At 37.4% G+C, this 61,955-nt stretch overlaps 2 protein-coding genes across 4 annotated transcripts; both read left to right on the top strand.

Annotated features, from left to right (window-relative positions):
• Positions 1-1,242: 1,242 nt before the first annotated feature.
• Positions 1,243-40,400, top strand: LOC106085780 (putative uncharacterized protein DDB_G0277255). Of its 3 annotated transcripts, none has more exons than XM_059368181.1 (2): positions 1,243-1,480; positions 39,514-40,400. In XM_059368181.1, exon 2 carries the CDS (start codon positions 39,540-39,542, stop codon positions 40,398-40,400), a length of 861 nt encoding a protein of 286 aa, XP_059224164.1. In that variant the 5' UTR covers positions 1,243-1,480; positions 39,514-39,539. The 3 variants fall into 3 exon arrangements, with proteins under 3 accessions (XP_059224164.1, XP_059224165.1, XP_059224166.1); XM_059368182.1 differs by lacking the exon at positions 1,243-1,480 and adding an exon at positions 13,079-13,199; XM_059368183.1 differs by lacking the exon at positions 1,243-1,480 and adding an exon at positions 13,216-13,319.
• Positions 40,401-40,413: 13 nt separating this feature from the next.
• On the top strand, positions 40,414-42,473 carry LOC106085779 (glucose dehydrogenase [FAD, quinone]). The gene is made up of 2 exons (XM_013250192.2): positions 40,414-40,530; positions 40,594-42,473. The coding sequence occupies exons 1-2, from the start codon at positions 40,414-40,416 to the stop codon at positions 42,322-42,324; spliced, it is 1,848 nt and encodes a 615-aa protein (XP_013105646.2). The 3' UTR covers positions 42,325-42,473.
• Positions 42,474-61,955: the final 19,482 nt, after the last annotated feature.

The following is a 61,955-nucleotide window of genomic DNA, read 5'->3' as shown; positions in this document are numbered from 1 at the left end:
TTAGATTTGTACGAGGATCAAGAATATATTGGGTTGCCCAAAAAGTAATTGCGGATTTTTTTAAAAGAAAGTAAATGCATTTTTAATAAAGCTTAGAATGAACTTTAATCAAATATACTTTTTTACACTTTTTTTCTAAAGCAAGCTAAAAGTAACAGCTGATAACTGACAGAAGAAAGAATGCAATTATAGAGTCACAAGCCGTTGAAAAAATTTATGAAAAATCCGCAATTACTTTTTGGGCAACCAATATATACATACTTTAAAGGGTCGGAAATGGATATTTCGATGTGTGTTCGATGCTAAATTCTAAATTTTCCATTAACATTCTATTAAGAAACAGGGGATACCTAACCATCGGCCTATGTCAAAAAGAAATTTCGAGCGATTTAAATAACCATAGTGATAGCTTGAACGACGTGAACGAAATTCTTTTCCAATTTTCATCTTCTTAAGAAATTGTTTTATTTGTACCCAGCACCATGGGACTAATGTCGAGAAATTTTAAGCAATGTTTGTCCATTCGTCCCTTCATCCTTCCCCCCCCCCCCCCCCCCATCTGTCCGTCCATCAGTCAATTACTTTTTACTAATGAAAATCGCTCGGGGCTGTTAATGGGACAAATCGGTTCTTGTTTAGTTTTAGCTTCCATAAAAACCTATCATCCGACTTAAGGCAGTTATAGAATTTCTTTTTTTAATTTTTTACCCTAATCTGGCAACTTTGTGCCTTTTTGCATCCCATAAAAGCTTTCAGCCAATGCAACCTTTTTTTCAAACCAACAACTTTCGCTCTTTTTGGCCAACGCCAAAAATAAAACAAAAATTCACCGAAAAAAAAAACTATTACAAAAGCCCCACGTTTTGGTGTTGACTCTTTTGATGAAATTGGGGTTTTCATTACCACACACAATGTGATAATGAAAGCTCATAATCATGTCATTTGTTTTTGGCTATGGGAGAAACCAACCGGCAATTGTATGCTAAAGCACGTACCGTTTTTACTCCCAGAGTACGAGTGAGTGGGGAGACGCTTTGGGGTCTAACATCATCATGGTGCAGCCAAATGTAGCATACCGACAATGCTAAGCCATCACGGTAATAATGGCCAATAAAGTTTGGTAATGCTTAGAGAGCATTCATTGTGTGAACAGCTTTTGAAGCGATAACTACATAACGGTAAAGGAGCGCGTCTACACAGCCGTCGTGTGCGCACGCGTAGTGTACTTTTTTTTGTTGCGTTGCGTTTCGTTTGGTTTTTTTGTTTTTGCTTTTAAGTTGGAGAAATAAGAAAGAAAAAGTGTTAAGAAACCTTAAAAAACGTTACGCGTTTTGTAACGGTGACAACTGCTAGGAAGATACCAAGCCCCACCAATGTTGGCCAAGAAGCTAACTACCAATCAAGGGCCAGAAAGTGTAATTGTGGGAGAAGAAGAAAAAGAAGCTAGTAATCCATAAATGGATTAAACACATAAAGACAGGTAGTTAAAAATTTTAATGGCAAAGTAAATAAACCAAAAAAAAATTTTTGTGAAAAAAAAACTAAATATGAAAACAGAAGATAAGCGAGACCATAAACGGCAAAATGTATGAAGTTAAAGGAATAGTGATTGTGAGTTAGGTGTTACTTCTGTCCAACTAAAATAAACATCGTCACCATAATGATGGCCGCCTTCATCATCATCATCATCATCACCGAAGCTTTGCTGATGATGGTCATCATCAGTCTGTTAAATGTTTATGGCTGGAATATGTAATTACTTAATACCCATCAGCTTCTTTGATGGAAAAAAAACGCAAAACCCGTATTGGCCCGGCTGGTTTTTTTTTTGTTGTTGTTGTATTGACCATATTGATTTCTTTGCCAAATGGGCCACTTCAAGAGATCGATCGTGTTTTGGTGATAAACATTAAAATTGAAAGTGTAATAAGTGCAGTCGGCATTGTGAAGAAGTAGACATAAAAAAACGAAAAAAAAACGATAAAAAACAACACCAATAAAGGAAAGTTGATGCGAAAACAGAAAAATAGTAGAAATACCTGTTGACATTAAAAACACAAATAAATCAAAGAAATTTAAAAATCCAAACACAAAGTAAACTCAAAAAAACAAAAAAAAATAAATAACATAAAAACTGAATCATACTGTCGAAAAAACAATCATCTGCATAAGTGATCGAAAATACTGCATAAAATTATTTTGGCCATGTCATTTAGCCTTCTTTCGAAGCCCTTTTTACATAGTCAGTGACTCTTCTGAATTTTAAGTTACCTCAGCTTTGTTGAAATTTAAACTATTTTTTTGCGCAATATTCACACATGTTTTTAGCACTTCTTTTGTTGGTAGCTGAGTTTTTTTTATCAATTTGGTTTTTTTTTTGCATAATTATGAGGAGGGTATGAAAAATTGCCAACTAGTAAGGCGGGAAAAAAGTAGCTGAATTTTTTAAAACGGAACGTCCCAAGCGGGAACTGGCTTTAAAGACTACAAATTTCGTGTAATATTACGAAGAATAATAAAACGAGTAAAAATGCGTTAAGTTCGGTCGCGACGAACTTTGGATACCCACCACCTTGGGTGTATATGTAAACCACCTTTTCTCACAATCCGGTGAAAAATGCATAATTTATGCCCCCATATCAGCTTTATAGAAATATGATCCGATTTGGACCAAATTCGACTCGGATATTGAGAGGTCTAATAAATACAAGTCATGGTTCGATATTAGTTTTTTTGGTAGTCATATCCAAATATAGACCGATCTAAACCATATACGATGTCCAAAAGACTAACATAAGTCACTGTCAACTTTCAGCGATAACGGATTATAAAATTGCCTTTTATGAGGCCAAGACTTTAAATCGAGAAATCGGTCTATATGGGCCCAAGATTTTAAATTGAGAGATCGGTCCATATGGAGCGAGAGATCCAATTTGGAGCGATCTGTGCAATATTCCGGGAAGATGTCGACGAGCCTAATTTAACTCACTATCCCAAATTTCGGCGAAATCGAACAATAAATGCGGTTTTCATAGGCCCAAGATCTAAAATCGAGAGATCGGTCTAGATGGCAGCTATATCCAAATCTGAACCGATCTAGGTCAAATTGAAGAAGAATGTCGACTAGCCTAACACAACTTATTGTCCCAAATTTTGGCAAAATCAACAAAATAAATGTGACTTTTATGGGCCCAAGACCTAAAATCGAGAGATCGTCGTATATGGAAGCTATATCCAAATCTGAACCGATCTAGGCCAAATTAAAGAAGGATGTCGACTGGCCTAATACAACTCACTGTCCCAAATTTTGGCAAAATCGGACAATAATTGAGCCTTTTATCAGCCCAGTAACTTAAATCGAGAGATCAGTCTAGATGGCAGCTATATCCAAATCTGAACCAATCCAAGCCAAATTGAAGAAGGATATCCACTGGCCTAAAACAACTCTTTGTCTCAAATTTTGGCAATATCGGACAATAATTGAGCCTTTTATCGGCCCAGTAACTTAAATCGAGAGATCGGTCTATATGGCAGCTATATCCAAATTTGGACTGATCTGTGCCATATTCCGGGAAGATGTCGAGGGGTCTAATTTTACTCACTATCCAAAATTTCAGCGAAATCGGATAATAAATGTGGCTTTTAAGGGCCCAAATCTCTAAATCAAGAGATCGGTCTATATGGCAGCTATATCCAAATTTGGACCGATCTGTGCCAAATCGAAGAATGGTGTCGAGGGGCTTAACTTTACTCACTGTCCCAAATTTCAGCAAAATCGGATAATAAATATGGCTTTTATGGGCCCAAAACTCTAAGTCAAGAGATCGGTCTATATGGCAGCTATATCCAAATCTGAACTGATCTCGGCCAAATTGAAGAAGGATGTCGATTGGCCTAACACAATTCACTGCCCCAAATTTTTGCAAAATCGGACAATAAGTGCGCTATTTATGGGCCCAAGATCTAAAATCGAGAAATCGTTCTATATGGCAGCTATATCCAAATCTGAGCCGATCTGAGCCAAATTGAAGAAGGATATCCACTAGCCTAACACAACTTTTTGTCCCAATAAATTAAATCCAGAGATCGATCTATATGGCAGCTATATCAAAATCTTACCCGATCTGGGCCAAATTGAAGAATTGTGATCCCGTGGTGAAAATAGGGTACTACATTTTTTGATATCTGAAAGGGGTGGCGGACGCTCCTCCTAACCCTAATTTTCAGAAACGCCAAATCTCGGAGATGGGTGGTGCGATTTAACCGAAATTTTGTGTGCTCTCTTATAGTAACCTACAAACAAAAATTTCGTAACCAAATTTCGGATCGGGTACCTAGGGGGCCGCCCTACCCCCCAAAACCTACAAAATATATATATAGTCCAATCGCGACAATATGGGGCTCAAATGAAAGGTTTTTAAGAGTAGAAAACGTATCTGATATCCAGTTGTCGGACCAAGTGTTTGGGGGACCATACCAACCCCCAAAATGTGTCTATTATCCAATTGTCGGACCAAGTATTTGGGGGACCACACCAAGCCCCAAAACCCCCCTAAATCGGACATATTTACTGACAATGGCAATATGGGACTCTAATGAATGGTATTTGAGAGTAGATTACAAATTTGATATCCAAATGTGGGACCAGGTTTCTGGGGGTCACCGCCTTCCCCAAAACACCCCCCAAAAGGGACAAATTTACAACCATAGCAATATGGGGCTCAAATGAAAAGTATTTGGGGGTAAAGCACGAATCTGATATCAATATTCGGGAAAAGTGTTTATGGGCCACCCCAACCCCATAAATATTTATGGCCAAGTCCCTGAGTGGTCGTCCCATCCTTCAAAACAGCCCTCAAAATGGTCATGTTTCTCGACCGTGGAAATATGGTGCTCAAATGAAAGGTAATTGGGAGTAGATTACGAATGTGATATCAACATTCGGGACCAACTGTCTAACCGACATCCCACTCGCAAATAGGACGTATTTGCTCACCACGACAATTTGGATCTTAAAGAGAGTGAAGCTCGATATTGATAGTTTTTAGGGCCCATACCTCAAACCGGACATATTTGCTGACTTTTGCAGTAAGGAGTTTAAATAAAAGGTATTTGAGATAAGCAAACGTATTTCATATCCAATTTTGAGGCCAATGGTAATATGGGGTTCAAATAAATGATATTTGAGAGTAGAAGGAATTGCTGATATATTACCAGGGCTAAGTGTTTGGGCGACCACCTCACTACCCAAAATACCCCTAAATCGGACACATTTACCGACCATGTCAATGTGGGTCTCAAATGAAAGGTATTGGGGAGTAGAGCACGAAATTTATACCCACTTTCGGAACCAATTTTCTGGGTGTCTACCCTTTCCCCAACAACAACCCACAAACAGCAATTATTTACCAACCGACGCAATATAGGACAAAGCGAGAGATCGGTTTATATGGGAGTTATATTAGGTTAAAAACGGATTCGGACCTAACTTGGCACAGTTGTTGGAAGTCGTAATAGAACACTTTGTGCAAAATTTCAGTCAAATCGGTCAAAAATTGCGGCTTCCAGCTGTTCAAGAAGTCAAATCGGGAGACCAGTTCTTATGGGAGGTATATCAGGTTATAGACCGATTTGGACCGTATTAAGCACAGTTGTTGGAAATTATAACAAAACACTACGTGCAAAATTTCGGCCAAATCGGACAAAAATTGCGGATTCCAGGGGCTAAATATGTCAAATCGAAAGATCGGTTTATATGGGAGCTATATTAGATTATAGACCGTTCTGGACCGTACTTGGCACACTTGTGGGCAGTCATAACAGAACATAATGTGCAAAATTTTAGCCAAATTAAGGAGTAGATTACGAATATGGTTAGGAAGGAGGTATAGGTATTATAATTTGTTGATATCGGAAGGGGGCGGACCTTCCCCCTTACCCTAAAAGCACGACCCCAAAATAAAAGTAAACCGATCGGGAGTAAAAGGTATTCAATAGTAGACTACGAAATTTATATTAAAAATTGGATCCTAGTAACTGGGGTGCCGCCCCGACCCCCAAACACCCCCTAAAATAGGTTTATTGGACGATAATGACAATATGGGACTCGAATGAAAGTTATTAGGGAGTATACTACGAATATGGTTAGGAAGGAGGTATAGTTATTATAATTTGTTGTTACCGGAAGGGGGACGGACGCTCCCCCTTACCCTTAAAGTACGACCCCATAATAAAAGTGAACCGATCGGGACAATATAGGACTCAAATGAAAGGCATTCAGTAGTAGACTACGAATTTCACATTAAAAATTGGATCCAAGTAACTAGGGGGCCACCCCGACCCCAAAACACCCCCTAAAATAGGTTTATTGGACAATAATGACAATATGGGACTCTATTGAAAGTTATTAGGGAGTATATTACGAATATGGTTAGGAAGAAGGTATAGGTATTATAATTTGTTGATATCGGAAGGGGGACGGACGCTCCCCCTTACCCTTAAAGTACGACCCCATAATAAAAGTGAACCGATCGGGACAATATGGGACTCAAATGAAAGGTATTCAGTAGTAGACTATGAAATTTATATTAAAAATTGGATCCTAGTAACTGGGGTGCCGCCCCGACCCCCAAACACCCCCTAAAATAGGTTTATTGGACAATAATGACAATATGGAACTCCAATGAAAGGTATTCGGGAGTAGATTGCGAATATGGTTAGGAAGGAGGTATAGGCTTCATGATTTGTTGATATACGAAGGGGGACGGACGCTCCCCCTTACCCTTAAAGTACGACCCCATAATAAAAGTGAAGCAATCGGGACAATATGGGACTCAAACGAAAGGTATTCGGAAGTAGACTACGAATACGACATACAAAATGAAGTTTAAGTAATTAATGGTCGCCCCATCTCCGGTAAGGCTCCCAAATGGGAATAATACTCGATCACAGCTTGATGAAACTCAAATGAAAGGCATTTAAGAGGGGATTACGAATATGACACTAACAATGCAAGAATCTAGGTGGGGCTTTAACTCCTAAAATCGCCGCCAATAGGTTATTTGACCCATTAAAACAATGGGGAATCAAGTGATAGTTTTTTTTTTCTTCAGTAGAGTGCGCCATTCAAATTGTTGCTCAAGTGGCGGATGGGGTGTGGCGCATATCTTCCTATAGACGCTCTCCTCCAAACAACTGTATACACCAATCATGACAATATGGGGTTATATTAAAGGTATAGGGTTGTGGACTGCAAATCTGATATCATTATTCTGCTCAAATATCTGGCGGGCCACCTCACCCCAAAACAGTCGATCAATCATAATGACCCAACAGGACACTGCATGATTAAATTTATGTATGGGGTCATAAATAAATGTAGGGCACCATGCCCCCAAATTATGACGTTCAGCGTGATAGCAGGTGGTCAAAGTGGTCGTTATTTTTTGCTCATCGATAGACAAGACCAAACGACGTGCTGCTGGGCAACACTTTTTTGCTCAAAAGTTTTACATGGTTTAACAGCCAGAACTGTAGCCACCGCACTAAATATATAGACTGGCAAATTAGTTCTCTATCACAGAAAATCGTTTAATATGGCATTTTGATTTGATTTAAAAGAAAAGATTAAATGATGACTATTTAATAGGTAGTCATGTATTCATTTATAGACAACTACCACAAGATGATCAATTTTATAGGCGTTAAGCACTAATATTTAAATAAGCGCCATCTACTGGCTGTTTTCAATTGCATGTAGTTGATCCAATGGAAAACAGCCAGCAGAAGGCGCTAATTTGGAGAAGCCAACATGAACAGAGAGAGGGCAGAGTGGTCAAAATTGATCATCCAACATTCAAAGAGATCGGTTTGTACCGGGTAAATACCCAACGCTTGGGTATTTATTAGGTAAATACCCAATAAATAACTTTTTTGGGTATTTATTTGGGTATTTATAATTTTGCAGATATCTTGGGTATAAAAACATTTTCCAACAAATTTTTGATCATTTCGTATTCTTTGTAGACCCTCTGATCTCATAAAATCGGATTTAAGTTATATATAGACGCTATATAGACCGATCACCAGACTTAAAGTCTTGAGGCAAAAAATTAGTAATTTTTCATCTGATTGCGTTGAAATTAAGCACAGTCCATTTCTGTGAAGTGTGGTTCAGATCAGACTGTATTTGGATATAGACAGACCACCCGGTCTCACGGTATAGGATATTGAGGCCATAAAAGTTCCATTTATTACCCGAATTCGATGAAATTTGGCAAAGTATGTTCTGGTAGACCCCTATCCATTCCTGTCAAATGTGGTCCAGATCGGACCATATTCGGATATAGATGCCATATAGACCAATCACCCGATATAGTCTGATGAACCTTTAAAAGGAACATTTTTCGACCCCATTTCAAGCTTACGGCTCGTCTGCATAGTGCCCAACATCTGTGAGCCTTTTGAGTTCCCACCTGGATGTGACACTTTCAGTTCAGTTTTCGGTCCAAGATAGCTACTTGACCTTGTCGGATATATAAATCCTTATGTTGAGGAAACATGGTGCATCAAATGGGCTCACCTTTGTCTTTCTCATGAAGAGGCACATTTCAGTCTGCCGTGGGTTAACATTCAGACGCCTAGGTCTAGCCCAGTCGTATGCCATTTTCAACATTCTTTCGACTTTTCTGCGTAGCTGATTCGTAGCCGTACCACTTGGAAGCTCTTTATCTCTCCTACTCTTTATCATGGCCTTTAAGTCTAAAGGCTTTAGGTGCCGCATAATTTGCTGTGATAACAAATTTTCCTTGATTTCTAATAGAAATATTATACCCAAAATATTTTGGCGCCTAAAAGATAGACTTCGAATGTAAATTTACAAAAACACAACCAATTTATCTTCATTTAATTTTTGTGTTTCTTTACATGCTACAAGACTTTTTTATTTTATTTTCTTTCCCATTTTAATTTAAATTTTCTCCACATCTTGATATTCCACTTGGTTTTTTTAAACTTATTTTTCGACGATGTGATACACATGTATCAGTCTGTCATACCGCGGGTATTGTCGTAATGACAACTTTTGAATTTCGCATTGAGTAGGAAGACAAAGATCGCGTAAAAACGTTAACTAAAATTCAGAAAAAACCAAAGACTAATGGTTTTATTTTCAATTGAGGAAAGAAACACAAAATTGCAGCATTTATCTTTTTGCGCATAGTGGTCAACAGCTTACGCAACATCATCTTTGCAGTTAATGTGAAGATGTTGTTTGTGGTGTACTAAGAAGATCCGAGTGTATGCTAGGAATACCAAAAAGGACTTCTGAGAAGTGAAAGGCAAAAATTATATAAATTTGTTAAAAATTTCAGTACAAAAACAAAATTGTTTAACATTTTTACGGAAATATGTGTCTACGGAAATAAATTTTGACAAAATTGTCTACAGAAATAAAATGTTGACAAAATTTTCTATAGAAATACTATTTCGCGATTTCATTTTCGACCAATAAAAATCATCAGCAGGAGATGTCAAATGGATCATGGTGCTTTACAACCATTCCAACTAGAGTAAGTTCAAATTCAGATGTGTGCTTTACAACTTACTCTAGTTGGAATGGTTGTAAAGCACCATGATCCATTTGACATCTCCTGCTGATGATTTTTCTTGGTCGAAAATGAAATTGCTATACGGGAAACCAAACAAATGTTTCTAGCAACAACACACTTTTGCTGGCATTTAAATGTTTTTTTACTGTACTATTCTTTGAAATGAAAGCAGTAAACAATGGTCTAAAGGCGGACAATATCCTGGAAAGGAATCTCAATGAAAAAAAATTTTGACAAAATCTTGATATCGGAAGGGGGCGGACCCTCCCCCTTACCACAAAAGTACTACCCAAAAATAAAAGTGGACCGATCGAGACAATATGGGACTCAAATGAAAGGTATTCAGGAGTAGAGTAAGAATTTTATATTAAAAAATTTGTTTAAATAAATGGGGGCCGCCAATTAGGACTATATGGGACTCGGTTTGTTTGTTTGTTCCGTATACTCAAAAACGACAGAGGCGATTATCTTAAAATTTTCACACATTTTTGTAAGATTGCCTGAAGGGAAACATAGGCTATATAATTTGTTGATATCGGATGCGGGCTTACCCTTCCCCCTACCCCAAAAACGCCACCAAAATCAAAAGTGCACCGATAGGCACAAAATGGGATCAAATTAATGGTATTTGGGAGAAGAATACGAATATGGTATTAAAATTTGAGTCCAAGTACCCATCGGGCGGCCCCAACTACAAAACTCCTCTAAACATACGTATTGGACGTTCATGTTAATACGGGGCTTAAATGAAAGGTTTCCCGGAGTAGATTACGAATCTGGCTTACAAAATCAGATCGAAGTATAGAGGGTCAAACACCCCCGCAAAAACAGCCCAAATGGGCATATGACCTATCATGCCTATATGGGGCACGGTTTGTTCCGTGTACTCAAAAATGGCAGAGCCGATTTTCTTAAAATTTTCACAGATGGTGTAGGTTTGTCTGGAAGGAAACACAGGCCATATAATTGTTTGATATCGGATGGTGAAGGACTCTCCCCCTTGCCACAAAAACGAAACCCAAAGCCAAAAGTGGAGTGATATTTACAATATGGGTATCAAATGAAAGGTACTGGAGACTAGAAAATGAATATCGTATTAAATTTTGGGTCCAAGTACCCAGCCGGCCGTCCTTACATCATAACTCCTCTAAACAGATATATTCGAAGTTCATGACAATATGGGACTCAAATGAAGAGTATTGGCAGTTGATTACAAATACAGCATAACAAATAGGTCCAAGAAATCGGAGCTCGCCCCACCCCCAAATACCCCAAATGGGCATTTTAGTCGGCCACGGATATATGGGACTCAAATGAAAGGTATTCGGGAGTAGATTACGAATATCTGGTCTGGAAGAAGAAATATGCTTTATAATATGTTAATATCGGAAGGGGGGGCGGACCCTCCCCTTTACCCCAAAAATACCATTCAAAATCACAAGTGGACCGATAAAGACAATATGGATATCAAATGAAAGGTATTGAAGAGAAGAATACGAATATGGTATTAAAAATTGGCTCCAAGTACCCAGGAAATTGCCCTAACCTCAAGATGTCTAAAAACACAAATTGGTGGTCCATATCAATATGGGGCTTAAATGAAAGGTATTCGAGAGTAGATTACGAATCTGGCAATCAAAATCAGATCGAAGTGTAGGGGGTCACCCCACCCCTCAAAAACTCCCCAAATGGGCATATGACCCATCATGAGTATATGGGACTCGGTTTGCTACATATGCTACATTAGCATGATATCCCCATTCAGGGCGAAGTGTGCCCATCCTAAATATTGGGTTGCCCAAAAAGTAATTGCGGATTTTTTAAAAGAAAGTAAATGCATTTTTAATAAAACTTAGAATGAACTTTAATCAAATATACTTTTTTTACACTTTTTTTCTGAAGCAAGCTAAAAGTAACAGCTGATAACTGACAGAAGAAAGAAAAAATTTGTCAACGCCGACTATATGAAAAATCCGCAATTACTTTTTGGGCAACCCAATAGATATTAGAATGTTGAAGAAGGCGCAGCGAAGCGGGCCCTGTCCAGCTAGTTTTCTATAAAATAAAATTGTGTTAAAAATGTTCTTATAAATAAAATTTTGTCAACAAGTTATCTCTGTCAAATTTTATAAAGAAACTGAAATGGCACCCTTTTAGGTTACAAATAGTATGCAACTATGCCCTTTTTTGGTCAAATAAACTTAATTTGATTTCTCAGTCACGTGTTATTAGTCAATCGAAAACAAAAAAACAATAAACCCAAATCAAGTCATTTAGTTAAATAAGCTGCAGCCATTTCTATTAACCAATTAAAAATTTTGCATTTCACGGCATGACCGCTAGCAATTATTTCCGTATTGGTTTGACCAACTTTTCTTGTTGGCTCCCTAAAATAAAATTTGTATTGTTTTTTTGTTTATTTTGGGGGGAAAAAAAGGTTTTTTAATAACTGCTCAAGTTAACAACCAATACAACACCTCAAGTATTGGGCTGCCCAAAAAGTAATTGCGGATTTTTCACATAGTCGGCGTTGACAAATTTTTTCATAGCTTGTGACTCTGTAATTGCATTCTTTCTTCTGTCAGTTATCAGCTGTTACTTTTAGCTTGCTTTAGAAAAAAAAGTGTAAAAAAAGTATATTTGATTAAAGTTCATTCTAAGTTTTATTAAAAATGCATTTACCTTCTTTTAAAAAAATCCGCAATTACTTTTTGGGCAACCCAATAGAAGGAGCAGCTGTTACAGAGAGTAATAAACATAAACTTAAAAACAAAATTGCTGTAGAAAATACAAACAAACTTTTTTTTTTAATTAGCCTCTGTTGCAGTGTTGACCGGCAGACGTTTAATTAAAAAAAATATGCAATGAATAACAAACTTAACTGATTAATAATAGGGATGAGAGTGAAATGACTGAATTCACAGTTGGCTTTGTTCAATTCGACATGCCTCTTCTTTGTTAAGCACAAAGTTTTGGCCAAAGGGCAATTTAATTTTGCAATACCTTGAAAAAAAAATTTAAATTTTTATGGTTTTATTTTTCCTTATAATGCCGCAAAGAGGAAAAATGTTTTTGGGGTCGGTGTTTTGTGGTAAATAGGCTTCAGCCACAGCCTGGCTTGTAATAAAAAGTCTTTTTCTTCACAAGCCTTTTTTTTAATGGCCTTTAATAACGAATTGTTTAAATGTAAATGCCTTCACGATTACGAGTGCTCATTACGAGTGTTTTCAGACGCATGTTGTCTTCAGCTCTTTATTTTGTTTAAATGCATGCATTTTTGTTTTTGTATAGCGTTTCATTTTTGCGGTCTGCATGAATTGAGTCTTAAGGTTTTTGTTTTGCCGTTATTTGATTGACATTTGATGCCCGAGATGTATCAGCAGCAGCTACACGACTGCTTTGCCCTGGTGGTCTGTGGTTTATTTGAATTGTTAACTGCCTTTGTGGTTTAGTCGATTTTAAGACTTTCCAGCATCAAGTTATCAAATCATAAGTAGAAAAACGCCTTTAGTTTTTTATATAAAAACGTAAATCGCAAAGATTTTAAATCGCGAAAGAAATATTGTGAAAAAATATTAAATTTATAAGCTGGTAATAAATAGTGACATAAATCCTAGGAATAACAAAAAAGAGTGACATTAAATTAACTATGAAATGAAAGTAAAAAAAAGAGGGCATTTGACAAAGAAAAAAGTGAAAACAAATGAAAACGTGATATTAAAACTATAAAAAACAAATCATTTTTTTTTAAAGAAAAAAAAAATCAATTTATTTTTTTATAAAAAAAAATCAAAGTAAACTTCTATAGGCAACTAGCCTAACCGGGTCCGCTCCGCAGCGCCTTCTTAGACACTCTAATATATTTTTAGGGTGGGGTCACATCGCCCGGAATATGGATATCGATTCAAATCCCGCTGAGAAAATCGCACAAAATTTAAAGCGGTGGTTATCCCCTCTTAATGCTGGCCCCTAAGGAACAGGGGCAAACTTCTCACATATCAATGAGTGCAGTCCGATTCAAGTTTTAAGCTCAATGATAAGGGGCCTCCTTTTTATAGACGAGTCCGAACGGCGTGCCGCAGTGCGACACCTCTTTGGAGAGAAGTTCTACATGGCATAGTACCTCACAAATGTTGCCAGCATTAGGAGGGGAAAACCACCGCTGAAAAATTTTCTAATGGTCTCGCCAGGATTCGAACCCAGGCGGACATACTAACATCTGCGCTAGGGTGGACTCTTCGAGATCTGGTGTTTTGGAAAATTAGGGTTATGAGAAGTGCCTTTTAGGAGAGGGATGGCACTTCAGATATTTTGATTCAAATATGGATATTAAAAGTCGTGCTCCTCTACCAAATCCCTCTAATTTGTGCCCCATATTGCGATGGTCGGTAAATATGAACCATTTGTAGGGTGTTTTGGGGCTGGGGCGATCACCAGCACTATGCCCTGAAAATAGATATCAAATTCGTTCCTAATTCCCAAATACCGTTGATTTGAGCTTTATATTGCAATAGTGGGAAATGAAGTTCAGTTTAGGGGGTGCGCCCTAAATCACCCCCTAAACTGAACCCCCAAACACTAGGTTCCAAATTGAATATCAAATTCGTTTCCAACTCTCAATTACCTTTCATTTGAGTCCCATATTGCCTTAATGGGTCAATTAACCTATTTGACGTATTGTTAGGAGAAAAAGCGCCATCAAGACTTGAACGCAAATTTTAATGTCATATTTCTAATCTACTTCCAAATACCTTTCGTTTGAGCCCCATATTTGTATGAACGTTCAGTTTGTCTGCTTGGAGGAGTTTTGGGGTTAGGGCGACTTCCTGGGCATTTGAACCCAATTTTCATTACCATATCGCATTCTACTCTTCAATACCCTTCATTTGATACCCATATTGTCGTTATCGGTCCACTTTTCATTTTTGGTGGTGTTTGTTGGGATAACGGGGGAGGGTCAGCACCATCCCCGTTCGATGTCAACAAATTATAAAGAGAGTTCCAGATATGGGCAGGAGGGCCATATCCGCAATCTGTTCCCCAATACCTTTCATTTGAGTCCCATAAAGCCATGGTCGGCTAATATATATATTGGAGGTATTTGAGGGTGGGGAGAGACCTCCCATTACTTGGACTTACATTTTTATGTCATATTTGTAATCTACTACCGAATGTTTTTCATTTGGGTCCCATATTGACATGAACGCCGAATATATCTGTTTAGAGGAGTTTTGAGGTTGGGGCGCCCGGCTGGGTACTTTAATCCCAATTTTAATACGGTATTCGTTTTCTAGTCTCCAATACCTTTCATTTGATACCCATATTGTGCTTATCGGTCCACTTTTGGTTTTGGGCGGCGTTTCTGGGGTAAGGGGGAGCGTCCGCCCCCGTCCGATATCAACAAATTATATAGCCCATGTTTCCTTCCACAAAAAAATAAACACAATCTGTGAAAATTTTAAAAAGTCGGTTTAGCCGTTTCTGAGTCTACGGAACAAACAAACAAACCGAGCCCCCTATAGTTATGATGGGTCATATGCCCATTTGGCCCATTTTTGGGGGTTGGGGTGACCCCCTACACTTCGATTTGATTTTGTATGCCAGATTCGTTATCTAATCTCGAATTTCTTTCATCTGAGTCATATGTTGTCATGATCGTCCAATAAACCTATTTTAGGCGGTTTTGGTGTTGGGGCGGGCCCCCAGTTATTTGGACTCAATTTTTATACCCACCACCATAATCTAGTCTTGAACGTCTCCAAATTTTGATTCGGACTAGGCCTGTCTGTCCGTCCGTATGTCGACATCAAGAAAGCGTTCGAACGTGTAAAGCTAATCGATTGAAATTTTGCACAGATACTTAATATTGGCTACCGTAGCGCAGAGGTTAGCATGTCCGCCTATGACGCTGAACGCCTGGGTTCGAGTCCTGGCGAGACCATCAGAAAACAATTTTTTCAGCGGTGGTTTTCCTCTCCTAATGCTGGCAACATTTGTGAGGTACTATGCCATGTGGAACTTCTCTCCAAAGAGGTGTTGCACTGCGGCACGCCGTTCGGACTATAAAAAGGAGGCCCCTTATCATTGAGCTTAAACTTGAATCGGACAGCACTCATTGATATGTGAGAAGTTTGCCTCTGTTTCTTAGTGGAATGTTCTTGGGCAAAATTTGCAAAATTTTACTTAATATTGGTGTAGGTCATTGGGGATTGCAAATTGGTCATATCGGTTCAGATTTGGATATAGATCCCATATAAACCGATCTCCCGATTTGAATTCTTGAGCCCCTGGAAGTCTCAATTTTTGCCCGATTTGGCTGAAATTTTGCACATAGTGTTTTGTTATGACTGCCAACAACTGTGCTAAGTGCGGTTCGAATTGGTTTATAGCCTGATATAGCTCCCATATAAACTGATCTCTAGATTTTGGGTCTTGAGCCCCTGGAAGCCCGAATTTTCATCCGATTTGGCTGAAATTTTGCATGTAGAGTTCTGTTATGACTTCGGATGACTGTGCCAAGTACGGTCCGAATCGGACTATAACCTGATATAGCTCTCATATAAACCGATCTCTCGATTTGATTTCATGAGCCCCTGGAAGCTTCAATTTTCTTCCGATTTGGCTGAAATTTTGCATATAGAGTTCTGTTATGACTTCGGATGACTGTGCCAAGTAAGGTCTAAATTGGTCAAGAACCTGATATAGCATCCATATAAACCGATCTCCCGATTTGGGGTCTTGAGCCTCTGGAAGCCTCAATTTTCATCCGATTTGGCTGAAATTTTGCACATAGTGTTTTGATATGACTCCCAACTACTGTGCCCAGAACGCTCCGAGTCACTTTATGGCCTGATATAGCTCTCATATAAACCGATCTCCCGATTTGACTTCTTGAGCACTTACAAGCAGCAATTTTTGTCCGATTTGGCTGAAATTTTGCATATAGTGATTTTTTTTTTACTTCCAACAACTGTGCCATGTACGGTCAGAATCAGTGTATAACCTGATATAGCTCCCATATAAACTAATATCCCGTTATGGGGTCTTGAGCCCCTGGAAGCCTCAATTTTCATCCGATTTGGCTGAAATTTTGCAAAAATTTTTCAGTTATGATTCCCAACAACTGTGCTAAGTACGGCCCGAATCGGACTATAACCCTATATAAAGGGTGATTTTTTTGAGGTTAGGATTTTCATGCATTAGTATTTGACAGATCACGTGGGATTTCAGACATGGTGTCAAAGAGAAAGATGCTCAGTATGCTTTGACATTTCATCATGAATAGACTTACTAACGAGCAACGCTTGCAAATCATGGAATTTTATTACCAAAATCAGTGTTCGGTTCGAAATGTGTTCAAATTTTGACAAATTTTGTTCAGCGATGAGGCTCATTTCTGGTTGAATGGCTACGTAAATAAGCAAAATTGCCGCATTTGGAGTGAAGAGCAACCAGAAGCCGTTCAAGAACTGCCCATGCATCCCGAAAAATGCACTGTTTGGTGTGGTTTGTACGCTGGTGGAATCATTGGACCGTATTTTTTCAAAGATGCTGTTGGACGCAACGTTACGGTGAATGAACACATTTCGAACCGAACACTGATTTTGGTAATAAAATTCAATGATTTGCAAGCGTTGCTCGTTAGTAAGTCTATTCATGATGAAATGTCAAAGCATACTGAGCATCTTTCTCTTTGACACCATGTCTGAAATCCCACGTGATCTGTCAAATACTAATGCATGAAAATCCTAACCTCAAAAAAATCACCCTTTAGCTCCCATATAAACTGATCTACCGATTTGGGGTCTTGACCCCCTGGAGGCATGAATTTTTGCCTGATTTACTGTTATGACTTCCAACAACTGTGCCAAGTACAGTCCAAATCGGTATATAACCTGATATAGCCCCAATATAAACCGATTTCCCGATTTGATTCCTTGAGCCCTACAAGCCGTGATTTTTATCCGATTTGGCTGAAATTTTATGTTATGCCTCTTAACAACTGTGCCAAGTACGGTCCAAAACGGTCTATAACCAAATATAGCTCACATATTTTAGCAGAATCCTTGGTGGTGGGTTCCCAAGATTCGGCCCCGCCCAACTTAGCACGATTTTTTTTTTGTATATAAAAAGATTTTCCAATTACTTATTTTGCTAGACATAAGTCATACTTTAGCATACGATTCGTCTGCATATTGCCATATGCGTTTCAACTAAAACCATGTCAAGAATGTCTTCGTGTGTTGCAACTTTTTTTTTTTTAAATAAATTGGATTTAATTTTAATTTTCTTCATTAATTTCCAATTTGTTTCTCTTGCATTTCGATTTCATGCATGGCAATTAAATGTGCGTAATTAAATATTTTTTTTTCTTTATATCGATGATTTGTTTAAACATGTGGCTGTCAGCTACATTGGGTAGAACGTTTGTGATTTCTTAAAACAAAAGACTTAAGCCACAAACCTGTTACAATGAAGACATCGCATGATTTCGTAAATTACCACAATAGCAATAGTAATTAGCCATGGCAAATCAGTTAAAGTGTTCCAGATTGTAAGTGGGTTTCATGAAAAGAAAAAGAAAAAAAAAATAGTTAGTTGATATTATAGACAAACTGAAAGATTTATTTAGCAATAAAAATCTTAAGACAAAGAGGTAGATTTGATAGCAAAAATTAAATCAATATCGTTAGTCGAGAATTTGATTGGTATTTAAATTTTTGGTTAAATAATATGTACCATAAATTTTGAAAATAATAAATGCCTCAAATTTTTCTCACAATCAAAAGCCATATGCCTTAGTGTGACTTTGGGGTCATCTACCAAAGTAAAAGGGTGATTGTGCTGAGCAATAGTAATAAAACAATGTTTACTCTTTGAGTTTTAAAATAATAATGGAAAAAAGCGTACCATTTGTCATTTAAACAAAAGGCTTAAGACACAATCACCTTTAAAGCCGATAACCAGATTCAGCAAAAGCCAAAGTTGTCTTACTTAGACCAAATAGAATGCGTTTTTTCTGTTTCAGTTATGAAGAATTTAATCTGTTCACACAATTCCTACCATTAGGCCATTCACAACTTGCCATAACATCAAGGACAAGATTTTCTTAGATATTAACAAAAATGTCAATAAAATTATGCAGAACCAACACCCAAAAAAGTGTGTATGAAGCTGACAAAGCAATCTAGAACAGCATTTTTGTTAAGCTATAAAGACTTTAATCGGTTACTATTCAATATTAATATTTATTTTCAAAGTGATATCACAAGTGTTTAAAAACTTCAAGGCCGTGTTTTGTAAATAGCCTCTCACTTTGCCAAAGCTTACGAAGAAGCTTAACAATATTTGTTTTTCTTTATATGAATTGTAGGTTAACCATAGCAAACAAACCGTTTTGTTAATTAACAAAATAAACTTAAAAATTTATTAGCCCCCAAACCATTGAAGATAATTATTTGTTTGGCAATCATGTAATCCAAAACATAGCAAATGAGCAGTAACATGTAAAAGCGTGCTAAGTTCGGCATGGCCGAATCTTGGGAACCCATCACCATGGATTCGGCTAAAATATGGGAGCTATATCTGGTTATAGACAGACAGAGAAGGCTTTCAGTCAAATCGGGCGATCGGTTTATATGGGAGCTATATCAGGTTCTTGACCGATTTGGACCGTACTTCGCACAGTTGTCGGAAGTCATAATAGAACCCCTTGTGCAAAATTTCAGTCAAATCGGATGAAAATTCAGGCTTTTAGTGGCTCAAGAACCCAAATCGGGAGATCGGTTTATATAGGAGCTATATCAGATTATAGACCGAATCGGACCGTACTTGGCACAGATGTTGGAAGTCATATCAAAACACTATGGGCAAAATTTCAGGCAAATCGTATGAAAATTGAGGTTTCCAGGGGCTCAAAAAGTCAAATCGGGCAATCGGTATATATGGGAGCTATATCAGATTATAGACCGAATCGGACCGTACTTTACACAGTTGTTAGAAGTCATAACAGAACACTGTGAGCAAAATTTCAGCCAAATCGGATGAAAATTAGGGCCTCCAGGGACTCAAGAAGTCAAATCGGGCGATCGGTTTATATGGGAGCTATATCTGGTTATAGACCGATTTGGACCGTACTTGGCACAGATGTTGGAAGTCATACCAAAACATTATGTGCAAAATTTCAGCCAAATCGGATGAAAATTGAGCCTTCCAGGGGCTCAAGAATTTAAATCGGGAGATCGGTCTATATGGGAGCTATATCAGATTATAGACCGAATCAGACCGTACTTGACACAGTTGTTGGAAGTCATAATAGAACACTATGGGCAAAATTTCAGGCAAATCGTATAACAATTGAGGTTTCCAGGGGCTCAAGACCCCAAAACGGCCGATCGGTTTATATGGGAGCTATATCAGATTCTTGACCGATTCGGACCGTACTTGACACAGTTGATAGAAGTCATAACAGAACACTATGTGCAAAGTTTTAGCCAAATCGGGCAAAATTGCGCCTTCCAGGGGCTCAAGAAGTCAAATCAGGAGATCGGTTTATATGGGAGCTATATCAGATTATAGACTGAATCGGACAGTACTTGGCACAGTTGTTGGAAGTCATAACAGAACACTATGTGCAAAATTTCAGCCTAATCAGATGAAAATTGAGGCTTGTAAGGGCTCACGAAGTCAAATCTGGAGATGAGTTTATATGGGAGCTATATCAGATTCTTGACCGATTCGGACCGTACTTGACACAGTTGATAGAAGTCATAACAGAACACAGTGAGCACTTGTCACAGTTGTTGGAAGTCATAACAGAACACTGTGAGCAAAATTTCAGCCAACTCGGTTAAAAATTGAGGCTTTTAGTGGCTCAAGAAGTCAAATCGGGAAATCGGTTTATATGGGAGATATATCAGATTATAGACCGATTCGGACCGTACTTTACACAGTTGTTTGAAGTCATAACAGAACACTGTGAGCAAAATTTCAGCCAAATCGTATAAAAATTGAGGCCTCCAGGAGCTCAAAAACTCAAATCGGGAGATCGGTTTATATGGGAGCTATATCAGGTTATAGGCCGATTCGGACCATACTTGGCACAGTTGTTCGAAATCATAACAAAACATTATGAGCAAAATTTCAGCCAAATCGGATGAAAATTAAGGCTTCCAGGGGCTCAAGAATTCAAATCGGGCAATCGGTTTATATGGGAGCTATATCAGGTTCTCGACCGATTCGGACCATACTTGGCACAGTTGTTCGAAATCATAACAAAACATTATGAGCAAAATTTCAGCCAAATCGGATGAAAATTAAGGCTTCCAGGGGCTCAAGAATTCAAATCGGGCAATCGGTTTATATGGGAGCTATATCAGGTTCTCGACCGATTCGGACCGTACTTGAGACAGTTGTTGGAATTCATAATAGAACACTATGTGCAAAATTTTAGCCTAATCAGATGAAAAGTGAGGCTTCTAGAGGCTCAAGAAGTCAAATCGGGAGATCGGTTTATATGGGAGCTATATCAGGTTATAGACCGATTCGGACCATACTTGGCACAGTTGTTGGAAGTCACAAATGAACACTACATGCATAATTTCAGCCAAATCGGACAAATATTGCGGCTTCCAGGGGCTCAAGAATTCAAATCGGGCAATCGGTATATATGGGAGCTATATCCAAATTTGAACCGATATGGCCCATTTGCATCCCCCAATTATTTACATTAATATTAAGTGTCTGTGCAAAATTTCAAGCGGGTAGCTTTACGCGTTCTAGCGCTATCGTGATTTCGACAGACGGACGGACGGACATGGCTAGTTCGACTCAGAATGCCGAGACAATCAAGAATATATATACTGTATGATTTAGGTGGGTACCCCCACCCTATGGTGGTGGGCATAAAAATTAGTCATTTTAATTTTTAAAAACAATTATAAAGCATAAGAAAACTTTGAAAAAAAATTAAAGGCGCACCCTACAAAATTCCAATAATTTTTTTTATATTAAGTAATAATGGCATTTTATTAAAACAAAAGTACATAAAAGATAATTTCACACCCACTTTAGAAATCGTAAAACCAAAAACCCTTCTCTTTGTCAATAGATACGTTTAAGATATATTACTTAACACTTATGTCAATGTCAGTATCTTCAACACCTTACTGCCTGCAGCGGTGACTACTAACCCTTTATTATTTTCCCCACCTATTGACAAAAGCATCAAATATTTTCTTTTCAAAATTAGGTAGCTTGAAATGAAATTTTTTAAACAATAGAAGAAAAATGTGATAGCTTACATATGAAAGGTTTTCTAGTTTTATTATAAATTTTATAAAGAAATTTATTGGAAACTTATGTGGGTATTTCACATGATAAAAATATAGCCATGGGCTATACGCCTTAAATCTCTTGTTATAGAGTAACAAACAACCACGTGACGCAGTGGCTGATTATAAATTATCCCTATTGAACAATTAGTAGCAGATGGGAAAGAAAGACAGAGAAGAGGGACCATATTGGGTTGCCCAAAAAGTAATTGCGGATTTTTCATATAATCGGCGTTGACAAATTTTTTCACAGCTTGTGATTCTGTAATTGCATTCTTTCTTCTGTCAGTTATCATCCGCATAATCCGCAATTACTTTTTGGGCAACCCAATAGTAAAGCACTCTATTCCAGAGAAAAACATACCAAATATTCTCGGAATAATTTCTATAAAATATTATTTCCATAAAAAAAAATCTAAAAAAAAAAAATTAATTTTGTTAAAATTGTGCTCTTTTATGTACATTTTAGCATTAGGGCTTACCCACAAACACTTGGCCCCAGTTTTTGTTTGCTATGGGACTCAAATAACTATCATTTGAGTCCCATAACGTAATGATGGGTCAAATAATATCAATTTTAATATCATTTTCCTAAACTACTCCCAAATTGCTTTCATTTGAGTCCCATATAGCCATGGTTGGCTAATATGGCCCTACGGGGGTTTTTTATGGGTGGGAAGAGCATCTATTACATGGACTTCATTTCTTTGCCATATTAGCAATATAATCTCGAAGACCTGCCATTAACATCCAATATGTCTGTTTGGGATTGGGGTGGCCCTCTGGGTATTTGAATCCAGATTATAATATGAAATTCGTTTTCTAGTCTCCAATATCTTTCATTCGTTACCCACATTGCGCCCATCGGTCCACTTTTGGTTTTGGTTGGCATTTTTGTGGTAAAGGGGAGCGTCCGCCCCCATTCCATATCTAAAAATTATATAGCCTATGTTTCCTTCCACACAAGCCTACATTATCTGTGAAAAGTTTAAGAAACTCAGTTGAGCCATTTTGAATCTATGCAACAAACAAACAAATCGAGTCCCATACAGTCATGATGGGTCATATGCCCATTTGGGGTGTTTTTGGAAGGCGGGGTGACTCCCTATACATCGATCTAATTTTGTATGCCAGATTCGTCATCTACCTTCAAATACCTTTCATTTGAGCCCCATATTGACATGAACGTCCAATATGTCTGTTTCGGAAATTTTGGGGTTGGGACGGCCTGATGGGTACTTAGACCCAAATTTTAATATCATGTTTGTATTCTACTCTCCAATACCTTTCATTTGATGCCCATATTGTCCTTATCGGTCCGCTTTTAATTTTGGGTGGTGATTTAGGGGTAACGGGGGAGGGTCCGCTCCCCTTTCAGATATCTATAAATTCTAAAGCCTTTTCCTCCTTCTCGACCAAATTCGTAATCTTCTCCCGAATAGCTTTCATTTGAGTCCCATATTGACATGATCATCCAAAAAACCTTTTTTAGATTTTGGGTTTGGGGCGCCCCGATGGGTACTTAGACCCAAATTTTAATACCATGTTTCCATTTTACTCTTCAATACCTTTCATTTGATACCCATATTGTCCTTATCGGTCCGCTCTTAATTTTGGGTGGTAATTTAAGGGTAACGGGGTCTCCCCCGTCCGCTCCCTTTTCAGATATCAATAAATTATAAAGCCTTTTTCTCCTTCCCGACCATATTCGTAATCTTCTTCCGAATACCTTTCATTTGAGTTCCATATTGACATGATCATCCAATAAACCTTTCTTAGGGGGTTTTAAGGTTGGGGCGGCCCCCCAATTACGTGGACCCAATTTTGAATTTAAAATTCGTACTCTTCTCCTGAATACCTTTCATTTGAGTCCCATATTGTCCTGAACGGTACACTTTTAGTTTTGTTGTCAGGGGGAGGGCCCCTTCCGGGGTTTCTTTCCAGACCAACCTACACAATCTGTGAAAATTTGGCCCTCCATTACTTGGACCCAATTTTGAATTTGAAATTCGTACTCTACTCCTGAATACCTTTCATTTGAGTCCCATATTGACCTGAACGGTACTCTTTTAGTTTTGTGGTCAGGGGGAGGGTTCGCCCCCCCCCCCTCCGATATCAAAAAATTATATAGCCCATGTTTCTTTCCAGACCAATACAAATGCATGTTTATACCCTACACCACTACTGTGGTACAGGGTATTATAACTAAGTGAAATTTCTAGTAACACCCAGGAGGAAAAGAGATTGGTATACTTATCAATGGGTCTAGATAAGTATACCGATCGACTCAGAAACATTTTCTGATTCGATTTAGCTTTGTCCGTCTGCCTGTCTGTCCGTCTGCCCATGTTTACTTGTTTACAAAGTACAGATCGCAATTATCATCCAATCATCTTCAAATTTGGCAATAGCATTTTTTTGGAACGAAGCCTACTGAAATTGGAAAAAAATCGGTTCAGATTTGGATATAGCTCTCACATATATGTTCGTCCGATTTGCAGTAATAATGCCATAAAATCGTCATTTGTTAACCGATTCTTTCGAAATTTGGTAGGAAGGATTTTCTTATGACTCACAGCCTTACAGGTGAACTTCAGGGAAATCGGTTCATATATATGGATTGAGTTGCCCAAAAAGTAATTGCGGATTTTCCATATAGTCGGCGTTGACAAATTTTTTCACAGCTTGTGACTCTGTAATTGCATTCTTTCTTCTGTCAGTTATCAGCTGTGACTTCTAGCTTGCTTTAGAAAAAAAGTGTAAAAAAGTATATTTGATTAAAGTTCATTCTAAGTTTTATTAAAAATGCATTTACTTTCTTTTGAAAAATCCGCAATTACTTTTTGGGCAACCCAATATATCGCCCGATTTTCACTTCAAGAGCCACTGCAAGCGCATTTATTGACCAACCTTGCCAACAACGCTTTCCTCGACCACTACCACAACACCTGAAGAAGTTTGCTCGAAATCGGCTCAGATTTAGATATATAGCTCCCATATATATGTTCGCCAGATTTGCTATGATGTTGTCATTTGTCAACCGTAGTTAGTAGTGTTTAATAAGCCATCTGAAAACATCCGCCGAAGTCAATCACATCCAAATTGGTTTATAATTGGCTATAGCTCCCACATTGTACTCATAGAGTAGGTGTAGGGTATTATATAGTCGGCACTGTCCGACTTTTGTCTTTCCTTACTGGTTATATATAAAATTTTCTTAAATTTTATTTCTAGAAAAAATTGTTCTAAAATTGTTTATAAGAAAACTAGCTGAACTTGGCCCGCTCCATTGCGCCTTCTTTCATTCTCTAATGCCCTGTATTTGTGAACTATTTTGCAATGATGGGTAAAGTAGTCATGTTTGGGGGATGGAATGGCCCTTCTGTCTTTTCACCCAGTATGTGAAAATAAATTTCTTGCCGCATTCGAAAAAAAATTCTTTTGAGCCCCATATTGGTGTCAGGTAAAGCCCAAGAGACCTGTTTGGGGTGTGGAATGGCCCTTCTGTCTTTTCACCCAGTATGTGAAAATCAATTTCTTGCTGTATTCCAAAAAAAATTACGTTTGAGCCCCATATTGGTGTCAGGTGAAGCCCAAGAGACTTGGTCCCGGAAGTGGGTATCAAATTCGGGCTCCACTCCAAAATAGCTTTCACTGCAACCTCATATTGCCATGGTAGTTTGTTATTGTTGTAGCCACACTTGTATATGGAGGTAGCAATCTGCGCTTGTGTCTTAAGTCTTTTGTTTACATTTAGAATTTTTAAAAAAATTTCTATGAAATCTAATATACCTATTGTAGCTAAATAATTTGACGATTGTATCGAGACGCAGAATACAAGATTTCACATCACACCAAATTTCGAACTAATCACAATTTTTAAATAGCTGTCAGGACTTTTTTCCATATTTATTAATGAAAATATCAGCATAGAAAATAAAAAGCATGCGAATCAGTTTTTTTAAAGAAACTTTATCATGTTCTGACCAAGACAAAGCCTGGCATGAAAACTGACAGTAGTTTTCAAGTGTTCATGTTGTTGATGTTACTTTAAAAACTATTGGGTTGCCCAAAAAGTAATTGCGGATTTTTTAAAAGAAAGTAAATCCATTTTTAATAAAACTTAGAATGAACTTTAATCAAATATACTTTTTTTACACTTTTTTTCTAAAGCAAGCTAAAAGTAACAGCTGATAACTGACAGAAGAAAGAAAGCAATTACAGAGTCACAAGCTATGAAAAAATTTGTCAACGCCGACTATATGAAAAATCCGCAATTACTTTTTGGGCAACCCAATATTAATGAAAATAGCATAAAATCTAAAAAGCATGCGAATCAGTTTTTTTAAAGAAAATTTATCATGTTCTGACCAAGTTTGGCATGAAAACTGATAGTAGTTTTCAAGTGTTCATATTGTTGATGTTACTTTAAAAACTATTCTTCTATGAAATATCCAATTTTTTAATGAAATCATTTCTAGCTGTCTACTATGATGTAGAGCAAAACTCTTGAAAACTTCCTTAAGGCAAAGTCTTACATATTGAAGCTTGCTGTTAACCCCCTTTTCACACATAGCCATGCAATTGCAATTGTGGCATTATTAACCCAAACAAAGGAAAAAATAAAATCCCAAATTTTCATTCAGTCCCAGAGAAAAAAAAGAAAAGAAAACACATAAATCACAAGAAAAAAAACACGGAAGATTTAAGCCACAAAAACAAAAAAGTAGCGAATACCTAGGAACAGGTGGCTGAAGATGTGGCTTGAAGACAATGCGGCAATGGCGTGTAACCAAACCAAATATAAGCAGGCATATATATCCCATATAATCCGCAAAATAACAGAAGACAAAAACAAAAACAACAACCAAACACATTACACTTTAAATTTATCGCTTGAAATGTTGAAAGCAAAAAACCAAAAAAAAAAAACCAAAGTAAAAAATGTTGAAATGTACTCAACAGAAATGAGAAAAATTAAGCCATAACAAAAGGCATAGTAAAAAACAAAAATACCGTAAAAACAACGATGACGGACGGTGATAGGTAAATTTTTGCATGAATAATTTAATAAGCCCACAACTGGGCTTGCAATTGTATCAAAAAAGTAGTCAAAAGTAATAACAATAATACGGATATGTAGCCAGGGCATTTAGTTATGCATTGTGCCCTCCCTCTACACCACATCACTTTTTGGCCAAAATAATGTGTGGGAATTTGAATTTGAATTTTCAAAAAGAAAAAAATTATATATTTACAACCATACACGCAACATTTGTTATAATTTACTCATTTATTCATTGTTAACATCACGCAAGCATTGTCAAAATATATGCTGGCAAATTAATTACAATATCTTCTCCTAGAGATTTTTGTGTGATTTTTGTAAAATTTTTTACAATCCCTAAGATTGCTGTCACTAAGGAAGTCTATGTCATGTCTTAAATCAGACATAATGGCATAGATAATAAATCAAATGAGGAAAAAGGGGTTGGAAATTAAAAAAACAATATGAAATTAAAAGAAAATCAAAAGAAAACCATATGATTGATGGGTAACTGAGTTAATTTTTCTATTGGAAAATCTTTGATTGTTGGTTGGTTAGCAAGAAAACAAAAGACTTAAGAAACAAACGCAAAAAAGTATGTTCGTGCTCAGTAACCATCGTTACTATTAACACTTTGTTACTGGAAATGTTCGCGAATTAATCGAAATCAGCTGTTTTTCTACATCAAATCAGCTGATTTTGATAACATTTTCTGTTATTTTGTCAGTAAAAAATATGATTGACAAAATTTTGATTTATAAGGACAATAATTTTTTTTTGGTGCGCATGTGTCTTAAGTCTTTTGTTTCTATTGTCCCTTTTCTGTTGGCATTGCTAGTTCTAAGTCAAAAGTTTTGTTTTCACCTAGGACTAGCAATACCAACTTAGAAGGGTGATAGCTGAGGAAACAAAAGACTTAAGACACATGCGCAACAAAATGTCACTGCCTAAATAAAGAAAACTATAAAAAAAAAATGTATTTTTTTTTAAGTTTATGAAAAAGGAGTAAAATTCTTTTTTGATCTAAAATTTTAGGAATTTTCTTTAAATATATGTATATAAATAGTTTTTATGCCTTTTTCGAAATTCTAGGGTATTCTGTGTATGTCTTCTACGGTGGCCTATTTTCTTATTCCAATGCAGTTCTTTGCAAAGTTCAGTGTGCCTTATCTTTAAAGCATATTTCCCTGCTAGACTCTACTCAACAATGTTGTCAAGCCTTGCCGCACCGCCATGTAAAACAATTAAAGATTTAATAAGGAATAAATTATGCTCATTCCCAACACTTTTTCGCTATTCAATTAAAAAAAAATTACATAAATTGATAGACAAGGCTGTCAAGCACGAATTTTTCACACGCAAGTTGAAAAGGCAAACACAAAAGCGTTGACGTCTAATTTGAATAATACAAGCAAGTGCAATAGACTTCAAAGCGTAAATGTTTCTTAAATGGCTTAAGAGGTAGTCATAGAAAAATAATGCAAAAATTAAGAAACGAGTACAAAGGCATTAAGCTTGGCCAGGCCGAACTTTGTATACCTAACACCTGGGGTATATATGTAAAATATCTCCCTTCATAGTACTGTGAAAAATGCATTATTAACACACCCATAGCAGCTTTATCGAAATATGGTCCAATTTGAACCAAATAAGACAAGGACATTGAGTGGTCAAATAAATATAAGTCAATGTTCAATTTTCAGAACAAAATATTGATATTTTTGGCAGCAATATCCAAAAATCCATCGATCTAAACCATAACCAAACCGGAAACCGGATAATAAATGCGGCGAAACCGGATAATAAATGCGCCTTTTATGGGCTCAAGACCTTAAATCGAGAGATCGGTCTATATGGCAGCTATCTACAAATCTTAACCGATCTGGGATATCTTCAAGAAGGATATCGGAGGGCTTAACAAATAGACGGTCCCCAATTTCAGAGAAATCGGACGATAAATGCGCCTTTTAAGGGCCCAATTCCTTAAATCGAGAGATCGGTCGATATGGCAGCTATATCCAAATCTGCACCGATCTGGGCCAATTTGAAGAATAATGTCGAGTGGCCTAATTCAACCCACTATCCCAAATTTCGGCGAAATCGGACAATAAACGCGTCTTTTATGGGCCCAAAACCTTAAATCGAGAGATCGGTCTATATGGCAGCTATATTCAAAACCGGACCGATCTGGGCCAAATTGAAGAAGGATGTCGAAGGGCCTAACACAACTCAATGTTCCAAATTTCGACGAAATCGGATAAAAAATTCGTCTTTTATGGGCCCAAAACCTTTAATCGAAAGATCGGTCTATATGGCAGCTATATCCAAGTCTACACCGATCTGGGCCAAATTGTAGAAATATGTCGGGGAGCCTAACACAATTCACTGTCCCAAATTTCGGCGACATCGGTCAATAAATTTGCCTTTTATGGGCCCAAAACCTTAAATCGAGAAATAGGTCTATATGGCAGCTATATCCAAATCTGAACCAATCTGGGCCAAATTGTAGAAAGATGTCGAGTGGCCTAATACAACCCACTGAGCTAAATTTCAGCTAAATCGGACAATAAATTCACCTTTTATAGAATCAAGACCTTAAATCGAGAGATCGGACCATGTGGCAGCTATATCCAAAACTTCACCGATTTGAGCCAAATTGAAGAAGGATTTAAAAGGCCCTAACACAATTCACTATCCCAAATTTCAGCGACATCGGACAATAAATGCGTATTTTATGGGCCCTAGACCATAAATCGAGAGATCGGTCTATATGGCTGCTATATCAAAATCTGGACCGATCTATGCTAAATTGCAGAAAGATGTCGAAGGGCCTAACACAACTCACTGTCCCAAAATTCGGCGACTTCCGTCATTAAATGCGACGTTTATGGGCCCAAAGCCTTAAATCGAGCGATCGGTCTATATGGCAGCTATTTCCAAATCTGGACCGATCTGTGGCATATTCCAGAAGCATGTCGAGGGGCTCAACATAACTCACTGTCCCAAATTTCGGCGACATCGGATATTAAATGCGCCTTTTATGGGCCCAAAACCTTAAATCGAGAGATCGGTCTATATGGCAGCTATATCCGAATCTGGACCATTTTGCAGAAAGATGTCGAGGAGCCTTATGCAACTCACTGTTCCAAATTTCAGCAGAATCGGATAATAAAAGTGGCTTTGACTGAACTGTATTTCACGGGGTAGTTCATAAAAAAATCAAATTTTTTGAATACCCCCTAATTTTGACCCCAGTTACCCGAATATGAAGTCCGTTTTTGGGGCTCGGGTCCGTGGACCCCTTTCTGGGGGAAGTAGTCTAACCTAGGCAATATGGATATCAAATAAAAGGTACTGATTAGTAAATTACGAATATGTAAACAAAGGTCCAAAATTTTGACCCGGGAAGGACCTACGGGGTCTTGGGAATTTTGAACCCTCTTAAACCTAGGCAAAATTTCGGGAACCCGAAATGAAGTCCGTTTTTGGGGCTCGGGACCGTGGACCCCTTTCTGGGTGAAGTAGTCTAACCTAGGCAATATGGGTATCAAATGAAAGGTATTGTTTACTAAATAACGAATATGTAAACAAAGGTCCAAAATTTAGACCCGGGAAGGACCTACGGGGTCTTGAGAATTTTGAACTCTTTCAAACATAGGCAATATGGGTATCAAATTAAAGGTATGAACGAGTAGATTACGAATATACAAAAAATTAATCTCTAGGAGGACTCTAAATTAAAACAAATACATATTTACAAAAAAATTAAAAAATTTTCAAAAAAATTGCGCCTCAAATTTGGGAAATATTGATCCCCAAAGTAATATTGCGGGATAAATTTTTCAAATTTGGTATCTCTCAGCCAGTAAGAAGTGGCAACTCAGCACAAAATAGCCAGTTCCGTGAGATGGAAGGGTACTCACAATAATAAAGGAGGAGGCATCCTCTGAGGGGGATTCAAATTTACTATCACCTCCTTGCGGAAATCCCTTAGTAACGCCAACGAAAGCAATAACAATTTCATAAATTTTACAAGAGTCAAAATTCTCAAGACCCCATAAGTCCTTTCCGAGTCAAATTTTGGATTTTTTGGACATTTGATTGCATATTTGTAATCTACTAATCAATACCTTTCATTTGATGCCCATATACCCTAGATTGGACCAATTCCCCCCAAGGGGCCGTTTTTGGTCCCTAGCGGGGTCCACGGGCCTGAGCCCCATAAACAGACTACATATTCGGGTTCCTGGGGTCGAAATTAGGGGGTATGCTAACAATTAAATTTTTTTGCGAACTTCGGGGTAGTTTTGCCAAAATACAGTTTTGCCAAAAAAAAAAAACAAAAACAAATATAAAAAAATTTAAAAAAAATCTCAAAAAAAATTAATAACAATAAAAAAATTATAACAATCACTTACAATAAATAACTTCTTCATAAATTTTAATTTCTTAATAATTTTTTTTTAATAATAATAAAATTGCAGACAATTTGTGACTGTCAAAAAATAATTTAATATTTTTTGTTGCATTAAAGAGGATATTTCCTTCTTTCCACCAAGTTCAAAGTCATATCTTTTACTTGCCCCAAAAACTAGTCTATGATTGACCACCTGAAAACCTCTAATAATAAAAACATTGTTATATAAGGAAACTCTGATAAACATCCTCCAACAAATTTTCTTATGGGTAGGAAAAAACTGGAAAATTCGCAAAAGCTGCGAAATAGCACGTGTAAAACAATTTTAATCAATGTTTTTTTATGGTTGTTGTTTTATTTTTGTATTTTTATTTTGTAGTTTTTTTTCACTTACTAAAGATAGAAGGCGGCATTTATGCAAGCAAAACGAAAGACTTAAGCCACAAACTTGTTTATGATTCGCAGCATCAATAAACACAAAATATGTTGACAGAAAACCAATTTTCTTCGATAACACATACAAGGGAGCGAACAACGTCAGGAATAACACAATTTACTGATTGCCCATACTGTGAGCAGAAAACAAGTCTCACATAATGATGAAGAAAATTTAAAGTAAATGAAGGCATCCATGTGGCTTAATAATTCGTCTCTATTAAGCCACATAAATGCCTACATTCGCTAAAATAAAATATTTAAAATAAAAGAAAAATAATGTTAAGAAAAACTTGAATTTGAATTGAAAACTAATAAAACTAAAATTACAAGAAAATATTTTAAAAAAACTATTAAAAAAATAAGAAAAAAAAATTTATGAACAAAAATCGGTACAATTTTCTTTAAATAAAACATTTAAAAAAACCGACGAAGCTCATTTCGGGCTTAATGGATACGTAAATAAGCAGAATTGTCGAATTTAGAGTGAAGCTCAGCCAGAAGCATTGCAAAATCTACCAATGCATCCCGAAAAACTCAAAGTTTGGTTTATGGGCTGGTGGCATCATTGGACCGTACTTCTTCGAAGGTGATGCGAATCGTAACGTTACTGTGAATGGTGAGCGCTATCGTGAGATTACATTCAACTTTTTTTGCGCAAAAGGCAAGAGCTTGCCTTGCATGACATGTGGTTTCAACAACACGATGCCACATGCCACACAGCACGCGTAGCAATGGACTTATTGAGAGGCGAGTTCGCTGAACATTTCATTTTACATTCACGACCGGTCAATTGGCCGCCTAGATCGTGCGATTTAACGTCTTTAGACTATTTTTTGTGGGGCTATTTAAAGTTCATATCTAAACAGACAAACCCGCTTCAATTGAGATATTGAGGAAGACAACATTGAAGGATATATTCGTGAGATACCGGCCGAAATGTTGGAAAGAGTATGCCAAAATTGGGCTAAGCGGATGAACCATTTGAGGCGCAGTCACGGTCAACATTTGCATGAAATAATTGTCAAACATTAGACTATATGAACCTATGGATTCAAATAAGGATTTCAAGCTCTTGAAAAATCACCCTGCTTCTTCAGCCCCTAGAGGTTGCAGTTATTACTTAAAATGCCAGAATTTTTCCAATTTTCAATATGGTCCCAACCGATTACCTGATTATACTGTTCGAGCCTCTAGAGGGGGTTATTCTTATCCGATTTGATTGAAGTTTCTTGTTCTCAATATGGTCCGAACCGATCACCTGATTATACTGCCCTCTAGAGGGCGTTATTCTTATCCGATTTGACTGAAATTTTGAAGCTTTACATTTCCTGTGACCTCTGATATACGTGCCATGTATGACCTGAATCGGTTTAAAACCTGATATAGCTTACGGATAAACCGATCTCCCGATTTTACTTTTTGAGATTGTGGTCTAAATCGAATCATAACCTCATATAGCTGCCATATAAACCGAAATCTCGATTTTACTTCTTGAGCCTCTAGAGGGCATAGTCCTTATTGAAGCCTGATATAGCTAACGGATAAACCGATCTCTCGATTTTGCTTTTTGAGGTTATGGTCTAAATCGAATCATAACCTCATATAGCTGCCACATAAACCGAAATCTCGATTTTACTTCTTGAGCCTCTAGAGGGTATAGTCCTTATCGAATTTGGACGAAATTTTTAAACAAATACATTTTCGATTACTTCTATCATACGCCAAATATGGTCCAAATCGGACGGAACTCTGATATAGCTCCCATATAAAATAATCTCCCAATAATAATTTTTTTGCCTCTAGAGGGCGTATATCTTATCTGATTTGGCTGTAATTATGGACACTGACTTTTTCTATGACCTCTAAACAAATACATTTGCGATTACTTCTATCATACGCCAAATATGGTAAACATCGGACGGAATCCTGATATCGCTCCCATACAAAATGATCTCCCAATAATAATTCCTTGGCCTCTAGAGGGCGTATATCTTATCCGATTTGGTTGAAATTATGCACATTGACTTTTTCTATTACCTCTAAAAAAATACATTTTCAATTACTTCTATCATTCGCCAAATATTGTCCAAATCGGACGGAACCCTGATATGGCTCCCATATAAAATCATCTCCCAATAATACTTCTTTGGCCTCTAGAGGGCGTATATCTTATCCGATTTGGCTGAAATTATGCACACTGACTTTTTCTATGACCTCTAGACGAATACATTTTCGATTACTTCTATCATGGGCCAAATCGAACGGAACTCTAATATAGCTCCCATATAAAATAATCTCCCAATAATACTTATTTGGCCTCTAGAGGGCGTATATCTTATCCGATTTGGCTGAAATTTTGCACGCTGACTTTTTCTATGACCTCTACCATACGTCCTAAGTATGACTTGAATCGGTTTAAAACCTGATATAGCTCGATCATCGGATTCTACTTCGTGAGCCCCCAGAGGGCGCAGTTCATTCCTAAATTGGCTGATATTTTGCGTAACGATTTCTCCTATGACCTTCAATATATGCGCCAAATATGGTCTGAATCAGTTTAAAGCTTAATATAGCTCCTAGATAAACCGATCTGTCGATGGTCCAAAACTGACGGAACCTTGATATAGCTACCATATAAAACAATCTCCCAATAATACTTCTTTGGCCTCTAGAGGGCGTGTATATCTTATTCGATTTGGCTGAATTTATGCACACTGACTTTTTCTATGATGTCTAACATATGTCCCAAGTATGAGTTTGATCGGTTTTAAACCTGATATAGCCCCCATATAAACCAATCTCCCAATTTTACTTCTTAAGCCTCTAGAGGGCGTAATTCATAAACGATTTAGCTGAAATGGGACTACATTAAGGAAAAATTACCAAATTTTGCTTAAAAATGTCAATTTCCGGGTTTCTGCAATACTTAGGGTTCCAAATTGGATAGCTTAGGAAAGAGCGTAGTCCATGTTAAATTTCCTGTAAAGGGTTTTATCGCACAACTTCCCAGTTGGCCACAGTAGGTCATTTACTTTTAAAAAATGGGTCTTCATAAGGAAAAATTATAAACTTTTACCAAAAATCGCCTATATCTTTGTTTTTTTAATAATTAGGAATCCAAATTGGATAGATTCGGAAAAAGCGAGGTCAATATTATAATTCCTGTAAATGGTTTTAGCCCACTATTTCCCAGTTGGCCACAGTGGGTCATTTACTCAGAAAAATTGGGCATCATTAAGAAAAAATACCAAATTTTGACAAAAATCACCAATATCTTCGTTTCTTTCATGCTATGGGTCCTAAATTGGATGGATTCTAAAAGAGCCTTGTCCATACTATATTTCTTATAAACAATTTTATCCCACTTCGTCGCAGTCGGCCACAGTAGGCCATTTACTCTGAAAAATGGGCCTTCATAAGGAAAGATTGCCGAATTTTGCTCAAAAAGTCCAATCTCTCGGTTGCATTAATACTCAGGGTTCCAAATTGGATAGATTCGGAAAAAGCGTGGTTCATATTATATTTCCTGTAAATGGTTTTAGCCCACTATTTCCCAGTTGGCCACAGTGGGTCATTTACTCAGAAAAATTGGGCATCATTAAGAAAAAATACCAAATTTTGACAAAAATCACCAATATCTTCGCGTCTTTCATGCTAAGGGTCCTAAATTGGATGGATTCTAAAAAAGCTTGGTCTATACTATACATCTTATAAACGATTTTATCCCACTTCTTCCCAGTTGGCCACAGTAGGCCATTTATTCTGTAAAATTGGGCTTTATAAGGGAATATTTCGGAATTTTGCTTAAAAAGTCCAATCTCTCGGTTGCATTAATACTCAGGGTTCCAAATTGGATAGATTCGGAAAAAGTGTGGTCCATATTATATTTCCAGTGAACGGTTTTAGCCCACTATTTCCCAGTTGGCCACAGTGGGTTATTTACTCTGAAAAAAGTAACACCATAAAGAAAAATTACCAAATTTTGCCAAAAAACACCAATATCTTGATTTATTTCATGCTTAGGTTTCCAAATTAGATAGATTAGAAAAGAGCATGGTCCATATTATAATTCCTGTGAACGATTTTAGCCCACTATTTTCCAGTTGGCTACTGTGGGCCACTTACTCTACCGTTTAAAATTGTCTTAGCTTTTTGTCCATTTTTGGTTACATCACACCATTAAACCGAAAAAAATCTCCTGTTACTTGCTCCCATTTGCTCAATTCGTAGCGTTTAAAACATGCTGTCTCCATCAAGTTCATTGCCATTGCAATGTTGCAAAGACATCTGTAAGTTTTTACGTTGTTACACTTGAAACTTGTTGTTGCTTTTACTGTTGTTAAGTTTTGGGTTTTTCTTGACCAGAGACCAATAAAGACGGAAATGACTATTTTTTTCTGTTGTTTTTTTTTTTTCAATAAAATCAGGTTTTGATTAGATAAGCCAACAACAATTTCAAACAAAAAAAAAATGGAAAAAATGTTGCGTTGCCTCAATGTATTGAAGTATCCAGGGTTTAATTGAAACAAAATAAAAAATGATGTGGGATACTTAACATGTAAGAGATGTTAAATTTAATTGAAGGTGAAAAAAATTTAAGTTGAAAACAATGTTTGAAAATGGAGTTTTTAATGTGTAGGTTTTTTGTTTAGATAAAATACCTATGAAATGATTTTTCTCAAGTTTACATAACAGGCTTGGGAAAAAGTTGTTTGCTTACAAATAAAAAAAATATTATATTGAATATTTCTTACATTGAGAAATATTCGAATTCGGAAAGTACCTCAGTTGGCGTTATTTAATTCGTATATGTCTACGGTGTTTACATATATTTTTTATTAATTTTTTTTTATAAAACACCCCCAAAATACTTCAATAATTGAATAATTGAAGATCCAAGTGGCGCCCAACGTGGTGGGTTTACTGTGTTCAAATGGCAAGCAATTTAAACTTTTTTAATTACAACCAGGATTACTACTATCAAGGATTACTATCTAGGACACCTCAAAGTATAGAAGTATGCTATGTCTCAATAGAAAAAAAATTGGCGCCCAACGTGGCGGCTTTCAAAAATTCTCATTTTAGCCCTTTATATTGTTCATCAGCAAGTATCATTAAGGCCTGTTCCGATTTTCGAATTCAAAATGCAAATTTTGCCCATGAACATTCCACTAAGGAACAGGGGACTGGACTACTTCTCAGTCCAAGTCCGATTCATATATAATCTCAATGATTAGGGGCCTCCTTTTAATAGCCGAATCCGAACGGCGTGTCGACACCTCTTTGGAGATAAGTTTCACATGGCATAGTACCTCACAAATGTTGTCAGCATTAGGAGGGGAAAACAACCGCTGAAAATTTTTTCTGATGGTCTCGCCAGGATTCGAACCCAAGCGTTCATTGTTATAGGCGGACATGCTAAGCTCTGCGCTACGGTGGCCTCGAATTCGCAAAACAAAAAAATGGTTTGTCTATATTTGTATACTCATCACCTCGAAATATTTATCTAGGCTATATATTGGATTGCCCAAAAAGTAATTGCGGATTTTTTAAAAGAAAGTAAATGCATTTTTAATAAAACTTAGAATGAACTTTAATCAAATATACTTTTTTTACACTTTTTTTCTAAAGCAAGCTAAAAGTAACAGCTTATAACTGACAGAAGAAAGAATGCAATTACAGAGTCACAAGCTGTGAAAAAATTTGTCAACGCCGACTATATGAAAAATCCGCAATTACTTTTTGGGCAACCCAATATATGCTTGATCGTCTCGACATTCTGAGTCAATATAGCCATGCCCGTCCGTTTGTCGAAATCACGATAGGGATCGAACGCGCAAAGCTAGCCGCTTGAAATTTTGTACAGATACTTAATAATGATGTAAGTCGCTGGAGATTGCAAATGGCTCATATCGATTCAGATTTAGCTATAGCACCGATATAAACCGATCTCTCAATTTGCCATATTTAGCCCCTGAAAACTGAAACTTTGGTCCGGCCTATGGCACAATGTCCGGTTATGACGCCTGTCAAGGTACTCATCGACCTCTTAACGAAAGCCAACAACTCCCTCGTCCTCCTCTGGTCGACGACTGACAATAGCGCCTTCGAAGTCCGGCAACCACCCAACGAGTTCCACCTCGCCACCAACGCCGCCCTGGCCATCCCCTCTACTGTGTTCAGTAGCTCGACAAATGGCACGTAGGCAAGACCGATGACTGGTCCGCCCAGCGCAGACGAACCCCTCCTGGCGTACTCGTCCACCCTCCCATTTCCTGGAATCCCCTCATGCCCAGGAACCCATGTCAGGGTCACACCGTGGGCCCGGAGCCTATCCAGGGATACCAAACAATCTGCCACGTATCTGGACCTCACCTTCCTCGACCCCAAGGTCTTGAGCGCCGTCATACTGTCCACATAACTTCTGAGTTTCGAGGACGGTAAGCCCCTTGCCGGAATATCCCTAGCGGGGATGCCACAAAGACTGCACACTCGTCTCAGCGTCACACCGTGGGCCCGGAGCCTTTCCAGGGATACCAAACAATCTGCCACGTATCTGGACTTCATCTTCCTCGACCCCAAGGTCTTGAGCGCCGTCATACTGTCCACATAACTTCTGAGTTTCGAGGACGGTAAGCCCCTTGCCAGAATATCCCTAGCGGGGATGCCAGAAAGACTGCACACTCGTCTCAGCGTCACACCGTGGGCCCGGAGCCTATCCAGGGATACCAAACAATCTGCCACGTATCTAGACCTCATCTTCCTCGACCCCAAGGTCTTTAGCGCCGTCATACTGTCCACATAACTTCTGAGTTTCGAGGACGGTAAGCCCCTTGCCAGAATATCCCTAGCGGGGATGCCTGAAAGACTGCACACTCGTCCGGCAGTCTCAAAGACATACTGATATTGAGTGCATCAGAGTAGATCCCCAATCCAGTCCCTAACTCCGTCTAAATCAATCTACAACCCGATATAGCTTTGACTTCTTGTCAAACTCCTAAGAATTTTAAAAGAATTTTTCTCACGACGGGACAATCTCTTTAGGCTACAATAGTTTCATTCGTCTGCCCTACGCCAATAGAAATTATATACCTTTTTCGTAACTCAAGCTAGAATTGTTCTAAGCTTCCTTTATTCTTGGGTATTTTTCTACCCATTCGTCGTTAATTGATTAACCAGAACTACTATCTTGTGCGCCTTAAAGTATACAACGTCTTATCACAAAAAAAAAGAACGAAATGGCGCCCAACATGGTGGCCTTTAAAATTTCTTATCGGACCCATATATTTCTCATCAGAAAATTTAAATATTTTCAATTTATTAACCAGCATTGCTATCTTGAGCACCTAAAAGTATGCTATGCCTAAATAAAATCAAAAGTGGCGCCCAAAGTGGTGGCCTTCACCAATCTTATGTTAGACCTTTACATATTTTATCAGTGAATTTCTGAATTTTATATTTCTAAGCCAGAACTAATAATTTGTGCGCCTAAAAGTATGCAACATCTTTTGCAAAAAATAGCTAATTGGCGCCCAACATGGTGGCCTTCCTTATTTACCACCTTTATGTTTCTCATTTAAGGTCGATTTTGAATTTTGTCTTTTGTTATTTCTTGATCAATAATAACTTATTTTTCTTTTTCTCTCTCTTTTTCTCTCCCCTCTCTTCTAGCTTCCTATATTTCAATCATTTAAAATATGGGACAAGAGATATCACAACATAATAAATGTTACACAAGTAGACGACAACAGCAACAATCTTTTCCCCAACAATCACATCATCATTATTCCGATAAGCCAAACAAAAACTATCAACCCACCAACAACACCAATCCTTATTCCAACAACACCAACAATTCCTTATATACAACGACTACGACGACATCAACAAACTCCTGCTCCTCTGCTGTGCCCAACGTCAAACACTACAACGCTAAACACAAGGAACTTGTATATACCTCTTCCAGCATATCGAACGCCTCCTCCACAGACGACGAATACTATAGGCAAAGACAAAAGTATAGTCTGACCAAGCAAAGTTACGAGAAAAGTAAGGTGGCCAAACCCTTGGGTTCGCGCAAATCATTGGATAGCCACTCTACCACAACTACCACCTCTGACTATCAGTCGTGTAATTTTGCGGCCGCAGACGAATTGTATCGTGACATTAAGGGGCGCCATCAACGTCACAATTCGCAGAGTACAGACAGTGGCATTTATTACTCATCGTGCCAGTGTACACCCACACGATTCTCCTCCACAGCTTCGGTGGCCAGTGGTGGTGGGCATTCGGTGGTGTCCAGCAAATCTAATAAATCTGTGCAGAAACAAAAGGATTACCTGGATCATCATTTGTATATAAAATCTTATTTGGACATTTTGGAGGAGGATCAAAGGGCCAGTGCCCAGTACAAGGTAGCCAAGCCGGGAGGCATACGCAATTATAAACCCAAAATTTTAGCAGAGGTATCATTGTCCACAAGTGCTCCGGTGACCACGTCGACGATCAGCGCATTTTCCAAACACAAATCGAAACTTAAAGAAGATCCTTGGATCTGACAATTACTGCACCATGGCATTTACCACAATGACTTCGCTGCTTGGTGTGATACCCCTCTTGGCAATCGGCATGAATTACTATCGCTATCAGACAGTGGATCCCGAAAATAAGGTGCAAGAGGCTCAAGTGGTGAGTAGCGGTATGAGTAATGCCAATTAAGAAAAAAAAATTTAAACTTTTCTCTTTCCTTAGGTACGAGGCCAATACGATTTTGTGGTTATTGGTGGTGGCTCGGCAGGCGCGGTGGTGGCCAATCGTTTGTCGGAAATCAAAAACTGGACGGTCTTACTCATAGAGGCTGGCAGTGATGAGACCGAGATCTCTGATGTTCCTACTCTGGCTGGATTTCTGCAGCTCACCGATTTGGATTGGAAATATCAGACTAGCCCCTCGGCCACCCGCCAATATTGCCAGGCCATGAAGGGCGATCGTTGCTTCTGGCCTCGTGGCAAGGTCTTGGGTGGCTCCAGCGTGCTCAATGCCATGGTCTATGTTAGGGGTTCCAAGAACGACTACAATCACTGGGAATCCTTGGGCAATCCGGGCTGGGGCTATGAGGATGTTTTGCGTTATTTCTTAAAATCCGAAGACATACGCAATCCCTATTTGGCCCAGACTCCTTATCATGAAACCGGAGGCTATTTGACGGTTCAAGAGTCTCCCTGGCGCACTCCTCTGTCCATAGCCTTTTTGCAAGCTGGCTTAGAAATGGGCTATGAAAATCGTGATATAAATGGCGAGAAGCAGACTGGCTTTATGTTAACCCAATCCACCATGCGCCGTGGCTCTCGCTGCAGCACAGGCAAGGCTTTTATAAGACCAGTGCGCCTGCGCAAGAATCTTGATGTCTTATTGCATACCCAGGTCACGCGCATTATATTGGATCAAAACAAAAGGGCCACTGGGGTGGAGTATGTGAGAAATGGCCGCAAAAGTGTGGTCTTTGTTAAGCGTGAGGTGATTTCCAGTGCCGGTGCCATAAACAGTCCCCAGCTGTTGATGTTGTCGGGCATAGGCCCTGCCGAGCATTTGCAGGAATTGGGTATTCCGGTGGTCTCCGATTTGCCCGTAGGCAATAATCTGCAAGATCATGTGGGCCTGGGAGGCCTAACCTTTGTGGTGGATGCCCCTCTCACTGTGACCCGCAATCGTTTTCAAACTGTGCCCGTCACCATGGAATACATTATGCGCGAGAGAGGTCCCATGACCTATACCGGAGTGGAGGGGGTGGCGTTTCTCAACAGCAAATATCAGGACCCCAATATCGATTGGCCTGACATACAATTCCATTTTTGTCCCAGCTCCATAACCTCCGATGGTGGAGATCAAATTCGTAAAATCTTAAATCTGCGCGATGGTTTCTACAATACGGTCTACAAGCCCATACAGAATGCCGAAACCTGGTCCATACTGCCCTTGCTGTTGAGGCCCAAGAGCACTGGTTGGATACGCCTAAATTCACGCAATCCCATGCAGCAGCCTAAAATTATACCCAACTATTTTGCCCACCAAGAGGACATAGATGTTTTGGTGGAGGGCATTAAATTGGCCATAAATGTTTCCGATTCGCAGGCTTTTAAGCGTTTTGGATCGAGACTACATCGCATTCCCCTGCCTGGTTGCAAACATTTGCCCTTCAACAGTGATGAGTATTGGGCTTGCTGCATCAAACAATTCACCTTTACCATCTACCATCCGACGGGGACTTGCAAAATGGGTCCCAGTTGGGATGTTACCGCTGTGGTGGATCCCCGGCTTAGGGTCTATGGGGTATCTGGGCTGAGGGTGGTCGATGCCAGCATAATGCCCACCATTGTCAATGGTAATCCCAATGCCCCTGTAATAATGATAGGCGAAAAAGCCTCAGATATGATCAAAGAGGATTGGGGAGTGCGTGCTGTAAGACGTCGCCAAGGTACTTGAAGGAGAAAGCACCGTAGCTGCCCTAGATATGAAGTTCCATTTTAGTGTTGTAGTTTTATGTATTTAGGCTTCCAATTTTATTTATAACCACTAGTCATCTTATCTTTTTGTTTCTAATTTGTCTCTTCTCCCTTCCCCCCAAAATCTAAAGTCTTTTGTACAAAATTTCCTTAAAATTCTTATTTTTGTTAATTATTTATTGTTATTATATTGTTTAACGAAACTTTGCTGTTTGTTGTAAGTGTAAGAGAGAAGATAATTTGTACTCAAAAATTATTATTCCCCATAGAAATCCAATAATTGTATATTTATACTCAATTATGAATAAAATGTGAATGCTAGTTTATAGTGAATTTCGGAGGTTGTTTTAATGAAAGAAAAAACACAGTTGTTGGATGTCATACCAAAACACAACGTGCGAAACTCCAGCCAAATCTGATAAGAGTTGAGCCCACTGGAAGCTCAAGAAGAAGTTTGGTGGTGGGTTGCAAGGATTTGGCCCGGCCGAACTTAGCCCGATTTCGAAATATGGTCCTTTAGGGATCAAAGGCGGCACCGACGTCAGGGTCTAACAAAAACCACTGTTCCAAATTATAGAAAAAATCCGTCAATGAAATCGGCTTCTATGGGCTGAAGACCTTAGATCGGTATAAATGGCAGCTATATCAAGATATATACCATACTCGAATCGGATATCCAGGTGCCTCGCTGTGCCAAATTCTAGCGAAATCGTATAATAAATTGCCCATTTTTTGGCCCATAAATCGGGAAGTACGACAGCTATTTTTAAATATGATTCTATCTTGACCAGGAATCTAACAGCACTCGCTGCGTCAAATTTCAGCCAAGTCGGGTAATAAATACGCCATTTATTGGTGAAAATCCTTGAAATGGGAGCTCGATCTATATGGGAGCTATATTCAAATATGGTCTGATCTGAAGCGTACTCGATAGGTATATTGAGGGCCTAACACAACTCATTTTTCCAAATGTCAGGGAAATCGGTTACTAAATTCATTTTTTATGTACCTAAAATCTTAAATCGGAATATCGGTATATATGGCAGCTTTATCTAAATCTGGACCAATTTTGACCGTATTGAACAGGTATCTAACCTTTTCTGATCTTCTTGATATAACTCTAATCTATATGGGCAGGAGCTACAAAGTCATCCTTGAAACTGCTTGACCGGGTTCAGCGGACAACGGACAAAGTCATCCTTGAAACTGCTTGACCGGATTCAGCGGAGAGCGATGGTGTTGATTGGGGACAGTAGGGTAGCCAACTCTATTGCTTGTCTTGAACATTGTCGAAATGTGGATAGCGTTGTAATGCTCTATCGTTACATTCATGGCGAGTGATCCGGAAATATCCGTCTTCTTATTCTTGACGTTACGATGTTCATCAGGAATACAAGACTTGCCAAGAACTCACACCCGTTGGTAATTGATTGGCCAGTCACTTTCTGGCATGTGCAGATAGAAATCATTGGCAAGTTGTCTTTGGCGAGCAAGTTCGCAGCGGTACATAAAAAGGACCTAAGTCCTTGCCCCCCACTCCACCCCTCTTACATACCTACACTGAACGATATCAAAGGTATTTAAAGTGAATTAATACCCCTAAAACAATAGCGTATGGTATACGTGATGTAAATCCTTATACCTACCACACGCTATTGTTTTGATATTAATTCACGATATTTCTTCTCCATCAACACAATAACATACGGTATGAATATTTCTTTCGGTGCATAGCTTGCTATTGTTGAATACCTATTCTTAAGACTTGAGTTGAGGAATTTTTAGATAGCCGGAGTTCAGTATGATTGCCGTTCGCATTAGCCTTATCCATTCTAAAAATCTACCAACCGTGGGTTGATGTATTAGAATTGTAGTCCTTAGTTTATTAAGTAAGGAATCGGTATTTGAAATTTTTGGAATCCATGTTTATTCCATTACTCCATTTTGACTCAGTCCAGTACTGCTTCTGTCCTGCTGAAGATTGATCCAAACCGGAACCCATCGTTATAATCTAGAAGAGGGCCAACTACTTCGTATGAAGGTATGCAGAAGTTTTCTTTTCCTTAGTTTGCAACTATTGGGTTGCCCAAAAAGTAATTGCGGATTTTTCATATAGTCGGCGTTGATAAATTTTTTCACAGCTTGTGACTCTGTAATTGCATTCTTTCTTCTGCCAGTTATCAGCTGTTACTTTTAGCTTGCTTTAGAAAAAAAGTGTAAAAAAAGTATATTTGATTAAAGTTCATTCTAAGTTTTATTAAAAATGCATTTACTTTCTTTTAAAAAATCCGCAATTACTTTTTGGGCAACCCAATACTATCACCAATTGGACCCTATTGAACCCTCAATACTATTGTTTGCATTTTATGGTTAACAGCTATGTCGTTACTAAGGTAGCCTGGCCTAGGTACTATGCGCCGAGTCCATATTAAAAAAAATATTTTCTATATTATTTTAAGACTAAGTCTCTCAATAAACTTGAGGGATAGTCGCCTTTTATTATTCTTCCTCTTTGGGAAGCAAACATAATCACAATTACTTCATTTGCGTTAATTTTTGCTAGAAAGTTTATATTCCCTCCAAAATATGGTCATCTATGTCGATATATCTGTTATACCATATTTCTTTTTCGCTTTGTTTAAAAACTATGCCACTGTGCTTTGTGCACATTATGGCTTAAAATTTTTACTCAGCCAAAAAGTATGCTACGCTTTTTTCCAGTAACTCATTTTAAAATCATTTTGTACACATTTTGTTAACATCACTCTTAAAAATGACAAAGACAACTCAAAGCAGTATTAATTATTTTTTAATTAAGCAGTCAATCAAATGGGTATTATAATACCTGGGATACAAATGAATGGAAGAAGGTATTAGTGGTGCAAAAAATACAACGCTTGGTGGTGACATAAAAATTTCAGATAAAAAAAAAAAACAAAATGTGGCTATACAATGGTATCACTTTACAAATCTGCTATAAGGTAGGAGTTTTGTTCATTGTTTGCTTCATTGTGGCGAGAGAGTAGCGTAAAATTATTTAACTTTGTCTAATGTCCATGTGTTCTTTATTTATTTTTGCAAAATATTTCTATGAACGAATTCCATTAAAAAGCCGGCATTAAAATAAATGTCAAGTGTATGAGTCAAATGGCTGGCCAGTAATTTATGAATGTTAGCCCCTTTTTATACCCTCCACCATAAGATGGGGGGTATACTAATTTCGTCATTCTGTTTGTAACTACTCGAAATATTCGTCTGAGACCCCATAAAGTATATATATTCTTGATCGTCGTGACATTTTATGTCGATCTAGCCATGTCCGTCCGTCTGTCTGTCGAAAGCACGCTAACTTCCGAAGGAGTAAAGCTAGCCGCTTGAAATTTTGCACAAATACTTCTTATTAGTGTAGGTCGGTTGGTATTGTAAATGGGCCATATCGGTCCATGTTTTGATATAGCTGCCATATAAACCGATCTTGGGTCTTGACTTCTTGAGCCTCTAGAGTGCGCAATTCTTATCCGATTGGGATGAAATTTTACACGACGTATTTTGTTATGATATCCAACAACTGTGCTAAGTATGGTTAAAATCGGTTCATAACCTGATATAGCTGCCATATAAACCGATCTTGGGTCTTGACTTCTTAAGCCTCTAGCGTGCGCAATTCTTATCCGATCAGAATGAAATTTTGCATGACGTGTTTTGTTATGATATCCAACAACTGTGCCACGTTTGGTTCAAATCGGTCCATAACCTGATATAGCTGCCATATAAACCGATCTTGGGTCTTGACTTCTTGAGCCTCTAGAGTGCGCAATTCTTATCCGATTGAAATGAAATTTTGCACGACGTGTTTTGTTGTTATATCCAACAACTGTGCCAAGTATGGTTGAAATCGGCCCATAACCTGATATAGCTGCATTTAAACCGATCTGGGGTCTTGACTTCTTGAGCCTCTAGAGGGCGCAATTCTTATCCGAATGGAATGGAATTTCGCCCGACGTGTTTTGTTATTATATCTAACAACTGTGCCAAATATGGTTCAAATCGGTTCATAACCTGATATAGCTGCCATATAAACCGATCTTGGGTCTTGACTTCTTGAGCCTCTAGAGGGCACAATTCTTATCCGATTCGAATGAATTTTTGCACGAAGTATTTCGTTATGATATCCAACAACTGCGCCAAGTATGGTTGAAATCGGTCCATAACCTGATATAGCTGTCATATAAACAGATCTGGGGATTTGACTTCTTGAGCTTTTAGAGGGCGCAATTCCTATCCGATTTGGCTGAAATTTTGCATGACGTATTTTATTTTTACTTTCAACAACTGTGTCAAATAAGGTTCAAATCGGTTCATAACCTGATATAGCTGCCATATAAACCGATCTGGGATCTTGACTTCTTGACCCCTAGAGGTCGCAATTATTATCCGATATGCCTGAAATTTTGTACGACGGATCCTCTCATGACCATCAACAAACGTGTTTATTATGATCTGAATCGGTATATAGCCCGATACAGATCCCATATAAATCGTTCTCTCTATTTTACTTCGTGAGCCCCAATGGGCGCAATTCTTATACGAATTGGCTGAAATTTTACACAGGTCTCCAACATATAATTTAATTGTGGTCCGAACCGGACAATATCTTGATATCGTTTTAAAAGCAGAGCAACTCTTTTCTTATATCCTTTTTTGCCTAAGAAGAGATGCCGGGAAAAGAACTCGACAAATGCGATTCATGGTGGAGGGTATATAAGATTTGGCCCGGCCGAACTTAGCACGCTTTTACTTGTTCTACTTGGTGTCTTTAACAAAGAGTGTGAGAGTTTCCTCTACATTTGACAAAGCTTAGCAAAAAAAAAAAATTTAATGCCAAAGAAAAATTACTGTAAAAAAGTAAATCTATGCAACTGAGGCTAGAAATGCTGCTTGCAGAGAATCTTTGCAGTCGATAAAAACTCCTTATATAATAAAGCTATATAAGATGAAAGGAGTCATGTATTCCTTAGGAATAAAGAATATAATGGAAAACATGAGTATGAGTATATCGAGAATGGGGGGTTAGGACCCTCCCCCTTACCACAATTTCCGAAAACGGCAGATCTCGGAGATGGGTGGTGCGTTTCAAGTAAAATTTTGCTTGCAATTTTATAGTAACCTAAAACCAAATATTTGGTATCTAAATTTGGGAGGGGCTACCTGAGGGGACCGCCCCACCTCCAAAACCCTCAAAAGGGTTATATAGACCAATCAAACAATATGGGACTCAAATGAAGGGTATTTGAGAAAAGAAAATGAATTTGGTAGTGGCCAAGTGTTTGGGAAACAGCCCCACTCCAAAAACCCGCCCAATGGGGACATATTTGCCGATCAAGGCAATATAGGGCTCAAATGAAAGGTGTTTGGGAGTGGACCACGAAATTAACACTCATTTTTGGCACAAAGTTTAGGGCTCAAATGAAAGGTGTTTGGGAGTGGAGCACGAAATTGATACTCACTTTTGGGACAAAGTTTCTGGGGGGCCATCATACCCCCATGACACCCCCCAAAAACGACGTATTTGCGAACCATTGAAATATGGGGCTCAAATAAAAGGTATTTTAGAGTAAAACTCGAATCTGATATACATTTTCAGGGTCAAGTCACTGAATGGCCGCCCCATTCCCTAAAAAACCCCCAAACCAACTGCCGATTATGGAAATATAGGCTCAAATGAAATATAATTGTGAGTCGAGCACGAATCAGATATAAACATTTGGAACCCAATATCTAGGAGCCATCCCACCCCCATAACAACGTCCAAAATAGGAAGTTTTTCAGACCATGACATGTTGGGCTTAAAGAAAGTGGAGCACGATGTTGATGGTTTTTAAAGGCCCACCCCCACAAACCGAACATTTTTGCCGTCGATGGGTATAGGGCTCAAGTGAAAGGTATTTGAAAATGGAAAACGAATTTGATATCCAATTTTGGGGCAAGTGTTTAGGGGACGCCTCATCCCATAAACTTCCCCCAAAGCCAATGGCAATTGGCGCACAAATAAAAAAGGAGTTCGAGAGTAGAGCACGATGCTGATATTTTTTCAGGGCAAAGTGTGTGGGTGGTCGCTCCATTCCCTACATATCCCTCAAACTGGACATATTTGTTAACTATGGCAAAAAGGCGCTCGCATTTGATGTCTGTTATATGACCTAGTGCTTCAGGGAAGCCTAACTCCCCCTTAGCCATACATAAATATATACCGACCATGGCAATATGTGGCCTAAATGGCGTTTTTGGGAGTAGATTATGAATCTGATATGGAATCGGATGGACCAAAGCTAGAGGACAGAGTGGGCCTGGGGGTTTACATTGAGAACCCAGGGACTGAGATCTGTTTTAGACTGCCTGACCATAATACGTTCCTGCAGGCGAAGATCCGAGCGATCACGGAATGCGTGAGGTGGTGTGGTGCTAACGCGAGGACGTCGAGTGTGAACATCTTTACCGACAGTAATATTGCCATAAGGCAATTTTTCCTTTTAGAGGTTATTTTATAGTTTTTAGAGCGCACAACAAGCCGATTACTGGCTTAGGTGTATGTCCATAGAGGCATGGGGCGGATTAATATCCGCACCCTCTTTTCAACCTAACATAAAGATTTTCCACAGCAACAAAATTTTGTCAGAATGATGCAACAATTTACTCTCTCTTTATTTTGAAAATGTTTATACTGATATTTTTCTTTGAGTGTCATTACACACCCTGCATTAAATGTCTTTTGGGAGTCTTGCCATTGTCCAAATTACAAAAAAAAAAATTGTGGTAACATTTTCACAAGCAAATTAATGAAAGTGTTAGAAAAGTTGACGTGTGGGTGTTAGACGATGACGAAACCGCAAAAATAGGGGCTCGGCTTTAGCTTTTGTTGTCAACGTCATAACTAGTGGTAAGAAGCAAAAGGGAGCCACTACCACAACAAAAGAGGCAATAACAAAAAACTTTTTAGATAAAAGCGTAAAGAAAAAAAAAAAACTAAAATAGTTGATGGAAGGCATCCAATTAAGAAAAGTGCAAAAATGTATTCAGGGAAGAGTAATAAAAATTATTAAAATATTTAATAAAGTAAGACAGTGCTAAGTTTGGCTGGGCCGAATCTTATATATCCTCCACCATGGATCGCATTTGTCGAGTTCTATGCGCGGTATCTCTTTTCAAGCAAACAAAAAATAATGAATAAGAACTGTTATGCTATTGCAGATATATCAAGTTATAGTCCAATGCGGACCATAAATAAATGCTGAACATTGTAGAAGTCATTGTGTAATATTTTAGTTCATTCGGATAAGAATTGCGCCTTGTAGGGGCTCAAGAAGCAAAATCGGAAGATAGGTTTATATGGCAGTTGTATCAAGCTATTGATCGATTCACACCATATTAGACACGTATGTTGAAGGTTATGAGAGAAACCGTTGTAAAAAATTTCTGCCAAATTGGATGAGAATTGCGCCCTCTAGTGGCTGAAGAAGTTAAGATCCCAGATCGGTTTATATGGCAGCTATACCAGGTTACATATCGATTTGATCCATACTTGGTACAGTTGTTGGAAGTCATAACAAAATACTTCAAAATACTTCTGTTACAAATTTCAGCCTAATAGGATAATAATTACGCCCTCTAGCGGCTCAAGAAGTTAAGATCCAAGATAGGTTTATATGGTAGCTATATCAGGTTATAAACCGGTTTGAACCATACTTAGCAGAGTTGTTGGCAGTCACTACAAATCACCTCATGCAAAATTTCAGCCAAATCGGATAAGAATTGCGCCCTCTGGTGGCTTAGAAAGTCAAAATCCCAGAACAGTTTATATGGCAGCTATACCAGGTTATAAATCATACTTCGCTCAATTGTTGGAAGCCATAATAAAACAACTCATGCAAAATGTCATGCAATTTATCAAGCTATTGATCGATTCAGACCATATTAGACACGTATGTTGAGAGAAACCGTTGTAAAAAGTTTCTGCCAAATCGGATGAGAAGTGCGCCCTCTAGAGGTTCAAGAAGTCAAGATCCAAGATCGGTTTCTATGGCAGCTATATCAAACCATGGACCGATTTGAATCATACTTAGCACAGCTGTTGGAAATGACACCAAAACACGTCGTTTAAAATTTCAGTCAAATTGGACGAGAGTTGCGCCCTCTAGAGGCTCAAGAAGTCAAGGCCAAAGATCGGTTTCTATGGCAGCTATATCAAACCATGGACCGATTTGAATCATACTTAGCACAGCTGTTGGAAGTGACACCAAAACACCACGTTTAAAATGTCAATCAAATCGGATGAGAAGTGCGCACTCTAGAGGCTCTACAAGTCAAGACCCAAGATCGGTTTCTATGGCAGCTATATCAAACCATGGACCGATTGGATCTATACTCAGCGTAGTTGTTGGAAGTGACACCAAAACTCCACGTTTAAAATTTCAGTCGAATCGGACGAGAAGTGCGCCCTCTAGAGGCTCAAGAAGTCAAGACCCAAGATCGGTTTCTATGGCAGCTATATCAAACCATAGACCAATTTGAATCATACTTAACACAGTTGTTGGAAGTGACACCAAAACACCACGTTTAAAATTTCAGTCAAATCGGATGAGAAGTGCGCCCTCTAGAGGATCAAGAAGTCAAGGTCCTAGATCGGTTTATATGGCAGCTATATCAAAAAATGGACCGATTTGAACTATACTTGGCGCAGTTGTTGGAAGTGACACCAAAACACGTCGTTTAAAATTTCAGTCAAATCGGACGAGAAGTGCGCCCTCTAGAGGCTCTACAAGTCAAGACCCCAGATCGGTTTATATGACAGCTATATCAAAACATGGACCGATTTGGCCCATTTACAATCCCAACTGACCTGCACTAAAAAGAAGTATTTGTGCAAAATTTCAAGCAGCCAGCTTTACTGCTTCGAAAGTTAGCGTGCTTTCGACAGACGACAGACGGACGGATATGGCTAGATCGACTTTAAATGACATGACGATCAAGAATATATATACTCTATGGGGTCTCAGACGCATATTTCGAGGTGTTACAAACAGAATGACGAAATTAGTATACCCCCATCCTATGGTGGAGGGTATAAAAAAAGTTTAAGAAAATGTTATAGCAAAATTAGTTTCAGATTAGATTTTAGATATAAAATTTAAGAACTAGCTTTAGACTTATTCTAACATTGTAATCAACAGACTGAAGGATTGATAAGTCTAGATAGCCTTAGAATGCCAAGACAATCAATAATAAATGGACAAAAAAGATACGAGTATCGATATTTCAAGGCTTGATTAACTGATTGACGTTAAAACTATACTATTGGGTTGCCCAAAAAGAAATTGCGGATTTTTTAAAAGAAAGTAAATGCATTTTTAATAAAACTTAGAATGAAATTTAATCAAATATACTTTTTTTACACTTTTTTTCTAAAGCAAGCTAAAAGTAACAGCTGATAACTGACAGAAGAAAGAATGCAATTACAGAGTCACAAGCTGTGAAAAAATTTGTCAACGCCGACTATATGAAAAATCCGCAATTACTTTTTGGGCAACTCAATACCATCCTTTGCAGGGAATATAAATACAAATAGCAGATATAATTGGCCAATATGGTCAGATGGCTTTTATGATACTGTAGCTCAAGTACCACAACTCCTAAGTATCTAGGCTGTTATAATTGTGTATATCATAAAACTTATACCCCCACCCCACTGAGTCTCTCATTATAAGTTGTACCCCATAAATAATTATTTCATCTCCAGCTGTCACTAAATTGTCACGGACACCTTCATGTATCGTCGCAACACAATGGTGACATCATAATAATAAAAAAAAAAATTATTATTGGGTTATTGCTTATTTTCCTTTCATGTTGTTGTGTTTGAAATATTTTTGACGCATGTCACCTACTTTCATTAGAGCACCAAGTAGTGCTGGTTTTGGCTTTTTATAATGGTCATGACACATTCCCTGTACAATGACTTTAATGAAATATTTACTATTTTTGGTAAGGAGGGGGTTTTTTTTTTTTTGGGGGGGGGGGGGGGGGGGTTGAAGCTTTCAACACACTTCAATTAATTGAGTTTGTTTGCTTTTTCTTTTTTTTTTTTTGGAAATGGGGGGACATTTAATAATAGCTCTGGTATGTTGGGTCGTTAAATGTTATTCGATCCTATCACGTTTGCTAGGATGTAGATATGCATGTCATTTCTCACCCAATGCGTAAATGTTTGACGCCTTGTAGTCTTGTAGATTACCTGTGGAAGAAATGGAGAAAAAAAAACAAAATTAGATAGTGTTGGGAATAACTGAAGTAATATAACTAATAATCCATGAAAACATTTGGAAACTTTTTTTAAGAAAATTTTGAAAAAAAAAAATGGTCTCTGGGTTCTCAATGTAGACCCGCAGGCCCACTCATGATCCTTTAGATGGCAATACTGGAGTATTGTCAATCCAAGGCTGTGCCACTGGCAGCAGTGCCTCGCACTTGACCTCTAGTTTCATCTCAGGTATCCGAACGGAAAACTATTCCCTTCCTTCCTGGTTTCCTGTCGTAGCCTCTATTATACCGCGATGGTATGAGCTGCTCCCATCCTCAATCCATTCTCCCACCGCCTTAAGTCTCATAGCCACAGTGGCTGCCTCACTCTTAATCTGTATGTCAATGGGTCGGATAACTAGAATAGTCTCCAGTGCCCTAGCGGGCCGCCTTAACCCTAAAACTCCTCAAAAGCATATTGGACGTTCAATATGGGACTCAAATAAAAAGCATTCAGGGGAAGATTACGAATATTGGAAAAAAATTAGGTCCATATAATGAGAGGTGTTTCTACCCCCCAAAACCGCCCAAGTGGGCATATTAGCCGACCATGTGGCACTCAAATGAAAGCAATTTGGGATAAGATTAGGAAAATGACATAAAAATTTTCTATAAAAATGAATTTTGACAACATTTTCTATAGAAATAAAATTTTGGCTACATTTTCTATAAAAAAAAATTTTACAAAATTTTCTATAACAAAAAATTTTACAAAATTTTCTATAACAAGTAAAAGCGTGCTAAGTTCGGCCGGGCCGAATCTTATATACCCTCCACCATGGATCGCATTTGTCGAGTTCTTTTCCCGGCATCTCTTCTTAGGCAAAAAAAAAGGATATAAGAAAAGATTTGCTCTGCTATTAGAGCGATATCAAGATCCGGTTCGGTTTGGACCACAATTAAATTATATGTTGGAGACCTGTGTAAAATGTCAGCCAATTCGAATAAGAATTGCGCCCTTTGTGGGCTCAAGAAGTAAAATAGAGAGATCGATTTATATGGGAGCTGTATCGGGCTATATACCGATTCAGACCATAATAAACACGTATGTTAATGGTCATGAGAGAATCCGTCATACAAAATTTCAGGCAAATCGGATAATAATTGCGACCTCTAGAGGCTCAAGAAGTCAAGATCCCAGATCGGTTTATATGGCAGCTATATCAGGTTATGAACCGATTTGAACCATATTTGGCACAGTTGTTGGATATCATAACAAAATACAACGTGCCAAAATTCATTCAAATTGGATAAGAATTGCGCCCTCTAGAGGCTCAAGAAGTCAAGACCCAAGATCGGTTTATATAACAGCTATATCAGGTTATGAACCGATTTGAACCATACTTGGCACAGTTGTTGGAAGTCATAACAAAACACGTCGTGCAAAATTTCATCCCAATCGGATAAGAATTGCGCACTCTAGAGGCTCAAGAAGTCAAAACCCCAGATCGGTGTATATGGCAGCTATATCAGGTTATGGACCGATTTGAACAATACTTGGCACAGTTGTTGGATATAATAACAAAACGCGTCGTGCAAAATTTCATTCCAATCGGATAAGAATTGCGCACTCTAGAGGCTCAAGAAGTCAAGACCCAAGATCGGTTTATATAACAGCTATATCAGGTTATGAACCGATTTGAACCATACTTGGCACAGTTGTTGGAAGTCATAACAAAACACGTCGTGCAAAATTTCATCCCAATCGGATAAGAATTGCGCACTCTAGAGGCTCAAGAAGTCAAGACCCAAGATCGGTTTATATGGCAGCTATATCAAAACATGGACCGATATGGCCCATTTACAATACCAACCGACCTACACTAATAAGAAGTATTTGTGCAAAATTTCAAGCGGCTAGCTTTACTCCTTCGGAAGTTAGCGTGCTTTCGACAGACAGACGGACGGACGGACGGACGGACGGACGGACGGACGGACAGACGGACGGACATGGCTAGATCGACATAAAATTTCACGACGATCAAGAATATATATACTTTATGGGGTCTCAGACGAATATTTCGAGTAGTTACAAACAGAATGACGAAATTAGTATACCCCCCATCTTATGGTGGAGGGTATAAAAATAAAATATTGACAACATTTTCCATAGAAATAAAATCTTGACAAAATTTTCTATAGAAATAAAATTTTGATAAAATTTTCTATAGAAATAAAATTTCGACAAAATTTTCTATAAAAATAAAATTTTGACACAATTTTTTATAAAAATAAAATTTTGACAAAATTTTCTATAGAAATAAAATTTTGACAAAATTTTCTATAGAAATAAAATTTTGACAAAATTTTCTATAGAAATAAAATTTTGACAAAATTTTCTATAGAAATAAAATTTTGATAAAATTTTCTATAGAAATAAAATTTTGACAAAATTTTCTATAGAAATAAAATTTTGACAAAATTTTCTAAAAAAATAAAATTTTGACAAAATTTTCTATAGAAATAAAATTTTGACAAAATTTTCTATAAAAATAAAAATTTCTATAAAAATTAAGTGTGGACTAAAAAATTTTGGAAAAATATAATTTTGACAAAATTTTCTTAAAAAATTAAATTTTGACAAAATTTTCTTAAAAAATTTTGACAAAATTTTCTATAAAAATAAAATTTTGACAAAATTTTCTATAAAAATAATATTTTGACAAAATTTTCTATAAAAAAATAAAATTTTGACAAAATTTTCTATAGAAATAAAATTTTGACAAAATTTTCTATGAAAATAAAATTTTGACAAAATTTTCTATAGAAATAAAATTTTGACAAATTTTTTATAAAAATCAAATTTTGACGAAATTTCCTATAGAAATAAAATTTTGCAAAATTTTCTATAAAAATAAAATTTTGACAAATTTCTATAAAAATAAAATTTTGACAAAATTTTCTATAGAAATAAAATTTTGACAAAATTTTCTATAGAAATAAAATTTTTACAAAATTTTCTAATAAAATAAAATTTTGACAAAATTTTCTATAAAAATAAAATTTTGACTAAATTTTCTTTAAAAATAAAATTTTGACTAAATTTTCTTTAAAAAATAAAATTTTGACTAAATTTTCTTTAAAAATAAAATTTTGACAAAATTTTCTATAAAAATAAAATTTTGACACAATTTTTTATAAAAATAAAATTTTGACAAAATTTTCTATAAAAAAATTTTGACAAAATTTTCTATAAAAATAAAATTTTGACAAAATTTTCTATAGAAATAAAATTTTGATAAAATTTTTTATAGAAATAAAATTTTGACAAAATTTTCTATAGAAATAAAATTTTGACAAAATTTTCTATAAAAATAAAACTTTGACAAAATTTTCTATAAAAATAAAACTTTGACAAAATTTTCTATAAAAATAAAATGTTGACAAAATTTTCTATAAAAATAAAATTTTGACAAAATTTTCTATAAAAATAAAATTTTGACAAAATTTTCTATAAAAATAAAATTTTGACAAAATTTTCTATAAAAATAAAATTTTGACAAAATATTCTTTAAAAAAATTTTGACAAAATTCTCTATAAAAACAAACTTTTGTAGTAGTTTTCAGTGACTTTTTGACAAGTTTTTAGGAAAATAATGTTTTAGTACATTTTAAGCAAACACCATCTTGACCATGGGGAGTACCACTTGCAAAGCCTTTTTAACCGCACGTAATAAGAAAGCAAGACCACCTCAATTATGTCAACACCAATTGCTTTTTAACCAACCAATAGACTTTTTCAAACTCTTTTGTATACAAAAGAAAATGTAATAAAGCCCAAAGGCAATCATTTAGCTTTCAACAACTTGCGATAATTATTGCAAACAGCTTGTTACAGGTCTTGTCAAGGAGGAGAAATTATTTTGACTTTTGACTTTTAAAAGGCAGCACTTTCAAAGCAAACCATATCAAAAACCAATTTGCACCATTTAACTACAACGAAATGGGCAGATCCAACAAAGCAGACAAACAAGCGAATTAAGTCAAGTGGAAGATATTGAAAACGTGATAAGACAGATGAGAGACAACCAGGAAAGATTAATAGAAAGACCAAGTACTTCAAATCTATGATACAAATTACAAAATTAAAGGAAAAAGCCAAATAAAATATAAAACAGCTCAAAAAAGCGAATTTTAAGGTAACAAGGAATAATAAAATTGAAGATAAACTGGAAGACTCAAACGAAAGGTTTTGAGAGATATCATCGTTAATGGCTACCACATTTTTCGAAAAAATCGTGTAAACAGTTAGCAATCAACAATTTGTTTGCAATTTCACATAAGAAATTAAACAAAAACTTATATCACTCATGAATTTTGGCCCTAGGGCGAAAGTTTCACTTTCAAATAGTGATTCGAAATATTCAAAAATATTTAAGCAATGGACAATGAATTGATAAGGGGTATTTTTGAATTTCATTTGATATTAAAAAATTAAAAATTTCGTCTTCAATACATAAACGTGAAAATAAATTTGCTTACATAATGTTTTTATGGAAAATTTGGTCAAAATTGTATTTCCATAAAAACTTTTGTCAAAATTAGATTTCAATAAAAAATTTTGTAAAAATTTGACTTCTATAAAAAAACTTGTCAAAAATTGGATTCTATGGAAAATTTTCTAAAATTTCATTTCTTTAGGAAATTTTTTAAAAATTAAATTTTTTGTGAAAATTTTTTAAAAAATTTAATTTTGTTGAAAATGTTGTCAAAATTTTATTTTTATGGAAAAATTTTTCAAAAATTTTTTTATAGAAAAATTTTTCAAAAAAAATTTTTATATAAAAATTTGTCAAAATTGAATTTTTGTAGAATATTTTTAATTTTTTTTTCCATAGAAATTTTTTTCAAATTTTTTTTGGAAAAATTTTGTAAAAATTTTATTAAGAAAATTTTGTAAAAATTTTATTAAGAAAATTTTGTAAAAATTTTATTAAGAAAATTTTGTAAAAATTTTATTAAGAAAATTTTGTCATAATTTTTTTTATGGAAAATTTTGTCAGAAGTTCAAATCTATTGAAAATTTTTTCAAAAAAAATTTTATTTCTATAGAAAATTTTGCCAAACTTGTGGGAAGACAAGGTGGTCCATATCCCCAAGGCGGGAAGAATAAACCACAGTACGAATCAGGATTATAGGCCTATTAGTCTGTCATCGTTTTTGCTGAAAACACTGGAAAGACTGATTGACCTAAAGGTGAGAGGGGGGACTGATGCCGGAAAACTTTAGTGGGGCACAACACACATACCTCAACGGCAGGTCGGTGGAGACGGCCCTTTACAAGGTGGTACAGGAGGTCGAGACGTCTCTCCGACAGAAGGATTACACTTTGGCGGCGTTCTTGGATATTGAGGGGGCCTTCAATAATGTGGAGATAGGAGCGATAGTCGCCACAATGGACCGCACGAGGATTCACCCCTTAATCTCCCAATGGACAAATAATATTCTTTATGGCAGGATTATTAATGCGAACCCGGGAGATAGTGTGGTCAGAAGGCGGGTGACCAGAGAAACGCCCCAAGGAGGGGTGTTCTCACCGATTCTATGGATCCTCGTGATGAAATGAAATCCTGATGGATCTTGGTGGGGACGGCACGAAGATTATCGCTTATGCGGACGACGTCCTGCTGCTGGTCTGAGGCAAGTTTATGTCGACGACCAGCGAGATCATGGAAGAGTCACTGAGGAGGTTGTTGCGATGGGCTACCAGAAATGGGTTGAGGAAAAACCCAAGGAAGACGGAGCTGGTGCTCTTTACCCGTAGATATAAGATACCGGCGTTCAGATTCCCGTCCTTGGATGGGATCACCCTGCGGCTGTCGAACGAGGCGAAGTACCTAGGAATAGTCCTCGATTTAAAACTGTCCTGGAAGAGGAAGACGGAGGAAAGAAGCCGTAAGGCACTGTTAGCTTTTTACTCCTGCAGGAGGAAGTTCGGTAGGAAGAGGGGGGGTGACTCCCAGGATGATTATACCACCATCGTGAGACCAGTACAGGCCTATGGGGCACTGGTATGGTGGAATGGCGTAGGGAAGAGGAAGCGTGCGAGGGAGTTCGAAAAGGTCCAGAGACTGGCCTGCGTCGGGATCACAGGGGCACTGAGATCTGCAGGCAGGCCTGAAGGCGATGCTGACTATGCAGCCCATCGGGGCCTATATTTGGAACTGCGCCGCCAGGGTAGCGCTTAGGCTGAGGGAGCTTGGCTTGCTGAAGGAGGATGGTTGCGGCCACAGTTCAATTCTGGGTGTTATGGTTCACGGAGGATGAACTGAGGAGGGTCTCCTGGTACCTGGCAATGGAGTGAGTAGAGTTCGAAAAGGTCGAGAGACTTGCCTGCGTCCGGATAACAGGTTCACTGAGATCCCCAACGCAGGCAGGCCTGGAGGCTATGCTGGATATGCAGCCCATTAGCGCCTATATTTGGAACTGCGCCACCAGAGTCGCGTTTAGGCTGAGGGAGGTCGACATGCTAAAAGAGGATGGTTGCGGCCACAGTTCTGTTCGATTCTGGGTGTTATGGATACGGAGGGTGGATTGGGGGTCTATTCGGACGCACTCAATACCAGTATGTCTCCGAAACTGCCGTACAGTCGTCCGTACGGTCTTTCAGGCAGAGGTCTGCGCTATTGCAGTGATCGCAAGGGAAATTCTGTTAAGGGGCTTACCGCCCTCGAAATTCAGAATTTATGTGGACAGTATGGCGGCGCTCAAGGCCTTGGGGTCGAGGATGATTAGGTCGAGATGCGTGGCAGATTGTTTGGAATCCCCGGATAGGCTCCGGATCCACAATGTGACGCTGACATGGGTCCCTGGGCATGATGGTATTCCAGGAAATGAGAGGTCGGACGAGTGCGTCAGGAGGGGTTCGTCTGCGGCGGGCGGACCAGACGAACCCCTCCTGGTCTTGCCTACGTGCTTTTTGTCGATCTACTTAACACACTAGATGGGATGGCCAGGGCGGCGTTGGTGGCGAGATGGGACTCGTTGGATAGTTTCCGGACTGCGAAGGCCCTATGGCCCGTCATCAACCAGAGGAGGGCGAGGGAGTTGCTGGCGTTCGATAAGAAGTCGATGAGTACCTTGACAGGGGTCATAATCGGACACTGGGGGGATACCGCACAATGAGTTTCTGTAGGAGTTGCCTCGATGAGGATGAGGAGGAGACTATTGAGCACTTGCTGTGTTCCTGTCCAGGTCTGCTGAGACGTAGGTTCTCCTTTCTCGGGAGACGTTTCTTCCGTGATCTGTGTGAACTTGCTAACGTACTTTTGGTATGTCTCCTGAGTTGCCTCGATGAGGATGAGGAGGAGACTATTGAGCACTTGCTGTGTTGCTGTCCGGGTCTGCAGAGATGTAGACTCTCCTTTTGGGGAGCCGTTTCTTCTTCTCTGGGTGAACTTTCAAACGTACCTCTGGTATGTCTCCTGAGGTTTGTTAAGGGAACAGGATGGTTCCGACAAGGGGTGCCACAAGCTCCGGCGTAGGTAGATCCGTGCCTGCGTAGGGACGGTCGGTTTTTCGCCCCCCGCTCGGGTTCTCCATTTCTAGTGTCTTTTTTTTAATCGTCTATAATCTCTTGTCCGAGGTCTCACGCTTTTTTTCTCTTCCCCTTTCTCTCTCTAGGGTACCACAATGGGCCAAACTGGGCTCCGAGTCAACTCACCTTTGGTGGGCAATCCATTTAACCTAACCTCAATTTGTAAAGAAAAATTTGTCAAAATTTTAAATTTATAAAAAAATTTGTCAAAATAGGAATTTTTTTGCAAAAATATATTTTTTTGGATAGTCTTGTCAAAATTTTCTATTATAACAAAATTTTTACAAGAATACCAAAAAAATAAATTTTTGAAAAAAATTTTCAAAAAATTTTAATGTTATAGAAAATTTTTTCACAAATATTTTTTTAAAAAATATTTTGTCAAAATTTTGTTTCAATAGAAAATGTGTCAAAATTTTATTTTTATAGAAAATTTAAAAAAAAAATTTTTTGTAGAAAATTTTTTCAAAATTTTTTTTATAGAAAATTTTTTCAAAATTTTTTTTATAGAAAATTTTTTCAAAATTTTTTTATAGAAAATTTTTTCAAAATTTTTTTTATAGAAAATTTTGTCTAAAATTTTTTTCTATAGAAAATTTTTTCAAAATTTTATTTCTATAGAAAATGTTGTCAAAATTTTATTTTTATAGAAAATTTTGTCAAATTTATATTTTTAAAGAAAATTTTGTCAAAATTTTTTAAAGAATGTTTTGTCAAAATTTTATTTCATAGAAAATTTTGTCAAAATTTTATTTCTATAGAAAATTTTGTCAAAATTTTATTTTTATAGAAAATTTTGTCAAAATTTTATTTCTATAGAAAATTTTGTCAACATTTTATTTCTATAGAAAATTTTGTCAAAATTTTATTTCTATAGAAAATTTTGTCAAAATTTTATTTCTATAGAAAATGTTGTCAAAATTTTATTTCTATAGAAAATGTATATATTTTTAATAATAATAATATATTTTTTTAATTTTAATAATAATATATTTTTAAGGTCTTAACATTACTCATGTCCGACCTCATTTGTCAACTCAAGTGCACTGACAATGATCTGTCACAAATCATTGTCATTGCTTACAAATGCTTAAATGGGCCATCTCATAAAATGTCTTAATAAAATCATTGCAAGTAAAATTTATCACAACTTACCACAAAATCATAAACTACAACTTCAAAACATAATTGTATAGTCAGCAATGGACTAAAAATATATAATCTCATGACTTATGTACAACAAAATGACAAAAAACGATACTTCCTTTTGGATTCAAGTTACTTGACATGATATTTCTGTTTTTTTTTTTTATTTTCGACCGTATCGACCACTTCAATTTGTATGGGAACAATTTGAATATGAAACGAAGAAGAAGAAAAAACCTAAATGAACAAACGAATGATTCGCTATGACCAACAATCATTGTTGTCTGCATGGGATTTCCTCAATCGTAGTTGCTCACAGCAGGTACGTGATCAACTTCACAAACGCCAGCCAAAGTTTGCATGTGCTCACCGCTATTATTTGTTTAATTTTTATTATTAACCAATTGAAAAATAGGCTAACTGTGGTAAAGTTACCTTGCTGTCGTTGTTGTAACAGCTACCAAATATTAGTGCAGGTTGCTTTTGAATTATTAGGCCAACGAACGAAAAAGAAAATCTAACAGTGTTCCGGGAACGAAAAAAAATTTGATTAAAAAAATTCTAGAGAATAAAAA

Source organism: Stomoxys calcitrans, chromosome 4 (assembly GCF_963082655.1).
Source record: "Stomoxys calcitrans chromosome 4, idStoCalc2.1, whole genome shotgun sequence".
Classification (NCBI taxonomy): domain Eukaryota; kingdom Metazoa; phylum Arthropoda; class Insecta; order Diptera; family Muscidae; genus Stomoxys; species Stomoxys calcitrans.
This window is presented reverse-complemented; position numbering and strand designations above follow the sequence as displayed.

Coding starts and splice junctions, on each gene's coding strand:
- LOC106085780 (XM_059368181.1), top strand. CDS start 39,540: ATGGGACAAGAGATATCACAACATAATAAATGTTACACAAGTAGACGA.
- LOC106085779 (XM_013250192.2), top strand. CDS start 40,414: ATGGCATTTACCACAATGACTTCGCTGCTTGGTGTGATACCCCTCTTG. Junction 40,531..40,593: donor AGGTGCAAGAGGCTCAAGTG/GTGAGTAGCGGT, acceptor CTCTTTCCTTAG/GTACGAGGCCAATACGATTT.